Below are 72089 nucleotides of genomic sequence, written 5' to 3' on the forward strand. Positions count from 1 at the left end.
TCTAGTTTCTTGGGATATATTCCTAGAAGTGGGATCTCTGGGTCAAATGGGAGTTCCATTTTTAGTTTTTCGAGGAAACTCCATACTGTTCTCCTCAGTGGCGGCACCAGTCTGCATTCCCACCAGCAGTGCACAAGGGTTCCTTTTTCTCCGCATCCTCGCCAGCACTTGTCGTTTGTTGATTTGTAGATGATAGCCATTCTGTCAGGTGTGAGATGGTACCACATTGTTGTTTTGATTTGCATCTCTCGGATGATTAGTGACTTTGAACATGTTTTCATATGTCTTTTGGCCTTTCTTCTGTCTTCTTTCGAAAAGTATCTATTTAGGTCAGTTGCACATTTTTTGATTGGGTTGTTTATCTTCCTTTTGTTAAGTTGCATGAGTTAACTGTAAATGTTGGAGATTAAACCCTTATCGGTGATAACATTTGCAAATATGTTCTCCTATACGGTGGGCTTTCTTGTTGTTTTGTTGATGGTTTCCTTGGCTGTGCAAAAGCTTTTTCTTTTGATATAGTTCCATTTGTTTATTTTCTCTTTAGTTTCCATTGCCCTAGGAGCAGTATCAGTGAAGAAATTGCTTTGGCATATGTCTGAGATTTTGCTGCCTGTGGATTCCTCTAGTATTTTTATGGTTTCCGTCTTATGTTTAAGTCCTTTATCCATTTTGAGTTTATTTTTGTGTATGGTGTAATTTGGTGGTCTAGTTTCATTTTTTTTGCATGTATCTGTCTAATTTTCCCAACACCATTTATTGAAGAGGCTGTCTTGACTCCATTGTATGTTCATGCCTCCTTTGTTGAATATTAATTGAGCATAGTGGTTTAGGTTGATTTCTGGGTTCTCTATTCTATTCCATTGATCTATATGTCTGTTCTTGTGCCAGTACCAGGCAGTTTTGAGAACAGTGGCTTTGTAATACAGCTTGATATCTGGTATTGAGATCCCACCTACTTTGTTCTTCTTTCTCAGGATTGCTGCAGATATTCGGGGTCTTTTTTTATTCCAGATGAATGTTTGGAAAGTTTGTTCTAGGTCTGTGAAATATGCCGTTGGTATTTTAATGAGGAGTGCATTGAATCTCTAGATTGCTTTGGGTAGTATGGACATCTTGATGATGTTGATTCTACCAATCCATGAACACGGTATGTTCTTCCATCTGTTTATGTCTTCCTCTATCTCCTTTTTCAGTGTCCTGTAGTTTTCTGCGTATAGGTCTTTTACCTCCTTAGTCAAGTTTATTCCTAGGTATCTTACTTTTTTTGGTATGATGGTAAATGGGATTGCTTTTTTAGTCTCTCTTTCTGTAAGTTCATTATTGGTGTATAGAAATACCATAGATTTCTTGGCATTAATTTTGTATCCTGTTACATTGCCGAATTCATTTATTAAGTCTAATAGTTTTTTGATGGAGTCTTTAGGGTTTTCTATGTACAGTATCATGCCATCTGCGAATAAGGACAGCTTTACTTCTTCTTTTCCAATTTGGATGCCTTTTATTTCTTCTTCTTGTCTGATCGCAATGGCTAATACTTCCAGTACTATGCTGAACAGGAGTGGTGAGAGTGGGCATCCCTGTCTTGTTCCTGTTCTTAGGGGAAATGGTTTTAGTTTTTACCCATTGAGTATGATGTTGGCTGTGGGTTTGTCATATATGGCTTTTATTATGTTGAGGTATGATCCTTCTATTCCCACCTTGCTGAGCGTTTTTATCAAGAAAGGGTGTTGGATTTTGTCAAATGCTTTTTCTGCGTCAATTGATATGACTATGTGATTTTTATCTCTCAATTTGTTTATGTGATGTGTCACATTTATTGATTTGTGGATATTGTACCATCCTTGCATCCCCAGGATAAATCCTACTTGGTCATGGTGTATGATCTTTCTGATGTACTTACTGCTAGATCCGATTTGCTAGAATTTTGTTGAGGATTTTGGCATCTATGTTCATGAGGGATATTGGCCTGTAATTCTCTTTCATTGTGTTGTCTTTATCTAGTTTTGGAAACCCATTTAATTTAATGTGTGCTGCAATGGTTAATTTAACTTATTTAGTTAATGAAAAACTAAATAAATCATTAATAACTTATTTAATTAATGCCACAGTAATATAGTAATTAATTTATTGATTTTAATGTGTTTGAATGATACATCAGCCTTTCTACTGAAACTATTAAAGGATAGATGAAGGAGAAATCTTTATGGTTTGATATATCCCTTATTCTAGTAACTTATCTCCTCCCTAACCAGAGACAAAGTGGGTTTATAATTGAAACAAAAAGAAAAAGATAAAACTAAGGGTACATCATTAATACAATATGAAAGCATGACTGACAAATAATGAGTCTGGATTCAGGAGTAATTTGAGAATCAGTTTATTTCACATTCACTTTCAGAACACATGGTTCTCTGCATCTATTTAAATGTAAAATGTCTTACATCTCTCCCGGAGGGGACTAAATTATGTTGAATGTTATACATCTTGAGGCTAAAGAAGTACCAAGTTATTTTTATTATAGTGCATTGAAGATCTTAGTAAAATCCGAATGTTTTCTACTCAGAGAAGGAGTCAAAATAGTTGATATATGAGAGTCAGAAGACACATCTTTTTACCTAGCTGATGTATGTGCACACACACATATGCAGAAAATAGTGCAAGCTAACATTGTTTCTTTTGGTGTTTTCTTTTAGCCACTTCCAGAAGTAAGTTTATATCCAGGGACTATTTTAGGTAATTATCGTGGTTTTATATTAAAATTAATAAAAGATCATTTTAATTTATTTTTACTTATTGCTTTCTTTGAGGAAAAGTTTTATAAACACACTACAGAAAATTTGAAAAACAGAAAAAATTTTACCTTGCCATAAAAACAACATTCCTGTTCTAGCTACAAAATCTGCTCTTCTCAACCCCTCATCATTTGTTTCTCAAGATAATTTTTAAGCAATTTCCACAGAATTAATAACTCTTCATATATATAGTATCTTTAAATGCCTTATGGATAAAGTTTTTGAGGAAATGTGCCTCTTGGGAACTTATACTGTATATTAGCATTTAATGTTCTGAGAAAGCTTAGAGTAAAGATTCCTGTTTAAAATAATCTATTGAATTATCATGGCCATCGAACCCTTAATACAAATAACATTAATTAACATACTGTTTGTGGAACACAGTTTGGGAAGAGATTAGTTAATTGTTCTCTTATTGATGATCTCTGTATTGTTTGGGGGATAAATATACTTGTGAATGCAGTTTTTCATATGTTGGACAATATCCTTAAGATAGGTTTCTTAACATTGTAATATGGGTCAAAATTATAGACATTTTTAGAAAATCTGTGTAGGATTTGCTCAATTGCTTCCAAAGGAATTCTGCTGGTTACAATGCATTTGAATATGTGTCTTGCACATTTGCATATCTTTGTATTATCATATTTTAAGTCTTTTCTATTGTAATAGGAGAAAAGGGACATTTTCCTTTATTTTAATTCATTCTAGGATACATCTAAAATAGATATATGTCTGAGATGTTCAGCTGCCATGGGGTTGAGATGATAATAATTGCCTCAGGTATTAAAAAGATATTTAGTAGGCTGGGTGAAATGAGTATATTTCAGTTGTTATGACCATCTTAGGTGTATAAACATGGAGTTTGTGGTCAGGTTTTTATTCAGAATGTGTCCTAAAATTGAAATGATCTCCACGAGTGTTATTATTTTGAGTGTTTTAAAAATCTAAATTAATTGATGAAAGGTTAGAAAATTGCCCTAAGGTACTTATACAAGCAGCATGTGTAAAAACAAGAAGAGGTAAACAGCTATTTTAATGGGAAAAACACTCAGCCATGAAGACTATTTTCCTAATTTTTGATTGTAACAAGGCGGGTTTTTTTTCATAGCTACCACAATCAACACCTCCGGCGTAGCACTCTCACCTCCTCATGGTGTTGGCTTGAATCCACTGACAAGTTTTCTTTTTCATAGGGAAAGGAGAGAGGTGAGATCATGACAACAGTGCTATGGTGCGTTCTGTTTTCCTACACGTCCTGCTTCTGAGCCCTGATTGAGGGATGAGTTAAAGGCACAAACATGTGAAACTATTTTGGGCAAAATCAGAACTGCATCGGGAATGAGGAAACTAGTACGGTACATAATTGAGAAAGAGAGTGATGATTGCCACTCTGCACAGAATGCAACAATGCAGCTGGAGGACTGATAACCTTGGCAACGCTCAGAGATGACAACCTCTGTATGAATTACCCATCTCCTAGTGGGTACCACAAATGTGGATGCTTCTCTGTGCAGCTCCGAGGGAAGAGAAATTGGACAAGCAGAAGGAGGAGCAGGAGAACAAAGCCTGAGCAGAGGCTGTGCAGGACTGCAGTTGAAAGATTGATGTATTTAATGTTAGGAGGGATGCAAGAAATTTATCTGGTGCAGTATAGGAATTGTGATTCTTGAGATAATAAGAAAGGATACTTTAAAGAAACACTGTATTAATACCACTGAATCCTAGGGGCAAATGTGGCCACTTTCTTCATTTTCTTGGTAATAGAAGTTGTTTGGGGAAAATGTAAAAAACAATTTTTCTATTAACTTTAATATGCTATAGAAAATCTATAAAAAATAATGAGTATTTATGTTAAACAATAGTGTTTGCATAAGAGCATAGACTTATGAATTTCACAGCTAATTCATGATATTGTAGATGATGCCTTAATTTCAAGGAGGGTTGATTGCACTTTATTGGAGTACTTGAAAAATTTTTTCTGCACATTATTCAAATTATACAGTTTAGCATGTTCAATTAACTAGGCTTTATTGATTTCTAAGTTTTTTTAAATCAGTGATGCACGGTTTCATCTTTATTTTTATATTAACCATATTTCTAATTAGCTTATAGACCCCTGTAATTTCCTGATAATGTGATAAACTCATTTAAAATCCTGAAGGTACATTAAACTAAATCTTCATCATGACTGACAAGCTACAAGCTGTAATTTTGTCTAACAATGATATTTTAAAAGTTGCCTGAAAATGAACTAATTATATTTCCCTCAAATATATTGAAAATGGTCATTAATTTGTGCACTTGATTTTTTTCCTCATCATTCATAATTATTCTGTCAAGGGAGTAAATACACAGCTACAATTCTTTCCACATATAATGAGCCTTTACATTTGCAATATTTGCATTGGAAAGTGGCAAACTCCTATTAGAAATATTTGTAGAACTTGCATCTCATTTAAAAGTTCTGTAAGTTTAAAATGTGCTTAGCCATAAATATATGATCATTATGAGACATTCTATGTAGAAATACAAATGGCCTATAAATTCCTTCGCTTTTTCTGTGCTAATGTGTGTGCTGCTATAAAAATGGCAAGTATATACTTCATCAATTTTTATCTAATTTGCATCTCTCTGAATTTAACATTGGTAGCACGTTGGATGTCCACAAGGGTACCTGGCTCATTGGATTAATACATCATCATATTTAGATTCCAAACTGCTCAATTCAAATGTATATCCTAACATTTTATAGCCAAGTTGTTTCTTAGACCTAGAGGCATAGAAAAAATTATATTTTTAAATTCATAAACAACTTTACATATTTCAAAACCTTTTATTATAGATACACCTAATCTTTATTTCCCACCCGCTCTGTGGAAATATGAATAAGACATGAATCCTACAATTAAATTTGCATATAGAAGAAAGAAATGTGCCCCCAGGTTTTTCTTAATTTTCTTCATACTTTGACCAATGATTTTCCTCTCTAGTCTCATGAGAATTATTTTTGAAAGTTTTCTTTTTGTCTAATGGTTGCCAACAATATGATAGCCTCTGTGGTAGATTACAGTGACCACAGAATTTTGTAGTTTGTCCCATCATTGGGTGGAATCTATTCTCCCACCCATTGAATTTCAGTTGGCCTTAGGGTCTTGATTTGGCCAACTCAATATTCCAGAAGTGACAGTTGAATGCGTTATGGAGGTTAGACTTCAAGAAAGATTGCAGTTTCTACATTTGCTGTTTTCGGACATTGTGTTAAGATTGTCACGTAGGACATCCAACTTGGCTTACAAGAGAATAGGAGGGTGTGTGGAAGAAAACTGAAGCGTGCGAGCTTTGAGCATGTACTGCCAGAGTGAGTGAGGCCACCCTGCCCATCCAAGGGGAAGGGGAGCCATCAGATAACTGCAGCTGCTTAGTGATCTTAGTTGGATTCAGAACAACTAGCCACCTGAGCTCAGATCTAGTCATTATTCTAGAAAATATCTAGCTAATAAGTGCTTGTTTTAATCTACCAAGTTTTGAGGAGGCCTGATCGTTAGCAATGGATGACTGAAACTGGCACACTCACTTGTGTGCAAGTGGATTCATCAGTTTCCACTGCCACCACAAATCAGGGTTTGTCAGAGTCCCTCGGTTTCAGTCTTATCATCCTGCCAGCCGTTTCTTCTCCACACGTGAAGACTGCCTCTATATCAGGTATAGACATTATCATTCTGCCTTGCTCATAAAGAAAATCCACGAAAATTAATGACCTCCTCAAACTTTTGTATATCCCACTAAACTTCATAAAGTATTGGAACCTTAAAAAAAGAGACCTTAGGCAAATAGCAGTAACTACACAGTATGTGTGCAACAAATTCCTCTCTGGAACTTGGAGCTGACATCACCAATTTATTCTGGTGTTTTTCCCAGGGAACCATGACGTAGCTTAAGAATCTTTTACACAGCCTCCCCGGTGAGCATTACCAACTGATCTAAACTGGCATGTGAAACACCAGCCCTTCCTTACATGCAGCCATTCCCAGCAGCATGGCCTCTGCTGCCCTGGGCTTTTCTAAATTCTTAGGACAATGCTCTATCCTGTGGGGTAGGAAGGGATGTAAACTGGAAAGGGCAACATAAATGATCTTGTTTATACCAAACTATCACATTGTTGACCTTTTAACTCTTATTTTAAGATAGCATTGTATTTAATGCAAATCTTCCATTTTATAGTGTTCCTAATTTTATTTTTCCTTCAAATTGTTTCAGGAAAAATGATCTCTCTTTTTATTTTTCTATTAATCCTTGATTTTGTTAAACCAAGAATTGACTAATATGTCCTTAATAAATGTAACATATTGAGACTATCGCACATCAGACAAATGTTTATAATATTCCTCTGAAATCTTCAAATTTAGTCTTTAAATTTTTTTAAATTTTTATCTCATTCCTTTGAAAATATAGCAAAACTTATAAAAATAATCTTCTAACTATATAAAATGTATTAATTCTGTGAACAAAGCTGAATATCATATACTAGAGGCCTGGTGCATGGATTCATGCACCAGTGGGATCCCTTGGCCTGGCCTGCAGCTCTCTGACATCCCCCAAGGGGTCCTGGATTACGAGAGGGTGCAGGCCAGGATGAGGGACCCCACTGGTGCACGATCAGGGCTGAGGAGGGGCCATGGGAGGGCTCCAGGGCATGTCTGGCCCATCTTGCCCAGTCCTGATCAGCTAGACCCCAGCAGCAAGCTAACCTACCAGTCTGATCTTCTGCCCCCTGGTGGTCAGTGTATGTTATAGTTACTGGTTGAATGGTAGAACAGTCACTTAGGCTTTTATATATGTAGACTAGTGGCCCAGAGCACAAAATTCGTGCACATTAAAGGGATTAATTAGAGGAAATATTTTAATATTGCTATTTGCCCTTTCTCTATAATAGAAGTGTCAGAGATTAAAGAAAATTGGTAAAATGTATATGAAAATCTTCCTCCTGTCAGTCTGGGGCACACCACAGGACCCAGAGCCAAGTCCCCACCCACCCACGTGTGCCTCAAAATCGCGCAAGACCCAGACCTTGCTGTCCCCCCCGCCATTGGGCTGGATCCAGATCTGGCTGGTCCCACCCTTGTCAAGCCCCGCCAGGCGGGGTTGCAGCCTCAGGTCCCCTGGCCTGGTACTGAGCGGGGGGGGGGGGGGGGGGGTGCAGCCTGAGGTCCCCTGTCAAGCCCTGCTGGGTGGGGAGTGCGGCCTGAGTTCCTCCGGCCTGGTACCAGGGTGGGGGGCGTGGCCTGAGGTTTCCCATCAAGTCCTGCCGGGTGGGGGGCATGGCCCAAGGTCCCCTATCAAGCCCCATGGTTGGGGGGCGCAGCCTCAGATCCCTGCTGATTGCTCATTAAGGCTCATTACGGAAACTCGGCCTCTGCTGTGGGTGCCGCCATCTTTGTGGCAGAGTGACAGTCAATTTGCATATTCCCTCTTTATTATATAGGATAACTGATAGAAAGCTTGCTTTTCACAATTTGGGAACTCCTTTTGCAGTACTAGTTATCTCTAGCCCATGTTCTAAAATATCACTGATATTTCAATAGCAGTTTTGTTTGTTAAAATCAAACACTAAATTTATCTGAATTAATGCCATAAATCAGTAATATTAACTTCAAATTTCTTAATTATAAGAGACATAACTTTATTATATTTTGACAAAGTAGTTAATTTTATATTAGTTATTTTATATTGAATATTATTTAGATATTTCTATGTATGACTGTGCTATTGTGAACAAAAAAAAGGGCTATGTAATAAACTTGACAAGCTCAGACGGGCCACATGGTAGGTGTGACAAGTTCAGTAACCAAAAGTAACCACCTACGATGGTCTGTTAATGAGAAGGTTAGTTTAGAATGATGCGCCAGGTGGACTGGTGGAGACATACTTTTGGTAGAAATAAAAAATATAATCTGAGATGTTTGATTCACTTTACTGTTGAATATTCTTGAAGAAATAGTTCATTTTGTGGGGGTTGGGAGAGTGTCCCAGGAATATGTAACATTGGAAGAAGACTATTTCAAACTTATATCTAGTAAAGACCAACAAACCTTGGAAGAGTTTTACCTCCCCTTTTTTTCTTAAAGAGATTCAGATAGAAAATCCTGCTTCAGGAAGGAAACCTTAAGTATTTTCAACTTAGCATGAGATAGGAAGGATCCAAGCAGGGGCCAGTTAGCTATATTCCCCCATGTCCCAGGAATTCCCACTCTCAGGGCTACCTCTGTATTGCCCATATTCACTTTGGAAATCTAAGACCCCGTTCCTCAATTTTCTTCTTTATCCAAAATGACTTATATACCCAATTTTGCCTCACTGTATTTGGGATTGTCATCTACACTAATAAAAGAGAAACATGGTAATTGGCGTACGACCGCTACCCTTCCCATTGGCTAATCAGGGAGATATACAAAGTAACTGTCAGCCAAGATGGCGGCCGGCAGCCAGGCAGCTGATGCGAACAGGGAGGCTTGCTTCCTTCAGTGACAGAGGACTCCAACGTTCCCCGCCGGCCTCTGAGCTTCAGTTGGAAACATAGTAACATTTATAGAAAATAAACAAAAGCCCAGAAACCTCCTGTCAGTCAGCCGGGATCTCAGAGCTGGAGTCGCAACATTGTTTCGAATACAGAAAACAAAGGCCAGAAACCTGCTTTCAGCCGAGCCTCAGAGAGAAAGCTGGCTCTCAGCTCCAGAGACAGCCATAGAAGGTAAATAAATGCCAGAATAAAAAAAAAAAAAGAAAAAAAGGAGAGGTTTGGAGCTCCAGTCGCCCGCCAGCCTGAAAACAGCCCTCAGCCCCTCACCCAGACTGGCCAGGCACCCCAGTGGGGACCCCCACCCTGAAGCAATAAGATGGCAGCTAATTTGCATACTGAAGGCAGGCGGCAGCAGGCAAGGCTGTCTGTGGTCTGGGACCCGGATCTGTGACCCTGCCGGGCAGGATCAGCGGAGCCGCGAGGCCTCCCGGCACCGGGATCAGCGTGACAAGGGGCAACGCCCAAACGCCCTGATTGCCCTGCGGCTCTGTGTGTGACAGGGGGCAGCGCCCCAACCCCCTGATGGTCCCTGCTCTGTGTGTGACAGGGGGCAGCGCCCCAACCCCCTGATCGGCCCTGCTCTGTGGGTGATAGAGGGCGGCGCCCCAACCCCCTGATTGTCCTGCAGCTCTGTGTGTGACAGGGGGCAGCGCCCAAACCCCCTGATTGCCCTGCAGCTCTGTGTGTGACAGGGGGCAGCGCCCTAACCCTGATCAGCCCTGCTCTGTGGGTGATAGAGGGCGGCGCCCCAACCCCCTGATTGTCCTGCGGCTCTGTGTGTGACAGGGGGCGGGGCCACAACCCCCTGATTGCCCTGCAGCTCTGTGTGTGACAGGGGGCAGCGCCCCAACCCTGATCAGCCCTGCTCTGTGGGTGATAGAGGGCGGCGCCCCAACCCCCTGATTGCCCTGCGGCTCTGTGTGTGACAGGGGGCAGCGCCCCAACCCCCCCCATGGGCCCTGCTCTATGTGAGATGGGGTAGAGCCATACCTCCCCATCGGCCCTGCCCTGAGTGTGACAGTGGCGGTGCCCCAACCTCCTGATCGGCCCTGCTCTGTGTGTGACAGGGGGTGGTGCCCCAACTCCCCTATTGGCCCTGCTCTGTGCGTAACAGGGGGGAGCTCCTCAACCCCCTGATCGGCCCTGCTCTGTGCGTGACAGGGGGGAGCTCCCCAAACCCCTGATGGGCCCTGCTCTGTGTGTGACAGGGGGCAGCGCCCCAACCCCCTGATCGGCCCTGCTCTTTACGTGGCAGGGTGTGGCGCCACAACCTCCCCATCGACCCTGCCTTGAGTGTGACGGGGCAGTGCCCCAACCCCCCAATCGGCCCTACCCTGAACGTGACTAGGGGTGGCATCGCAACCTCCCCATCCGCCCTGCTCTGTGCATGACGGGGCAGTGCCCCAACTCCCCAATCGGCCCTGCTCTGAGCCCGACCAGGCGCTGCACCTAGGGATTGGGCCTGCCCTCTGCCACCCGGGAGCAGGCCTAAGCCAGCAGGTCATTATCTCCCGAGGGGTCCCAGACTGCGAGAGGGCACAGGCCAGGCTGAGGGACCCCCCCCCCCCCCCGAGTGCACAAATTTTTGTGCACTGGGCCTCTAGTGTTTATATAAATTCCCTGTGTGCATCTATTAACATTTTATTTTTTCCTGCTAATCTGCTACTGTATGTCCTTGGAATTATTCAACAGTTGGAACTAAAGGACTAAGGGCAAAGTTTTCCCAACCTCTTCAAAACCCATCATATCCAAGCACTTTTCACATTTTAAAATGTATAATGCTTATATTTTGTTGATTGTTCAATAATTTATCTGATCAAAAATTCCTAACTGGGCAGGTCATAGTGGGTAGGCCTGTCCCAGGCCTACAGCTTTCTTAGCAATGGTAGATCTGTACCGCAAGTGAGCTCTATCCATTGTTCTTATGCACTAAGACAACACACCTTTGAAATGTCATAGTGCTTTTCTTTTCCTACCTCTTGAAGACACAACCGCCAGCACTGGAGCACATGACTAGCATAGCACAAGACCACAGAACATTTCATTGCTACCTCATTGTTTACATACCATCTCTATGTGCTTACATAGGTCTGTGTTTCAAAGAATCCCAAAATGTTAATCGTATTCCTAGTTTTGATTTCTATAGATACAAGATCTTCTGTTGTCTTATGCCAGGTTTTTCTTATGTTATCATGCTTAAAGGTAACAATGAATGAAATTACAAAAAAAATGACCCACAATGACATTAAAAATTTTCAATACCTCTTTCAATATTTAGTAGACAAAGTAGGCAGAGAAATAAGCTATAGAATATCAAATGAGTCCTGACTGGTTTGGCTCAGTGGATAGAGTGTCAGCCTTCAGGCTCAAGGGTCCCAGGTTCAATTCTGGTCAAGGGCATATACCTTGGTTGCGGGCACATACCCAGTGGGGAGTGTGCAGGAGGCAGCTGATCGATGTTTCTGTCTCATTGATGTTTCTAACTCTCTATCCCTCTCCCTTCCTCTCTGTAAAAAATCAATAAAATATATATATTTTTAAAAAAGAATATCAAATGAGGCCACTAACTAATAAGCTGATTAGTATCAACTGAATTATGCTCATTACCATTTAGTTAACACATATAAAACCTGACACTACAAAGATTTATCAATGTATATTATTTTCATGCTTTTTATTTTATTAATTTCTGCGCTTTATTTTCTTTAGCCACTTTTTCATGTTTACACTGATGTATATTCCCTAAATTTTTAATTTCAATAATGTTTAATTTAAAAATAGAATTTACATATTAATGGTGAAATTATAAATTGATATAACTACCTTGAAAAATAATTTCCAATATTGAATAACATGTAGTAGGACTCAGCACTTTGCTCAATACTCTAGAGAAACTCACACACGTGCACAGGACAACATGTATAAGGATGTTTATTTTAATTTTGTTTGAAATAGGGAAAAATGAGAAAAATGCCCAAATATACATCAAAAGGAAAATTACTAAATATCCTATCTAATAATAGACAAACATGGTAATTGACTGTACCTTCGCTACACCTCCCATTGGCTAATCAGCATGATATGCAAATTAACCACCAACAAAGATGGCGGCTAATTTGCATACTGTAGGCAGGGCGGGACAGTGCAATCCGCCCTCCCCGCTGCCTGCCCCACCGCTCGCCAGGCCTGCTGTTCACGCTGTCTGCCCCACCACCCTGCCACACCGCCCACTGGGCCTGCAGTCTGTGTGTGCGGCCTGGCGGCCCGCCCCACCCCGCTGCCCACTGGGCCTGCAGTCTGTGTGCGCGACCCAGCGGCCGGTGGGGCCTGCAGTTCGTGTGCACGGCCCGGCGTATGGCAGGGCCTGCAGTCTGTGTGTGCAGCCTGGTGGCCGGCAGGTCCTGCAGTCCGTGTGCGTGGCCCGGTGGCCGGCAGGTCCTGCAGTCTGTGTGTGCAGCCCAGTGGCCAGCAGGTCCTGCAGTCCGTGTGCATGGCTTGGCGGCCGGCGGGGCGGGGCGCGGCAGATCCCGTTCCGCCCACTCCGCGTCCCGCCCCACCCCGCCTCGCCGCCCACCGGGCCTAATCCGATCCACTCGCCCCATCCCACTGCCTGCCGGGCCTGCTGTGTGCGATGGGCAGCGGGGTAGGGTGGCGCAGCAGAGGGCCTGCCATCTGCGGCCCAGCGTGGGATCCTGTCCTGCCATCTGCCACCCGGGGATCTGGCCTAAGCCAGCAGGTGGTTATCTCCTGAGGGGTCCCAGACTGAGAGGGCACAGGTCCAGCTGAGGGACATCCCCCTCTGACCCCCCCGCCCACACCAGTGCACAAATTTTTGTGCACCAAGCCTCTAGTATTATATATTAGTCATCAATTAGAATGCCACATAGCAGTAAAAATTATTGAGTCAAATTTTTATGTATAGTTTATAGACATGCACAAGGACTAAATAAAATTTTAAGTATAAAATGTGAGTTGCATAAAGATGTATAGTATGATATGTTGTTACAAGGTTCATAAATATATCTTTATAATTGTATATAGATTATATAGTATGCATAGACTAGTAAATACATACGCACTTTACATAATATAATGTGTGTTCATGTTTGTAGTGTTTTTGGTGTATATACACCCATATAATAAAACTATAAAGCATGCTTTGAGATGATACAGACAAAATTTAGATGGTTGATACTTTTAAAAAAATATATTTTTATTGATTTCCGAGAGGAAGTGAGAGGGAGATAGAAACATCAGTGATGAGAGAGAATAATCAATTGGCTGCCTTCTGCATGAATCTTACTGGGGATTGAGCCCTTAACCTGGGCATGTACCATGCGCCCTGACTGGGAATCAAACCATGATCTCCTGGCTCATAAGTCAATGCTCAATCACTGAGCCACACCAGCCAGACAGGATGGTTGTCACTTTTAAGTAAGGAAGAAAAGAAAAGGGATTGGAGACACCAGCAGAACTGATTTAATATGTATCTGTAATATTGTATTTATTATTTTGAATGATCCAAGTTTAAGTTACAAAAATTTTATTAACTAAATTAAAGGTAGGAACAGGGCCTTTGTTATATTATTCTCTCTATATTTATTTAGGCTTAAAATATTTCATAATTTAAAAAATAAACAAGGCATCACTGAGCACCCCCTGTCCTTTCATGTTCTCCTTGTATTCTAACAACCTGCTTGTGTGCCCTGTTATCACCTCCATGGCTTCCAAAATAGACTGAAAACCCTCTGAGCTTAGGAACAATGTCAAAGAAGGTTTGCATCCTAAAATGAGGTCACATATATTTGGAGGAACAAAAGTAAATATTTCATAATTTACATTGCCTGACTATTAAATTGTCACTCCTTGGACAACAAGCCAAATAAATAAAAAAGACATCACAATCATAACAGAAATGAGACACATGAAAATATTGTTGAGTCAGTCACATTTCGCTTACAGTTGTTGGGGCAAGAATGGTTTTAAATATTATCTTCCCTTGTGGATTTGTAGAATGGCTGCAAACACCCGTATAAAAAGTAAAATTCTGCCGAAACCGGTTTGGCTCAGTGGATAGAGCGTCGGCTTGCGGACTGAGGGGTCCCAGGTTCGGTTCCAGTCAGGGGCATGTACCTGGGTTGCGGGCGCGTCCCCAGTGGGAGATGTGCAGGAGGCAGCTGATCGATGTTTCTCTCTCATTGATGTTTCTAGCTCTCTGTCTCTCTCCCTTCCTCTCTGTAAAAAAATCAATAAAATATATTTTAAAAAAAAAAAAAATAAAATAAAATAAATAAAAAGTAAAATTCAGTCTTTCTTTCAGAAATGTTTGCATATTTTAATATGGTCTAGACATAATAACATCTATAAGTATAACATCCGATTACAAACAAACAAACAAACAAACAAACAAGATACTTTTCTTTGAGACCCTGGGAGGACTCTGTAAGTGGGTCTCACAGTGGAATGAGGAAAAATGCAAGCTGAAGCCACTGTGAAAAGTGCACTAACAGTTCCCTAACAATAGGAAACATCTGGGAACTGTGAAGCCCATGGAATAGAAATGTGGTGTCAAAGACTATGTAACCCTTTCTCTTTCCTTGTCTCCATTCTTGAATAGTGCTTCCTCACCCAGCCTGGGAACTGCAGGGTGAAAACTGTTTTCCATATAAAGAGAAAACTTCTGCTTCAAACCACTCAGTATTCCCCTGGGTATCACTTTTTATTTCTCTTGCTTTTGGATTTACAGTTTGCCTTTCAGAGAATTTTAATGTTTTCTGACAATACCTTTAGTTATGCTCCTTTGGAATCGTTTAAAAAATATACACAAAACAAACAAACAAATGCAAACACCTCTTTTTTCCCCTTATTGTCTCCTGCCTAGGACTTCATAGAGCTGTGAGATTGTAAATAAAAAGATAGTAGCTATTCAGAAACACAACTTTAAATGAACTTTGAGTCCTAAGGGAATTATGTTTGTTTGTTTTTTTGGGGGGGGGGGGGTTGTTTTTTATGAACAATAAAAAGAAATTCTCTTTCAATTTCATGCCTTGAAATATGCGTAATTAAGATGTGCAAACACATATTTCGCTAATGAGAAAATACTTTAATATGTATTTTCTTATAAATGTTTGGGTAAAAGCTAAAACTTCATTTTTAAACACTGGAAATTCAGCATGAACATAAACATAGGAGAAAAAAACATGGAGTAGTTAGAATGGTATCTTTAATTTGCTCATTTTGGTGTACAGTATCAAAGATAGCCTATTTGATTCTTCTGTGTTCTGGTAACAGGCTGTGCCGCATTCCTTGAAATCTGTTTTAGAATCTTTGAGTATTTTTTTTCTCAGTATAAGGAATATGTTTCTACAATGAAACAATTCTATATTTTTGTCTATAATGGAACAATTCTATATCTTTGACGTGACATTATGACTTGCCAGTTTGGAATGCTGTACCCTATTCAAAATGGTAGGGTAAAAGCAACTATTACTAAATTACTTTTCACCTGAACAGACAGTAGAAACCACCATCACTCTAGGTCTTTGGTGTAATCACAAATCACCTTTAAGTTTCAGCATCTTCCAGGTTTTGGCACTGGCCTATATTTTTCCTCCTAACTGTAATCTTAGGAGCACTGGCTCCCATGGACTATCAGAACAGCTGAATTTAAGTGAAAACTGCTTCCCGAGGAAAAGACATGTGGTATGTACTGGCCTCCAGCTATGAGGTCATATAGATAATCTGAAGATTGGAGAGCATAAAATATGCATACACACATTTTTACAGTAACTTCTATTGTGTTGCCTATGAAATATCCTATTGCACATGTTAACAATATTTTCCTAAAAGTCAATTCTCTGATTTGATTAAGTACTTTTAGCATTCGTTCTATAACTAACACCTACTAAGCAATTTCTATATGTCAGGCACTGCATTATCACATTTAATTGTAAAAACCCTTATACAATTATAATTATCATTCTTGATTCATTTTATAGGTGAGTATTGATGAGGAAATAGAGACCGAAGAGGTTCAGTACCTGGCCTAAAGTCCCAAATCTAGATTCTCAGTGCAGGCAGTCTGACTCCATGATCTGTACTCTTAACTATGTTGAGAAACTGGATGAAGTAAGTGAATTGACAACAATCAAAATTGCAATCAGGATATATATTAATAGTTTTTAGACTATGATGACTGAAAGTTGCTTACATGAAATTGAGCATGATTAGTAATTAAGACATTAATTTGCCTTCTGTGTGTCAATACTATCTACCTGGAAACTGTCTCTATTTTTTTATTTGTCTTTTATTATACCAAGCATTTAATCCTCCTTGAAAATGTAAGCCTTTTGTTTTTCCTATTATTCAACAGTTTTACACACAGGTGACTCCATTTTGAAGTACACAAGAAGCTCGAGTGGCATCTTAAATATAACCATCTGGTAAATGATTTTCTGGAACCCATTTATAGAATCAATTTAGAGCTGTACACACTATAATTTTGAAGTGTTTTCATTCCTGGGGAATGATAATTTTATTTTGGATATGTATGCATGAAATGTTTCATGATTGTATGGTTCTATTAGTAAATGTAGTGCTTACATCTTGCCAACATTTATCCCAAATAAAGATGCCTATGAGTTCAGTGTTTCTTACTATTCAATATATGTTTATTATGATTATTACAATTGATTTTTATTAATGCAGTAGCATTCTATTTTTACATAATTTTTGAAACATATTCAGAAAAGTTAAGTTTAAAATATAAGTGAGCAAAATGCACCAATCATTGTAAGTGCTTCATTTACTAGAGCAATACACATTTACAGAGACTCTTTTTGTATGGGGGAGGTTAAGGCATTTGATGCCTTGTGCATAACTAGAGTGAGGAAAATTAGCTCAGGCAAATGTAGAAAATTGACTTATTATTCTCACATCTTATTTTTCAAGACTTTCATATTACTCTGTCTAAAGCCAATCTCAGATCACATGTGGATTGTTGGCATCGAGCGTCACATTATAAGGCTCCTTTCACATCTGCTTCATGATAAAGCTTAGCTCTTCTCTTCTAATCCCAACGAATTAATTTTCATATCAGAAAAGTTCAGATAATACAAATTACTGATGCTTTAATGAATTATCTCTTCCTATAGCTTGAATGGTAGCTCTGCCTTTTAGCACAGGACTCTTGAAATGGGAATACAAGAACAAATATCTAAATGTGCTAAGATACAAAGTGTGTCATAAACATTTTGGCTATAGGTGTTCATATAATACTAGTGGCCCAGTGCACAAATTCATGCACATTGAAAGGAAATAAATTAGAAGAAATGTTTTAATATCCATATTCGCCCTTTCTCTATAATAGAAGTGTCAACCAAATTCATGATCGACAATGACAGATCAAAACACAAGCGTGCAATTGGTGCCAGCGAGAGCTTTATATGTATCATGCATGTGCAAGTCAACTTAGCCTTTTATAGATATATAATAAACTTGCTTAATTAGACCTGCTTTCTGATTTAGTTAAACTTTTTCCAGCCCAGTGAAGCACCCCAACTTCTCTTTCAGGTAATTGTCATCAACACAGCAGTAAATATCAACACGAAGCAGATTGTTATTGTAGATCACGCAGGGAGAACAAAGAGTAAAATATTTAACTGTAGCAGTGTTTGACTATATTCTGCGCAGTGAGAAAACCTTAAGTCATTTTCAAGGTCCACCATTTCTTACTTCTTTTCAGTCGGATCAAGTTTCTAAATGTCTGTTTTCTGGCTAATGAAAAGAAAATAGGATTCCACCAAGTCTCTTATCTACCTACTCCAGGACTTCTGTGAGGATCAAATGAGATGAGGCATGGGAAAATGCTTCACAGACATTTGGTTAAAGTGTAAAATGTTCCCACCTGACTATAAAGCAAGTCATGTTCCTGGGCTGAAGAAACTGCAAAGAGGCTAGTTGCTAGGAAGAGGAAGCTGGGCATTGTTATGTGATATCATTACTCAGATGGACCCTTAACATATTAGCCAGATGAATATATATATATTCTTCTTGTATCAGTACTGACAGTTATATGATCATGTTTATCCTGTAACGAGAATACCATATAATCAAGAGCTTTGAGGGCCAAATCAAGCAGGGTTGGAGCATGGATGGTTGAAGCTAGTGAGACACTTGGTTTAGGTACTAAATTTAAAGGCACACCCAGAATCTCAGTAATGAAGATAAAAAAAACCCATATCAATGTGATATTAAAAAAACATAATTCAAAGACATCCATGATAAAATATTCAAACTTTTAAATAAAAACAAGATCAATATTACTGAATTTGTCTTTTGCCTCAGGCTCCCATAGCTCTGGTGTCAGACACTCATTACATAGACTTAATATTCCTGCAATGTAAATATCCAAGTACTCATTAAAAACCCAAAATAAAACATTCAAATCGAGTTAACCTTTTTTCTCAAGCGTTTGTATATTTAAAAACAATTTAAAACATTGTTGTTCCTATCAGATCAAAATGGCAGATTAAGCACAGGCATTCACCTCCCAAGGTGACTATCCACATTGAATTGTAAAAGATGAATGAGAATATAATAGTGTACTAGTAAGAGGAATATCAGAGGACAGTGCTTCTCTGCAAGAAGAAGGCTAGTAAAAATGTGTGACAAGTATTAAAATAGGGTGGAGAAAACAAGGTATGAAGGTGCTTTAGGGGATCCCAAACTAGAAATTGGATGCAGAGTAGCCTGGGGTGAGAAGAAGGGCCCAAGCCAGATATATACAGAACATCTTTAGCTGTTTTCCAACCCAACTATGCTCACCCTATCCTTACACATGTGCATAGCAAAAGGGAGCTGGACATTTATTCCAGGACCTGAAATCCCAGGGCACTACTCCAAAGAAATTGATTCCAGTTTACATGATTAGGCTTCTAAATTCTGGCATGTGGGGGGCCCAAAGCCTGATGGACTCTTTTGCTGAGAAATGGAAAGCTATTCTTCAACTACCTTTCAATGATTGAGGGGCAGGATTCTGAGGCCAGAGTGCCTGAGGTTCAATGGGGCTTAGGGAGTAAAAATACACTTAAAATTGTAAAAGGTTCTAAATGTTAAGTGCTCCATTAACTCAGCTATGTCCACCCAGGAAGATGTCTAAATGAAATAGCCTGAATTGCACAACCATATAGAAAGTACACCAACTTTCTACAATAGGGTTTAGCAAACTTCTGTAAGGAATCAAATGGCAAATATTTTTGGCTTTGTGTACCATAAGGTCTCTGTTGCAATGAACTAATTCTGTCTATGGCATAAAAGAAGCCACAGGCAATAGGTAAATGAATGGGCATGGGTCCGTTTGAATATATTTTTATTACAAAACAGTCAATGGGTTAGGTTTAGCCCTTGGGTTATAATTTGATAATACCTGTTATAGGATAAATGACTGGACTTTTAAATATAAGAGTAAGCCATGGCTGGCATGGCTCAATAGTTAAAGTGTTCTCCTGCTAGAAGCTACCCATTGTCTACACTATCAGGAAAGTATAAACAAGGAACCCAGAAGGCTGATGGACCTTGAACTTTGGCAAGAGCCAAAGCTATGCACTGACTGTTCAGTCAAGACAATGGTGGCTCAAGCAATTTCCTGAACTAATAATCTAAAAGTAAATCTTTACTAATATTTATTGACCTTTAAGATAGTCTGTCTGCTACCGGAATTGCTTGCCTGATTAAGGGCAATATGTGTATCTAAAATTGAATAAAAGGCTGGCAGGGCCTGGGCACCAGTGAAGCCCTCCTACTAGAGTTGGGCTCTCCGCCTGGCCCCCTGTTTCCAAATTCATATTTCTTGTCTAGTCTCCTCATTTGTGCATGGCCCTTCTCCAGATCCTGAACCCAAGCCATGCAGGACATGGCTGTCACATCTTTCACATTCACCCTTACATCAAAGGGTCAAGGGCTCAATTCCCCATCAAGAGCATGTATCTGGGTTGCAGGTTCGACCCCTGGCCCAGGCTAGGGCATGTGCAGGAGGCAAACAATCAATGTGTCTCTCTCACATCAATGTTTCTCTCTCTCTTCCCCTCCATCTTTCCCTTCCACTCTCTCTCAGAAAAGCACTGGAAAAATATCCTCAGGTGAGAATTAACAAATACATTCATACATACATACATACATGTAGGGAGCGGCTCTAGGGTCAAGCCTCAGGCTGACCTGTGGCAGGGCCATAAACAAGTCCCAGCCTGGAAGGCAGAGCTCTCCTAGCATAATTAAACCTGACCTTGTAGCCTTCCCTAATTCATTCCTAAGTAGTTAACGGGCTGTAGGAGGTGCAGCAAGTGTTGCCAAAACAAGAACATTTGTATGCATGTTAATCTACCCTTGTTTTAATCAGACTATAAAATAAAGCATCGGCTTGCAGGCTGGGTCTTTTGTGTCCTCATCCAGGCATGGGAGATCCACCGAGACCCAGCTGTATTCTCTTGTCTGTCTTTTCTTCAATCCTTCACTGCCCCTCCTCAGATTCACCCTTGGCTGTGCTGGCGTGGCATACATACATACATACATACATACAAGCGCAAAACAAAAGGTCACTGGATCTGTGGGATGTGGAAGATACTGTGGAGAATCTCCCAGACACTCCTCCTTCAATAAAAGATGTGTGGCCTCGGGTGCTGGGAGGGTTGTGGGCTGATGTACTTTAGCTGCCAGCCTCTTCAGTGATTGCCTCAGCTGCAGAGTATCTTACTAAAACTCACATCTTTTCCTGGGGATGACTCATATGGATGTGAGGGTATATACCTGACCATCTGCGTCCATCTGGAGACATTCTAAACAATCATTCTAGTTTCAGAGTTTTCTGTACGGTGACTGGAGGGGGTCTTTGAGCCTGCACTTCATTCAGATCTACTTTTTCCTCTGCTGAAGCCTGCTTTCTTCTCCTCTCTTCTGTAGTATTGATCCCCAAAGGTCCCCCTTAAATAATTTGCTTGTTGAACTCTGTTTCAGAGTCTGCTTTCTCAGTAACCCAAAGTATGAATTGAGAAAAAACAGGAATTCTGAAAGAGAAAGACCATGATGGATCCACAGAAAATCTGACCTTGCAAAAAAAAAGAGAGGATTGGGAGAATAGAAGGTAAAGGGGAAAAAAAAGAAAAAAGAAGGAATAATAAAGCAATGTACACAGACTTAAGAAAATATTACAGCCATAAAACTATGAGATCCAAAATTAAATGGAATAAACTTTATAGAATAAAGAACATGAAAGAACTAAACATAATAATATATCTAATAATGTAGAAAAGTCAGAGAGGATCTCTCTAATAAGACACTATTTTTTCAATGCGCATTTTTAAAAAGGAAAATGAAGGGCACTAAAATATTAAAGACATATTATCATATATCCAAACTGAATTCTCAAACTAAATTGAGGACAATATGTAATTTTCAATAACAACTTAACTTATTTTTAACTTCATTTTGTGGAAAACTTAATTGGGTATGAAATGGAAAATCCTTGTGGTTTTAATTAGCATTTCCTGATTACTGATGAGATTGAGCCTCTTGTCATACAGTTATTGGCCATTTAAAAATCTTCTTTTGCAAATTACCAGTCCAAGTCTTCTGCCATTTTTCTTTTACATTATCTGTTTTCTTTTTAATGATTTTTAGATTTTTAAGTCTTATTTATATCTCTTAGATATAACTTCTTTGTTTATGTGTATCGTAAAAACCTTATATAACTCTACGGTTTACTCTTTCATTCTTTAGTATTTTATTTTGATGAATAATCTAATTTATCAATAACTTTCTTTATGATTAGTGCTTTTTTTTGCATGTAATAAATCAACCAAAGGACTTGCATGCATGCATATAAGCATGACCAATGGATACAGACACGGGGGTGAGGGCATGAGTGGAGGGGTGGGGGGACAATGGGAGGATAAGGACTCATTTGTAATACCTTAATCAATAAAGGAAAAAGAAAGTAACAATAAAAAAAAGAAATTTTGCCTATCTCATTTTTTTTAATGTTCTTTTTTTTTAAAAAAAATCTTTATTGTTGAAAGCATTACATAGGTTCTCCTCTCCCCCTGTCCCCCCATTAACCCCTTCCAGCTCACTCTCATCCCCGCAGGCCCTTCACAGGTTATGCATATATGCATACAAGTTCATTGGTTGATCTCTTCCCACCCACCCTCCCCTGCCTTCCCTCTGCAGTTCAACAGTTTGTTCATGCTTCTATGTCTCTGGGCCTACTTTTATTCATCAGATTATTTGGTTCATTAGAGTCCACATATGAGTGAGATTATGTGATGCTTATCTTTCTTTGACTGGCTTATTTCTTTTTTTTTTTTTTTTTTTTTTTTTTTTTTTTTTTTTTTTTTTTTTTTTTTAATTAAATCTTTATTGTTCAGATTATTACATTTGTTCCTCTTTTTTCCCCCCATAACTCCCCTCCTTCCAGCTCCCACCCCACCCTCCACCCTCACTCCCCACCCACTGTGTTCATCCATAGGTACATGATTTTTGTCCAGTCACTTCCCGCATCTCCCACACCCCTTTTACCCCCAAGAATAGTCAGTCTATTCCCTTTCTATGTCCCTGATTCTATTATAATCACCAGTTCATTCTGTACATCAGGTTATTTATTCACTTGATTCTTAGATTCATTTGTTGATAGATGCATGTTTGTTGTTCATAATTTGTATCTTTACCTTTTTCTTCTTCTTCCTCTTCTTAAAGGATACCTTTCAGCATTTCATATAATACTGGTTTGGTGGTGATGAACTCCTTTAGCTTTTCCTTATCTGTGAAGCTCTTTATCTGACCTTCAATTCTGAATGATAGCTTTGCTGGATAAAGTAATCTTGGTTGTAGGTTCTTGGTATTCAGCACTTTGAATATTTCTTGCCATTCCCTTCTGGCCTGCAAAGTTTCTGTTGAGAAATCAGCTGACAGTCGTATGGGTATTCCCTTGTAGGTAATTGAGCCTCTTTCTCTTGCTGCTTTTAAGATTTTCTCTTTGTCTTTTGCTCTTGGCATTTTAATGATGATGTGTCTTGGTGTGGTCCTCTTTGGATTCCTTTTGTTTGGGGTTCTCTGCGCTTCTTGGACCTGTAAGTCCATTTCTTTCTCCAGGTGGGGGAAGTTTTCTGCCATTATTTCTTGAAATAGGTTTTCAGTATCTTGCTGTATCTCATCTTCTGGCACTCCAATGACTCTGATATTAGACCGCTTAAAGCTGTCCCAGAGGCTCCTTACACTATCTTCACACTTTCGGATTCTTTTTTCATTTTGCTTTTCCAATTGGGTGTTTTTTGTCGAATCTTTGGTTTGATTATTGTACTCCTCTGGTCTGCTATTGGGTATAATATTCTTTATTTCAGTCCGTGTATGCTTACTTTCTAGTTTCTTTATCGTAGCATCGAGGGTCTCATTAGTTTTCGTGAGGTTCTGCACAAATTTATGGCAAGCCCTCAAAATTGCGATTCTTAGCTCCATATCCTCCATTTCTGTCATGTTTTTTTGTCTCCGCATCTTTTATGCTTTCTTGGTGCACCCCCTTGTGGTCTCTGTGCGCAGTCTTGTTCTAGCCAAGCCTTAATTGTTGTAGTTAACACTAGAGGGATTTGGCCCCCAGGCCGACTGGCTATAGGAATCAGCTGTGCGGAAAACGTCTGCCTTCTGGGGAGGCGCTAATCCAGCCTTTGCCTGAGGCGATCGGCAAATGGCTGTGCGCAGGCTTTGGGCGGGGCGGGATCAACAGGGCGGGCGGAGGGAGCAGTTATGGCCACGCTCAGTCCCGTTCCCAGAGGCTCTGCTTCTCAGAACCCCGGCAGCCGCTGCAAACCTCGGAGAGAAAGCTGCCCTCAGGATCCAACTGATGCCGGATAATCCCGCTTCTCCCGTTTGAGTCTGGGTCCCTAGAGACTCGCCCGTATCCGGAGCCCAGAGTCTGAGACTCACTCCCGACCGAAAACGACAACCGCGCCCTCAGCCACCAGCCCGCTTTGCGCGCGCACCTCGGTACCTTTGTATTTTCCACACTGCGCCGCCTCTGGGCCTCGATTTGCTGTTCTCTTTCCTTCTAGTTGTAGAGTCTCTCTTCAGCCAGCCTTCCTGTGGTTCTGGGTGATGTCCGTTCAGTCTTTTAGTTGTATTTTTGAAATGGTTGTTTGCGGCAGCGGTCTCCGGTGTTTACCTACGCCGCCATCTTGGTCTCCTCTTGACTGGCTTATTTCGCTTAGCATAATACTCTCCACTGCACTTACCCGCCCCCCCCCCCCGCCCCTGCTCTGTTTTATATCACTAGTTATGAGATCTTATATAATATTTCATTTTTCTATTAGTTTTTCCCCCGCAATGAAATGTAAATGCCATAAAAGCAGAGCTTTTTGTTGTTTTTTAAAAATTGATACATCCCTAGTTGATAGTCAAAAGTATGACTTCAATAAATAAAAGAATAAAAGCAACTAGGAGGAAAACATTTAGGATTGCTTCTACAACATATATGACTGTGGATTTGGTGACCTACAAAGACTTAGGAATTGGTTTGAAGATAATATATTCAAATTTGTACATTTTAAGAATTATCAACTTTCCCAGTTGCCTGGAACTATGAAGTTTCCTGGGATATAGAAATTTTAGTGACAAAAATGGAACAGTCCCTTGAAAACTGGATGATTAGTCATCCCAGCTTTGAGGTGCTTGGGGAAAATCTGTCTAGACAGTGAGCAAACTACTGAGTTGTAGAGTTTAAAAGAAAGATCTGGCCGAAACTGGTTTGGCTCAGTGGATAGAGCGTCGGCCTGCGGACTGAAAGGTCTCAGGTTCGATTCCGGTCAAGGGCATGTACCTTGGTTGCGGGCACATCCCCAGTAGGAGATGTGCAGGAGGCAGCTGATCGGTGTTTCTCTCTCATCGATGTTTCTAACTCTCTATCTCTCTCCCTTCCTCTCTGTAAAAAATCAATAAAAATATATTAAAAAAAAGAGAAAGATCTGGACTAGAGATATGTATTTGTTGAGTCATGAACCCCTAAGTATTATGTGATTTTAAGAGAATAGGTGAGTTTTCTCAAGATTATATGGATGTGGAAAAGATAGTGGTCTTTAGTCTAACATCCAAAGTGAAGGCTTAAAAGGCTTGCTGTGCATTTTGCTTTGCAGGTGAAATGTGAGTTTTAGGAAGAATGGTCTAAAGATTCTGTGGGTCTGGCTCTGTCCTTAATTGTCTTAAGTGTAAGAATTAAATAGGTGTTTGAAGTTTCTACCCTTTCAAGAGGAGCTAATTAAGAAAGATTCCTGGAAAAAGCCTCAGTATGAAAGGGATTTAAATATCATGAAAGGAGTATCTTAGGGCCCAAGAAAAGCAGTTAACAAACTGATTTGGGTTTTATTGGAGATCTTAGAAAAATTTTCAATATCAAGAATTTCTAAGTTGCTTTTATTTCCAAACTCACAATGAACCACCTGAAAAGTCTTGTGTTCTTTGCACTGCTGTCAACAGAGCTAGTTGTAGTTGATTCCCAGGTCTGAAAGTTACATTATAGGTTCGTAGATAATGAAAACATTCAGTATTACAGTTTGATATATTTGGGATTATGAAATACCCACAGTGACACTGAAGGACCAATGGATAGATGGATCTCAATTATATCTTAAAACATAGTCTAGGACTGTTGGAAAGCATTAGTGTAAACTATTATATTTGGGATAATTTGTCTTTGTATATCTTTAAGCATTTCTGAAGGATACTGGATAAGTCTTGTATATGTTTTGTATAACCCTGTTAGATATTATACCATCTTTAAATATAACTGATTTGGTATATATATATATATATATATATATATATATATATATATATATATTTCTTCCAGTTTTAGCACTAGAGATTTTGTTTGCACAGACAGAATGTTGGGAATTGGGAGAGTAAATCAAGAACCTCAATGAAATTTTTTTCTGAGCCACAGAGGGAGTAGGGATTGAAGCAGAAGAGCTTATGATTATTTGGGGGGCTTTACATCTATACTTCTCTGTAGAAACTTTTTTCTAATCTATGCTATCCAACTTGTCAGCCTCCAAGTATAGGTGATTTTTGAGAACTAGCATTGTGGCTAATCCCAATTGAAATGGACTCCAACTGTACAATATACACCAGATATTGAAGACTTGGTATGAAACAAAGAATATCAAGTACCTCATTAGTAGTTGTATTGGATATTCATTTGATTTAATAAATTAAAAATTAGTATATAAATGTAGTATCTAATGAATTAGTTAAATATTTTAATGTTTATTAAATTTGATTAAATGTTAAGATAATATTTTGCATTGATTGTGTTGCAACAAAATATTAAAATGAATTTCATATGTTTTCTTTTGCCTATTTCATGTGTCTACTAGAAAATTTAAAACTATATATATATATGATTTGCATTTTTGGTTCACTTAATTTCTATTGGACAGTATTATTCTACATTCCTTAAGCTTTCTCAATTCAACTACAAATACAAAATGAAAAAATACATTGTGTGTGAGCTGTAGAGTTTAAAAGAAAGATCTGGACTAGAGATATGTCTGTATATGGTGGTATTGGAATTATTAACAAATAAGTAAACATGTTGTTTCCCTTATTCATCTAGAGAGTGTTTGACCCAAAATTTAAAATACTTACTTAATACCAGACATATTTTCTGGTACAAAAAATATCATAAGACATATTTTTCATCTTTATACAATATATCATACAATGAATAATAAATAGAGGATATTATAGTAGAACTACAGGCCCAGTGTACAAAAATTCATGCACTGGTGGGGGGGCGGGGAGTTCCCTCAGCCTGGCCTGCCCCCTCTCACAGTCTGGGAGCCTTCAGGGGATGTCCTACTGACGGCTTAAGCCACAGTCTGGCCTCCCTCTGCAGGAGGCGGCTGGGAGGATCAGGGGAAGGAGCCACCCCCATCACCCCGCTCCTGCTGCCAAAGCCAGCTGCTAGGGCTGCTGACTCTTGGCCCTCGCTTCTTAGCATTGGCTCTGCCCCCCGCCCACTTGTGTGTGTGTGGGGGCAATCTGGGGCCAGACCAGCTGGGAGAGGGACTGTGGGAGGTTGAGGCACTAAGGTCACACCCCATCCAGCCTCTGCGGAGGCTCTGGGTCCGTAGGCCTCCCTGGCTCTCCTAGCGCCACCTCTGCCGAAGGAGGGGCTGTGACTGGCGCTGCCCCGCCTCTCCCAGCGCCCAACTCTGTGGACGGAGGGGCCACGGGGCTCGGGTGGGACTGGCCCAAACCCACCAGGGCCACCCTGCCTCTCCCGCACCCTCACAGCTGTTGCGGCTCTGTCTGGAAGGATGTCTGGAAGACGTCCAGTCTAATTAAAATATTACCCTTTTATTAGTATAGATTGCCATTTCATCTCTTAATAGAGAAACTGATTTTGTAGAAGAGTAGAATAAATCTTGCAATATTTCCCCTAACCTTTATACCACACTCTCTTGAGAAGACTTTAAAGCATACATTGCTGATATTACAAGTATTATTTTAATGACAACTTTCAAATGTTGATACCATTTATTACATATAATCTTCTGGACTCTGAGATAATGTTGTAATTCCTTAAAATATCTTATTACAGTGTTCAAGTTTAGAAATGTTGCCGAAGCCGGTTTGGCTCAGTGGATAGAGCGTCGGCCTGCGGACTCAGGGGTCCCGGGTTCGATTCCGGTCAAGGGCATGTACCTGGGTTGCGGGCACATCCCCAGTGGGGGGTGTGCAGGAGGCAGCTGATTGATGTTTCTCTCTCATCGATGTTTCTGGCTCTCTGTCTCTCTCCCTTCCTCTCTGTAAAAAAATCAATAAAATATATTTAAAAAAAAAAGAAAAGAAATGTAGCATTTGCTGAATTTGATGTACAATTATGAATTTAAGAATATAAAGATTGTCTTCAATTTTATAATAACAAATACAACACTCTTTAATTGAAAGGAATGATTTGAAATGCTTTTGAATGCTTATTATGTGCCAAGTACGTTTCTAAATTGAATATACACAATGAACCTATGAATTACTTATTTTAAACACTCTTTTTCACAGATCAGGCAACTGATGCACAGAAAGGCTTACTCACTTGTACAAGGTGTCCAAGCTAGTCTAAGAGTAGACTGCGGATTCATCCCTGGAAGTCAAAGTCTTTACCTGATCATCACGATACACCGTCTCTCCTAACAATGATATTTTGATAATATTTCATATATAAATTATTTTGATATTTATAAAATATAGTCTATTATAATTAAGTTAAACTTTATAGCTATATTTAATTAATTAATTAATTAAGTTAAAATTTATACCTATATTTTTTAACAAGTTGAAACAGGCTAACATTATTGTATACTGACAGTAATAAGAACTTCATATTCATTATTTTGTTAAACCTCACAATAATCTTTATGAGAGTTGTGGCCCTGATTTTAAGGTACAGGAAATTGATGACTCTGAGGTTGAGCGCACAGTTGGGACTCAAGCCTTGATGGTGCCTGAGGCCAAAGTCCTGCTCTTTACTACTACAAAACTGAGGATGTGTTGCAAGATAAAATCTTGGATTCTTGGAGACAACCAAAGATAGAATGGCTATGTGAAGTGAAAATATAGAATCTACTACAAAATTTATGGAGAAAATTAGTGAAAAGATGTAAATAGAAGATAAGCTTCTTCATAAAAATTGGCTCTTTATTTTACCTACATAAGTAGAATTTAAAAAAGTATCAAGACATATTAATGTGGTAAAAATACAAGAATAGAGGTGAAATTCTTAGATGTCATAATATATGTTCCTTTGAAGGTACTCATTATAGAGAATTTTTATAACTACCCTGAGTTTGATATGTTCACATATGTTTTAACTAGATGATCACCCATAGTGCATTCATGACTAGAAACTGCTTTTAATTCTTTGAAATATGTGCCCTGAAATCTTAAAGCAGGTTTTTGTTAATTAGTTTTTTTTAAAGGGGGGAGTATAATGCTCTTTTTACTATTTGCTATCTTCCTGCAGGTTTCACTTAAAAGTTGGTTGAGGCAAGTTGGCCTTAACATCCCTACTCTTGAAAAAGATTCAGTCCATTTGGCAATTAGTGAGACAGGGACTCCCAAGGTTATGTAGAGCAGGCAGTAAAAATATTCATGGACTGTACAATGTAGGAGGTTATAAAACCACAGGCTCAGACCTTCATTTCACCCTTTGCATGTGGTCTTTAGGACAATGTGAAGTGAACTAAGAGCTCTTTGTGGTGCAGAGCATGGGGCATTATGAGTAGTGGGAGGTAGGTGTGTGCAGCTGTATTTGCACTAAATCATGGGTGAATAATGGCAGAGAAATGAAGCAAATGTTATTTATGAGGACCTTGGGTTCAGATGCTGACTATATTATAATATGGCATCTTCACCATGATTCTGTGAAGTATTATTACCTTTTAACATTTGGGAAATGAAGGCACAAGGAGGTTATACAATTTGTCAAATATCAAACAACCAGTAGCTGATGGGGTAGGGGTTGTTTTTTACTTCAAAATTTAAGTGTTGCAGAGCAGTGGCAGCTCCAGGGAGTAAAACTTCCTAGGAGACTTGCAGATTCTCAGGCACAGACCCCTTAGTCTTTCAGTAAACACTATGGCTTCAAGTTTATGATTAGCTGCGTATTTGACACATATGGATTGAAGGCTGCTGGTTGTGGGCCTCATTTTTAGAAACACTATTATCATAACCAAAAACATATTTATTTGGACTGCTTCTCAGAATGACTACCCAATAAAAATTACCAGATACATCGAAGATGAACAGCATAGTGGCAGACGTGGGACAAAAAACTGCGTGTTCTTTTTTATATTTTCTTACAATGCTGTTACATTGTTAGCAACTGTTAGGAGGACAGGTTCTGCGACTCCACTGATACTTCTTTTGCAATGGAAACTCACATTAGCACTACACTCCTTCACTTCATCCTCCCCCTCACTGTCCCTGGGGAGGACTGACAAAGAGGTGGTGAATTTGAGAAGAATCTGTGCCTGCTGCACTTGGCACTGTCTGTCTTCCCTCTTCGGGAGCTAGTGAGCCTGCGGAAAGCAAACTTTCTCTTATTCTGTCCCAGGGGCTGGCTTCCTGCAGGATGCCAATCCTGCTGCCACTGGAAGCATATGACTGTCTATTTCTGGGCTCAGGCACCAGATCCATGTCAATCTTCTATGAAACTCTGTCTCGCAAACTAGACTTTATCAGCAATACAAGTGATATTTCAGCTCATATATTATAATACTTACCCCTTTTCTCTCTTGGTCCAGAAATTGAAAGGGCAATACAGGTGGTATTTATCTTATTTTTCAAAGCTCCCAAATTTGGAGGTATATTATGAGGGAGTAGGTGAGAAAGGTGAAGGGTTTAAGCTAAAAAAAACTCCCACAAAACAAACACATAAAATAACCTCATAGAAAGACAAAAGTATGGTAATTATCAGAGGAAAAGGGGGCTACGAGGAGGTAGATGCAGGTAAATGGGTAATAAATGGTGATGGAAGGAGATTTGACTTGGGGTGGTGAACACACAATACAATGTGCAGGTGATGTATTGTAGAATTGTACCCCGGAAAACTACAGAATTTTATTAACCAACTAGAGTCCTGTTGCAGGAAGATTCCTGCAAGAATAGGGCTCCCTGCGGCTGGAGCGAAGCAGAGAAGGGAGCGAAACCCACTGAGGTAGGCTTCACTCCTGCCTCTGCTGCCCAGCTTGTTTCCCTCCCACCTCCGCCGCCTTGGCTTCGTTCCTGTCTCCGCCGCCTCTACTTTGCTCCCTTCTGCAGCGCTTCACTTCCTTATACATTGTCTTCAGTCTTCGCTCCCAGCCTGTATATGCAAATTAACCACTATCTTGGTTGGGTTAATTTGCATATAGTCGCTCTGATTGGCTGGTGGGCATAGCGAAGGTATGGTCAATTAGCATATTTGTCTTTTATTAGTGTGGATGTCATCTCTATAAATTCAATAAAAATAAAAATAAATTTAAAATATTCTGAGAAAACCAAGGAATGAAAGAGGCAGTGGAACTTATAGGCTTAGGATATAGAGAGGTTTAGTTGTGTGTGGCTTTGGGCTTCACAACAAACTGTGATCTTAGCAGCTTGTCAATACTGATTGTAGGCTGGGTGGGAATTTTTAGTTGTGAGCATTAATATGGCCACCCAATATTTATTTTTTGTGGGTGATTGTGATTATGTCTGTTCATAGACTCATGATTTAGGATAAAGCTAGATGAAAGGGGAAACATTTAAAGATAAACATGAGGGGGCTTTTAATGAGTTCCTTAGGCAGAACTGTGAGTGAGGGATTTAAATGTCCAGGAGCTGTATTCCCATTCACTACAAAACAGTGAGGTTCTAGCTTTATTTTGTTAGTGTTGAGCTGAGCCTGAATGTGTAAAATTAGGTGCCCCAACCTCTGTCTTGCATTTGAGCTCAACATTCTTTATTTCCCTGTATTTTATGTTTTCCCATCACCATTTAACCTCCATACCCTCTTCCACCTCCATTACCCCCCACAATCACCACACCTTTGTCTGTGTTCATGAATTCTTTCTCTTTTTTCTTGCTCAAACTTAATCTAATTTGAAAAGTCCCCTTTGCCATGCAAGTAATAAATTTATCAAACCAGAGATTAGGATGTGACTATCTTTAGGGATCATTATTGGACTACCACAGGAACAAGAAAAATATTTTGACTAGTGTTGCCATCTGCAAAATGCCACCCTTTGAGAAGAGATGAATATCTTTGTGCATTTTGCAATTAGGGTATTAAATGCCATTTAATATAATTGAGTGGACTCGGATATATTAGTGAATATAGTTGGACATAATTTGGGATGAAAAATAGAATGAGAAAATATTTTTCATTCTTGACTAAATGGCCTTGGATTGAATGTGTTATTCTGAAATTTGGAGTTCAATATCTAAACAAGCAGAGCCAGGAGGGCCCCAAAGGAAGCAGTGACCCCATGGTTTCTGAAATATGGATTCACTCTCCTAAGGAAGTTGAGTACACACCAGGATAATATAGGAATAGTGCTTAGTCCAAGAAGTTAGGAAAACTGCAAGCTGGGGAATCATAAAGACTTCTCCAGGTGGAGTGATTTATCTGGATAGTATATTTTAGAAGAATGGCTGAAGGGTTTGACTCAACTTAAACCTTCTAAAGTCATTGGTGGCCCACCTGCTCAGAGATAGCTGTGGTCTTCATTTTTTCCCCCCCCTAGGGACAGTTCTCTCCATGTGGTGAGAAGCCTGTCTTAGTCCAGCACTGTTGTAATTTGGTGGGTATGTCTGATTAAATCTAGGATTCTGTTAGCATAGCCATTTGTCTTGTTTCTCAATTTATTAAAATACTCATAATGGTTATAGCAGGTATTATTTATTTGGTCATCCTAAAGATCAAAGAAACAGTGAGAACAAAAAAGAGATATGATCATTGATTTAGCCCAGTGCTTCCTAAACTTTGGCCCAGGCATTTCTGTTTTAATTAATTAATTAGTTAATTAATTAATTTTTAAAATATATTTTTATTGATTTCAGAGAAGAAGGGAGAGGGAGAGAGAGATAGAAACATCAATGATGAGAGAGAATCATTGATCAGCTACCTCCTGCATGCCCCCTATTGGGGATCGAGCCTGCAACGTGGCATGTGCCCTGGACCCTTCAGTCCGTAGGCAGATGCTTATCCATTGAGCCAAACCGGCTAGGGCTTAGCAAACACTTTTTGAGATGTTTCTCAGAAAAGTTGTTCTATATTTAAATATATTTGGAAAACATTGAGTTGAACAAAGATGAACAAGAGTTTAATTTTATTATTTACTTAGCCTACAATAGGAATTCTCAAAGCCATTGATATACTAGTATGTATTTTGAATCTCTGAATCATAAGGAGTTTAAAAAATCACATTTGTTTTTCCATGAGTCATTTTTTTCCCATAGATAATTTTTACTCTCTAATAGTTAAAAAACCTCATCAACAATATTTGAAACCTTGGTTATTGGGTTGTTTTCTGAATATATTTGATTTTATATTCAAATGAAACTTATTCAGTGACCTTAGAAAATCATACCAACTTTCAATCCCATACTCTAATTTTTTTAAATTTATTTATAGGTAAACCGAGCAACTATAATAACTAATGAAAGCTGTCATTATGAGAAAAATACAGAGCTATATGTTCGGCATTAATGAAAATACTAAAAATAGACTTAAAAACTGTATATTAAGTTTGTAAAATATGATGAAAACTTGGTCAATAAACTACCCAGTACATTTAATCTCACACGTCACAAAACTCCAAATGAGAAAATGCACACTACATTTAACCGCATGAGCTAAAAAATTCCAAATGAGATTCTGTGCATTGGCAATGACAAGAGGAAAAATGCTTTGTTGTACATTTGCTAACTGTGGGATCTTGTTTTATAATGGAGATAGTTGGTACAGTCTTTTCTGCATTTTGGATTTCTTAAAAATGTGTCATATGAGTTAGAAAAAGCAAATCTTGCTTTAACCTAAAGAAGGAAGAACTAAAAAAGAATAAAGAAAGATAATAATAGAAGTTAATATAACAAAAAAATTATCAAAAAGACAAGAGCATCGCCCTAACCGGTTTGGCTCAGTGGATAGAGTGGCCTGCGGACTCAAGGGTCCCAGGTTCGATTCCGGTCAAGGACATGTACCTTGGTTGCGGGCACATCCCCAGTGGGGAGTGTGCAAAAGGCAGCTGATTGATGTTTCTCTCTCATCGATGTTTCTAACTCTCTATCCTTCTCCCTTCCTCTCTGTAAAATAATCAATAAAATATATTTTAAAAAAAGACAAGAGCATCAAATGGAAGAAATTATTAAATTCAAAAGCTGGTTTTTTGAAAGACTAATAAAATAAACAAATTAAATGCAATATTAATAAAGAGAGCTCCTGTTGTTGCAGCACCAGCCTGCAGAGTGCACTGCTGGGCCCTCTGCATACTGGCGAGGCCACTCTGTCATGCTCAGGTCCTGCAGAAGGATCCTCTGGCTGCACCCAGCAGAGACCTTTGGGGTACCCTTTTCCTGGGGAAGCCCTTGGCAGAGACTCAGATAGTGACTGAACTGTGTGGCTTTGGATAGAGGACCCTGCTTCCTTACCTCCAGCACTCAGCTGGCACCCCTCCCCACCTGCTGAATCACTTGCTGGTTGAGTTCAGTCATGCAGGGGGAACAGAGTGCCCCACAGAGCTGTGACTTTTGGAGCATGTATCCCAGGGAGGCTTTTGTCTGGGAATCAGATAAACACGTGCAGGATTGTGTGGCTACTTCGTGGGGGCGGGGGGGGGGAGCGGGGAGAGGGGTACTCCTACCTCATCTGCCAGCTCTGTCAGCGCTATCCTGGGAAGGGAAGAAGTGCCCATCTGCCCTCGTCTTACAGGTTTGCGGGCACCACCCCTAACAGGAGACTATTTGGATCTGCCCTTCCAAGTCTGCTGGGAGAGGGAGAGCTGCTGGCAGCTGTGACATTTGGAGTGTGTGTCCCTCAGAGGTTATTGTTTGCGGATGGGACAAAGTGCTTGGCCCCCTCCTGCGGGCTTGGTCAGCATCACACCCAATGGTAGAAACTTGATCTGACCTTCCAAGTCTGGTGACTCCACCAGGCTGAGCTTGCCCTTGCAGAGGGGCTGGCTGATTTCACCCAACAACCTGCAGTGCAACCCTCTTGGGGGAGCTAGAGTTGGAGACTCTGGCAGAGGCTGAGTGGTTTGACTCAAGTAGGGGCCACTTTCCCCTCACTGAGTGCCTGACCACATGGCCTCTAAGTAGAGGACTCACTACCACCATCCTCCTAACCCTGATCACCCCAAACTACTGAGCTCTGGGACTTTCTAGTCTTTTTTTGGAAGGCTCTGTACGAAAACCGGGCCATCTCAAGGATAGGTGGAGTAGCTGACAGGTGGCGGTGGACCTCAGGGAGACTCGGACCTTTTACAGATCTGCCTCCAGATCTAAGCTGGGGGAAGCCAATCCTTGTACACAGACTGGCCCCTCCCACACATATCAAGGCCCAGTAGACACAGCCACAAACAGTGACTAGCATGGTAGCTCCAGACAGGGAGCCCAAGGCCAATTACAAGCAATGTTTGACATTGACCTGTACCTGAACCCTACTCAAGTAGACCCAGAACCAACACAACCAGTGGGGTCTCAGACCATACCAGAGCTCAACCCAATTAGCCACATAAACAGCACACCAAAAGGGGGATTCTGGCAGACACCAGACCCTACTGGGAACAACTCTGCATCAGGGGACAGCCCCTGCACAGTGACTCATACACAGTGATTGAGTCTTATCCTTACAGTGTGGTCAGCATCACACTCAATGGGAAACTCTTTAAGACTCAACTACAATAGGAGGATGTACAAAACCAAAAAGGACCCCAAGTAGCCTAAGTAATCTTGGAAAAAGAACAAAGTTGGAGGTATCCTACCTGATGTCAAACTATACTACAAGGCCGTTGTAATCAAAACAGCCTGATATTACTATAAAAACAGATATGAGATCAATGGAACAGTACAGAGAGCCCAGAAAGAAACCCACACTGTTATGGTCAATTAATATTTGACAAATGAGGCAAGAACATATAATAAAGAGTCTCTTCAATAAATGATGTTGGGAAAATTGGACAAGTACATTAAAAAATGAAACTAGACCAATAGGTTACAACATACATAAGAATAAACTCAGAATGGATAAAATATTTAAATATAAGTGTTAAAACCATAAAAGTCCTAGAAGAAAACATAGGCAGTAAAATCTCAAACATTTTTCATAGCAATAATTTTGCTGATATATCTCCTAGGGCAGTAATGGCGAACCTATGACACGTGTGTCAGAGGTGACACACGAACTCATTTTTGGGGTTGATTTTTCTTTGTTAAATGGCATTTAAATATATAAAATAAATATCAAAAATATAAGTCTTTGTTTTACTATGGTTGCAAATATCAAAAAATTTCTATATGTGACACGGCACCAGAGTTAAGTTAGGGTTTTTCAAAATGCTGACATGCCGAGCTCAAAAGGTTCACCATCACTATCCTAGGGCAAGGGAAACAAGAAAAAATAGACAAATTGGAAGTACATCAAACTAAAAAGTTTTCAAACATTTAAAGAAATCAACAATATGAAAAGGGAATCTACTACATGGGAGAACATACTTGACAATGATACATCTGGTAAGGGTTTCATTTCCAAAATATATAAGGAACATATATAACTCAACACCAAACCACCCAACTAAAAAATGAGCAAAGGACCTGAATAGACACTTCATTGAAGAGGACATGCTGATGGCTAATAGACATATGAAAAAATGCTCAATGTCACTAATCATCAGAGATATGTGAATTAAAACCATAATGAGATATCACCTCAAAACTGCCAGAACGTCTATCATCAATAAATCAAAAAAGAACAAGTGCTGGTCAAGATCTGGAAACAGCCCAAGTGCTATTCACAGGTGAGTGGTACATTTACACAATGGAATACCATGTGACCATAAAAAAGGTTATCTTACCTTTTGTGACAGTGTGGATGGACCTGGAGATTATTATGCTAAGTGAATAGGTAAGTCAAAGAAAGGTAAATACCAAGTTATCTCACTTATATGTGGACTCTAATGAACAAAATAAATTGAAGAACAAAATAGAACCAGAAGCATGGATACATGGAACAGACTGAGAACTTTCAGAGGCAAGAGGTTTTGGGGGATTGGATGAAAGAAGGTGAAGGGATTAAGCAAAACAAAACAAAACACAAAAGCAAAAACAAAAAAACCACCACCACAACAACATATATATAACCCATAGACCCAGACAACAGTGTGGTGATAGCCAGAGGGAAAGGGGGATGGGAAGTAGATGGAGGTGGGCAAAAGAGGAAGAAAATAGGGATTGAAAGAGACTTTGCTGGTTATGGTGGGTGCAAGATGCAGTGTGCGGATTATGTTTCATTGAGTTGTACTCTTGAAACCTATGTGGTTTTCTGAACCAATGTCACTCCAAAAAATTCAATGTAAAAAAGAAATTAAAAAATGAACGAAGACATTCCTGATTAAAATTTTCTTTACCTAAAATTCCAAACACAGCTGTTTTCATAGACAATGTCTTATCAAAAATTTTCTGAGCCTTAAATTTATAAGATCTCTAAATAATAGAAAATGTAGAAGATTCATAAACTCATTTTCTGAGTGTAGTACAAACTTTGAAACAAGAAAGAGATCAAACTGGGAATAAATTATAGGCTAATATCACCCTTCATATTAATGCAAAATTCTATAAACTTATTGACAAAAGGAATTCAGGAATATCTTTAACAAGATGCACAACTAGACTTAGTTGTAAACAATAGAAAATCCATTAATATAAATTTCAATATTAAATAAGAAATTAATATAATCAACTTAACTGCAATGATTCGATAATTTCAAAAAGCAATTGATAATATTCATACTTTACTTGTAATTGAGAAAATGAAAAGCAAAGCTTTTGTAAACTAGGATGTAAAGGCGCTCTCTCTCTCTCTCTCTCTTTCTCTCTCTCTCTCTCTCTCCTCTTGTCCAGTTTCTATTTCTGTAGCTCTTTTAATATCATTCTTTATGGAAGCAACTGAGGTTTGAAACAATTGATTTAATTATGTAAAATGACAGAAAGTCTTGCTAATATTTATGGGGGGCATGATATTGAAGATAGTGGAATAAATCAAGATAAATAAAATGTAGGACTAGAAAAGAAAAGAAATTAGATGAATAATTAATGAGGACATACTGCCCTTCTTTTTGATGTTTGAAATAACCCATACCTAAAAATTAATTGTATGTCTGAACTGGGATAAATTGTGAGAATATGAAGTTTTTTAAAAGACAAAGTTCATAATAGCAAAAATTTTATTATCTAGAGATAATTTTTATAAAACTGCAAAACTTTGAATGGCAAAAATTTATTTTTAATTTTTTTATATTATTAACCAAGTTTTGTACTTTTTACTCAAAATAAATTATATTTTCAGAGATACTTATATATGCAATAAAAATTCAAAAGCTCATTCTGAAAATATATATATCAACTGCAGAACAGTGGCTATTTCTAGAGAAGGAACATGCAGGATGGACGTGAAGCTGAAGGTGGCAATGTAAGTTCTAAAAAACATTTAAAACAGATTTGATTTATTTTTAAAAGGATTTTTAAAAAGAGATATTTTGAGGAGGGCTATACTTTCTATGTATAGCACCATGAGCAATTGTATCTAACTGTTTTAAATTTGTTTCAAATATCTTTCAGTAAAAGCATCTCTTTATCATGTGAAGAAAAGCATAGTGTTGGTTTTATTTATTCATTGATTCATTTGTTCATTTATTTATTTAATTATCACCATTTGGCGAAGCACAACTTCGGGCTAACTCTTATTTCCCCAGCAATGTAACTGGTCAGATTTTGATCAGTTCAATTCTCTTTCTAGCCAGAATTAGGCAAGGTGACATTTGTAATTGTGAAACATATTGCAAATTGCTAACTAGTCTAACTTGGGATCTATTCATTGAACTTGGTGTCCCTGGGATATTCAAATCAATAAGGACAGCAAACTTTGATTTTGTAATAGCTCTTTCTCCTATAGCCTAGATTTCATCATGTAATATGGCCAATATTTTATGAAAAATAAAGCCCAAAATAAACAGCCTGAGTGTTGATGCTTATGCCCATTTGTGGGTACCTCAGTTTGTGTTGTCTAAATGTGTTTCAAATGGGAAAAGTATACACTTCCTGTGAGGCATGAAATCAATTACATTCTCACATTAACTGCATGAAGCATATTTTTATTTTACAATTCAGGAACAATTAGTTTAATAAAGGTTAAGTAACTTCCTTGAATGTGGATGAGCACATTTTTAAAAATGGATCATAAATTGTGGCAGGGAGTTAACACCAGATGTCTGACTAAGTTCTGCACTGGTTCCGCTTTATTTTATTAAACGTTAAAACACATCGGTGTTAGATTATGGTGTCTTAAATTGGATGTTGAGCTACTTCGGAGGATCATTATGGAGAATAATCGATAAGTGACAAAGTATATTTCAACGTATGCTGGGAAGTTCCTGCTGCTTTATCTTCTGTTCACTGCCTTTGGTCCATCAAATTCTGCTGCAGAGATGACTCTGGTAATAAAATCTGTGATGGATTGCTTGGGCTGTTACACTCTGACCCATAACGGTCAGAGTATTGCCGCACACTGGTGGCTCTATAGCCTAAAGTATTGAAATATTCCTGTTCATTGGGAATTATCTTCTTTCATTGGAATGCAATGATTTGCTTGCTCTCTTGCTATTTCTAGCTCTAAGTCACTTACTTGCTTTCTCATACATGTTCTATGATATAGTTCTCCCTGATAATAAAGTTTGATAGAATATATGCTAGTAATTGGTTTTTCATTCAAATGTGCCGTCTAAAATTCAGCTGTCTGCAGTGACACTTTAAAACTCTCAAAAATTTTCAAAATCAGGGAGTTCACTATAGGTTTCAAAATTATTTTTAAAAATTAAGGTTCCCATTTAAAAAAATTGGTGACTTAATTTGATTTAGACTTGTGGATTCAGAATCATCCTAGATTTGATGGTATAATGTTTATTTTAGACTGTGGATCTGGCATTATCAACAAAGTTTTATTTTCATAAGATTTTATATATTAACTAGAGGCCTGGTGCATGAAATTTGTGCATGGGAGAGAGAGGTCCCCTCAGCCCAGCCTGCACCCTCTCCAATCTGGGACCCCCTCGGGGCAGTCGGACATCCCTCTCACAATCCTGGACTGCTGGCTCCTAATTGCTCACCTGCCTGCCTGCCTGGTTGTCCCTAACTTCCCCCCCTGACAGCCTGATAGCCCCCCACTGCCTCTGCGTGCCAGCCTGATTGCCCCTAACTGCCCCCCACCCCTGCTGGCCTGGTTGCCCCTAACTGCCCCCCACTGCCAGCCAGGTTGCCCCCAACTGCCCCTCCCTGCTGGCCTCGTTGCTCCTAACTGCCCCCCCTACCAGCCTGGTCACCCCTCACTGCCCCCCCTGCCAGCCTAATTGCCCCCAACTCCTCCCCCCACTGCTGGCCTGGTCACCCCTCATGGACCCCACCAGCCTGGTTGCTCCACGCAGCCTGCTGTTCAGTTGTTTGGTCATCCCTAACTAACCCCACTGCCGGCCTGGTCACCCCACGCAACCTGCTTGTCCAGTCATTTGGTCACCCTCACTAAGCCCCCGCTGGCCTGGTTGTAGGCAGCCATCTTGTGAGGGAATGAGGGTTAATTTGCATACTATGTCTGTTATTATGTCTTTATAATATAGGATGAAATCTTATATAACATTTCTCTTCATATTTTATATATTGGACACTATGTATTAAGAGGTTCTTATATTATATGAAAATGACCAAGATCAAGAATAACCACTATAAGTTTTGCTATTTTTCCTGTAATTCTAAAAGATCATCAGTCATGCTGATGAAAAATACCTTGAAGGTATGCTGGGCCCAGAACTTAGGGAAACTATGATATCTCCGTGTTTTCCCCTTTGTTACCTACACCTCTTTTTACTTTGAGAGAGAGAAGATAGGACAACATTAAAAATAAGCTCTAGATGAGATTTTTCTTCTTTCCACTTTTTTTTAAAAAAAAATCACACTGTTATCCTGAGAAAAGGTAAAAAGAAAATAAGATTGACTGGATCAAGTATATATAATTTAATTTTTCCTAAGGTAGACTGGGATAATTCAGTCAAGGCATCATATTTAATAGAAGTAATGACAGTCTCTTATTGTGGACTTCCTAATAGGCTAGAACTCTCATTTAATTTCAAGGAATGCTCACAGAAAATCAAATCTTCACAATTCAATATTATTTTCATTGCCATTTCCCAATAAAATATAGAAGTTGCTGGCCTAAGGTCAGGTAGATAGTAAATACGCAGTGAGGATATAGGCAAGTCAACTTGGACTCCAGAGCCTACACTTGTGATTACACTATAATGCCACTGTGAGTATTAGAAAGCCATTTGCCAAGCTGGGTTTTATTTTTACACATACCATAAGCAGTGATTTGCGCAGTTTGCAAGACACATGAGACAATAGCCCACATGCCAATCCGATAGAAGCCATAGAGTCTTGATATCTGCATAGAAACCAAGTTAGAAGGTACTTGGGAAGACAAATGACCATTTGCCATTTTGAATTAAACAAACATAATGAAATACTCTGATTGGAGTAACAGCTAGCCCAGTACAAATGAAATTGTTATTGAATCAGCAGATAGGTGGTTTGTAGGTGAAACTGGTAGAGAAAACTATCATTTTTTTTTTAATATTTGATTTTATGCAAGGTCTAAAAGACATTGTATTAGTGTCATCAAAACATTATTCCAGCCTGGCTGGTGTGGCTCAATTGTTGAATGTCGACCTATGAATCAGGAGGTCATGGTTCAATTCCTGTTCAGGGTATATGCCTGGGTTGTGGGCCCAATCCCCAGTAGGCAGTATGCAGGAAGCAGCTGATCAATGATTCTCTGTCATCATTGATGTTGCTAGCTAACTCCCCCTTGCCCTTCCTCTCTGAAATCAATACAAATATATTTTAATAAAACATTATCCAAAAGCTGCATTTTCACCAAAATTGTCCTAGTTTTAAAAAACAACCACTTAGTTTTAAGATTGAAGAAAGATAAATGATCTGGCATGATTTCTCTGGCCTGACAGCTGTGAGTTTACCTTTATTTCAGACTCAGAACTATGAGAAGATGTGAGTCAACAGTATGAATGTAGTCACTCGGGCATTTAAATGGTTAGGCTGTCTTATTATGTAGTCAGCCCTTTTTTTTCCCATGAAGACAGCAACTATATAAGGGAAAGTAATTTACATTAGAACTAAAGGAAAATAGAGGTCACAGACCTGTTTGAATGAGAGACAACTCTGGAACAAGGAGATAACAATTTTACCTTCAAGTTTCTGAATTATTCCATAAGGTGGCAAAATTCAGAAGCTTAACCCTAATTAAAGAGCTGACCAAGCAGGCAGGTATCAATATTCAGATCCTGAAGTGCACAGGGGTGAAATGGGCCCGGCAGAGTGTGCATGAGCTGGAAACAGGCATGCAGTGAGAGAGCTGAACAGGAGTAAATGGAAGAAGGCTTGGCTTTATACTGCACTTGGTCCAGAGTGCAAGGGTGAGGCACTCTGACTTAAAAAATAAAAGGGTCAAGCAAAGTACACAGGAAGACAAGTTGGTAAGTGTGAAGAAATTAATGATCTCTAAGTAATCAAGTAAAAATAACTGTAAAAAGGCAACAAGAATGATAAAATGAGATTTCAAGCTTTAAAACTGGACAGATTAAAAACAATATTTAATGACTTCTTGGTTTCATTTATCTATGCATGCATGCTTCCACCCATTCAACAAAAACCCTTTGTGAGATGGAAAGATGCTAGGGATTCTGCATAAACAAAACTGATATGGTTCTGTCTCATTAATTATACAGTGTTTAGAGGAATAAATTAAAGAAATAATCTCATGTGACCAAATAGTTACAGTTGCAATATATGCTATAAATGCCAAGGACAGGATGCGGGGAGAAAGAATTGGCCGTGAAATTTAATATGCCCAGTGGTTTAGAAGATCAGTAAGTGCCTCCCTGAGCAGTGCCGCTTACCCTGAAAGAGAAGTTAACCATGAGATGGGACACAGCAATTAAGCTTCTGTGCAAAGGCCCTGGGTCTTTGAAGAAGAGACAGAAGGTCATTTTGGCTGGACTAGCAATAGAATGACTTGAAATGATTTTGAAAAGATAAGCAGTGATCAGCTCATTCAGGGAATTTTAGGACATTTTTCAGTTATTGGATTTTATTGGCAAAAAATTCCCAACATAAAAATAGACCCTAATACACATGTGAAAAAATAACACAAGAAAATAAGACTTAAAATGTTCAATGGTAAGTATTCTGGCTCAATGAATAAATATCAAGATAGAAAAGAAATCTGCAAACTTCTAGGTAGAAAGAGTTTCCTCCACTTAGAAGTAGGGACTCCTAACCTGGCTGTAGACTTACATCTAGCAACATTCAACGCTGGAAAACAAAGTAGGAATTGTGCATAGTTCCAAACTATAGGAGACATTAACAAGAAATATGAACCGAATCCCAAAGTAATTCAAGAGTAAGTAGATATTTTCAAACACTATGAATAAATCTGTAGAATAAAAATTCCAGGGTTGAATTAGTTCCAGAATATTTTGATTTTTAAATTTAATGTCTACATTTTAAGCTTCATATAAATTTCAGCACCATTGTGACCTTCATTAGTCCTATACATTTTTAAACTAAATTTCAAGTTTATCTCACATATGATTAAATCTGCTTTCTTTGCTGCCATACATTTAGAATACAATTCTGCTCCTTTCTGTTTGAACTTGAGTAAAAAAAAAAAACAGCTTTTTGTTCTTTAGTTTCTTCATTTTTGAAATGTGAATAAATAATGCTTACCTCATAGATTTAGGTTGAGGTTAAAAAATCAGGGTAGTTTACAGTCGTTCAAATGGAAAATAATACAATAAATAATAAATAATAATACAAGTATAAACTCTGTGTTTCATGTACTAACAACTGTAAGCCTGCTTTGCTCCATCCTGTATATATTGTATTAGGTTACTAACATAGTAAGTTGGCAGGAAGAGTTAGATATTGTTATTATTAGGTAAGCCCTATATATATCTTCCTGGTCTCTTTAATTATTTGGTTGCAAAATTCCACCCCCCCCCCTTAAACTTAAAAAGGAAAAACTTTGCAATGCATGTATATTTGATTTTTAGATTAGGTAGTAAACAGATCTTTATAAAAGAAAAACATCTTAGAATAGTACTACTCTACATTGTGTATTAGCTTGAAGTTTTATAATATAGCTAATTTTTTATCATTATAGATCTACAAATATGGCAGTTGAATATGACTAAATCTAATACACGAAAAAGAAGAGTCTTTCTGTAAGAAGTTTAACTATTTCTCAACATGGGAGTTATTTAATATTCCAAAAATCAGTCATCCTTCAAGATTAATGCTATCTCTTTTCTGAAAAATTTCTCACCTGAAGCAAAAAGATTTGTCATTTGCACAAATGAACTTTTGACATTTTAATATACTTGTACTTTCTTCTCTATATCTTCACTTTGCAAATATTTTTCTCTCCAACTGCAGACAATTTTTATCATTTTACCATTTAATTACCAGCACTTAGTTTTATATTTCTCATACAGTAGGTACTCAATATACATGTATGGAATAAATAAATAAGTGCATGGGTGCATAATTAGAACTAATTTATATGTTGCTATATATAACAAATGTTTCTTGCTCCTTCAAAAATGTCCACATCTGATTTGTTAATTAATAAGTTAAACATAGTATCTGTCCTTTGGTCTACACCAAAAAATCATTTGTTTGAACAAATGCAATAATAAATAAATCTTTTTTTTTTTTTCAGTAACTGGTGTGAATTGATTTTGTTGAGTCTTTGCTAAGAACAGGTTTTAATTTGTATATGAAGGTATTAGATTGATGGTAAATTTAATATTATTAGAAATAGAAGTCTAATGGATAATGAACAAACAATGAAAATTTCGACCTATTAGATTTGCTTCTTGTAGGCCATGGAAGTAGGGATAGGCAGTACCTGAGAGAAGCAAACCATAAAGCTTTGTTAGTTATGTCATAGCCATTACTTCTTTTTTAAAAAAATATTTTTATTGATTTCAGAGAGGAAAGGAGAGGGAGAGATAGAAACATCAATGATGGGGATCATTGATAGGCTGCCTCCTGCATGCCCCCTACTGGGGACCAAGCCTGCAACCCAGGCATGTACCCTGACCAGAAATCGAATTGTGACCTCTGGTTCATAGGTGGATGCTCAACCACTGAGTCATACTGGCCAGACTAGATATTACTTATTAAGTGCATGTTATGTGATAGGTATGTTCTAAGTGTTTTATATGTTCCCTCATTTATCCCTTGCACAGTGTCATAACATCATTCACACTATTACTTGTTCTTATGAACAGGGTAAGTGAGATATAGGGAGGTTAGGCCATTTCCCCAGGTCATGAAACCAGTTAATAGAAGAGCTAAGAGTCACACCCAGGCATCTACTCTAGAACTGCTTGAGTTATCATTATGCAGAGCTGCTCTTCTTAACTAGATGTCTCCTGTATGCCCTTCTAGATCTACCTTTTACCCTTTTCCGTTATGACTAAACACATAGTTATCAATAGGCTCACTTGCCTTTAGCCCTCTCTAGGGCAGGACTAATGAGGGCAGGAATTAACATGGTAAAAAAGAGTGAGGTCAGGGCTCAAATGAAGTCATGACATTTTATTTTTAACTAGAGGCCCGATGCATGAAAATTCGTGCCAGAGTAGGCCTTCCTTCCCCTGGTACCTGCTTCCCTCTGGCACCCGGGACCCAGGCTTCTCTCCTCCGGCTGCCCGCAGGCACCCGGGACCCGGGCTGGCTTCCCTCAGGCCCCGGCTTCGTCAGGAAGGACATCTGGTCTAATCAGCATATTACCCTTTTATTATTATTATAGATGTGAACATTAACTTCTTAAAAATAATAATGTTGAAATATTCAATGAAATCCCAATATTGACAATTTGTGATGTGCTTTAAGTTTTACTGCAGATAGTTGAATTTTAAAAGGTATATTTTTTTCTGAGAGAAAAAATAAAAAAGTAATAACAAGATTGGTTACTCTGGCTCTCTCCCTACCAAATTACTGTGAGTTTTCTGTGTCTCTCTACAAAGACCAGAGTGCCTTTAGGTGATCTCTCCACACTATCACCTGCTCCATTTTCTAATAACCACACTCCCTCTTGTCCCTTCAGGTTTAGGGATGGTGAGATTCTCAATGTGACTAGTCAGAGAGTCCTGCATTTCGCACTTTGGTTTACTTGAGCCTTGTATATATATTTTGTAAATAGTCTTTGTATTAAGCTCTTGTTATCCAGTTTGATTGTTCTATCTTTTTCCTACCAGAATCATGACAGAAATCCTCTATAAAACATTCAATTATATTTTAAGAAAAATTATGCCTTTATGTCAAATGATTCTGCCTTTTTCGCTAAATATGCAGCAAGCACATTAATTCTTAGCACATAGTGAAGTGCTTAATTAGTTAAGTGCTTATTGACTATCCGTGTAAGGCTTTTAATTTAATTAAGATGTTAAAATAATGTGTGATTATTTTAAAAGTTTATCATACTGTTCCTTTGGTACTGGATAAAAAAAATGATGAATCTTTCAAAAGGCATACTAAAAAACCCATTTTTCAAAAAACCATAGTTAATCACAGTGACATCATTTCATAAAGTCTGCTTTCCATAAGTGTCTAAAGACAATATAGAGGGACTATATAAAAGAGATATTTGTATTTGTCCAATAATACTGAAAGATACTTTTATCAGTACTTGCTCTTAATGATAACTTATCTTCACCTCATATTCTGGAAAACCCTAATGTAAACCAATGACAGAGAACTTATTGTGGAAAAATAAATTCTCATTCAATTTATTGAGAGAACTAGATACTTACTTACAGATTATTTAACCCCAAACTATATTCCTAGAGGCCCTGAGAAATAGGATGAGTACTCCGTCTTCTATCCTCTGTAATTATTATTCTTTCCAGCACATCCTACCACTCTAATGGACAGGATGCCAATGGGTATGCACGCTTCTGTAGGATTGTTATAAATGTTCTTTTTAGAAAGTTTTATGTATTTACATGATAAGCAGTTGCTAAGTCACATTAAGGAGAGTTGGTTCCATTGGGTCTTCATAACTGTGTGACATCCCGACCCATTGGTCTGGACTTAGCATCTCCCATGTGGTCCCCTTCTTCTCCCTCTTTTTTGATTAGTGTGTACCAGCCAAATACAGAGAATGCAGCAAAGGATTCCCAAGACTTAGGGGATGGAGGAACCACAACATTAAGGATTCTGGATCATTGATAGGATACACGAAGAAGAGCCACTTACACCAACTATCTTTAAACTTTGAGCAAAAATAATTATGCTAAAAAACTGAGATTGGGGCAGGGATTGTTGAATTATATTTAGACTTCCATGATTGATACAGAAATTTAAGACAACTCTCTTAACTTGATGGAAACCCTCTACAAACGAATAATAATACTAGTACTTTCAGAATTTATATATTAAAAGCATCCTTAATAAATTTTATTTGGAATTTTATTAGTACTCCTCAACAATGCATTTAGTCAATAAAAATGATAGATATAAAAGAAATGAAAGGGTAAAATTGTCATTATTGACAGAAACAAAAAAAATAATAGAATAATATAAAGATTTAGGAGAATTGCTAGACATCAGATCAGCACTTAATTATCAGTTGTATTTCTATGTTAACAGCAACAAAGAGAATATTTTTGTGTGTTGTTGGTGTTTTTACCAAAAACAGCAATGGAGAAGATTTAACTCTAACAAAAATAATAACAGAAGGAATAAACACAAAAGGTATATAAGATCTTTATATTGAAAAATTACAGTAAAATACTTAAAAAATAACTAAATAAATGGAGAGATATGCAATGCCCAGGGATAAAATGACTTAGTATTCCTCCCCCCGCACCCAAAAATGTCATTTGGTCCCAAATTGATCTCTAGATTCGTTGCATATAAAATGAAATACTAACATAGTTTTAGTGTATCTTGTCAAGTTGATTCTCAAATTTATGCTGAAGATGAAAAGCCAGAAATTGTCATTACTACTAAAAAAAATTACCTACTTGGGGAGGGTGGTATGCCCCACCAGTTATGAAGACTTATTACCAATTGATAATATTAAGAAAATTTATCAAAGTTATTGACTAGAAATATGGAATTAGGCTCAAAATACAGAGTAGAGAGTCCAAAAACATTGATATGACACAGCCAACTTTGCAGATCTGTGGGGAAATGTACTATTACATAAAACATACTGGAACATTTGGTTATCCATGTGTAAAAAATAAAACGTGATCTCTACTTCACCTCATATAAAATAATTTTGGAAGAAACATTTAATAAAAAAACACAGAGTAATATCTTTACACTTCTAGGGTAGGGATTCTTAATATTTAAAGAGTGAAAATCATAAAGAAATATAACTGAAATATTATCGATGTTAAAAGATAAAAGTTCTATTGATCAAAATGTATTATAAAAATTTGAAAAGATGACATAACCTAGAAGCTGGAATTTGTAATGCAAATAACACAAAATAAAATAGTATATAGACTATATAGAAATAGCCTAATTTTTTAAACCTAATAATTTAATAGAAAAATGAGCAAAAGTCATAAACAGATATTTAACAAGAAAGAAAATATGAATGCCAATAAAAATATGAAAAGATACCCAACCATATAAACATTTAGAGAAATGCAAATTAAAATTGCAATGAAATATTCACACCCAATAGATTGGAAAAAATACAGAGTCTAAAAATATTAAATGTTAGCAGTGATGTAGAATAAGAATTATAATACCCTGGGGAGTGTAAATTAATTCAGACACTCTAAAAACATCCTGGAATTATCCAGAAAAATTTAACATATATATACTTGGTAACCCGAAAATTTCATTTTCTATGTGCAAACTCTACAGACTGTTCTTGTTTATGAGCTTTTGAGACATATAGAAGAATATCCATAGTGACATTATTAGTAGTAGCAAAAAGGCTGGAAAGATCTTAAAACTTTACCAATAGTAGAATGAATAAGAGCTAAATTTTAAGATCCAAACAATAGAATACTATGTACTATTGAGGAATCCTATATAATAAAAGCATAATATACTAAGTGTCCGGTTGTCCAGTTGTCCATTCAACCAATCAAAGCGTAATATGCTAATGATACACTAAGGCCATTCAAACTGCTCGCTACGACGTGAACTGACCACCAGGGGGCAGACAGTCAACCGGTCGAACTGTTGCTATGAGGTGCACTGACCACCAGGGGGCAGATGCTCCGACTGGTAGGTTAGCTTGCTGCTGGGATCTGGCTGATCAGGACTGAGTGAAACGGTTTGGACATGCCCTGGAGCCCTCCTGCAGTCCCTCCCTCCCACCCCCGGCCAACATCCTGCATCCCTCCCCAGCCCTAATCGTGCACCGCTGGGGTCCCTTGGCCTGGCCTGTGCCCTCTTGCATTCCGGGATCCCTCGGGGGATGTTGGAGAGCCAGTTTCGTCCTGATCACACAAGACAGGCCAAGGGACCCCACTGGTGCACGAATTTGTGCACCATGCCTGTCGTTAGAAATAAAAGGAAGGGGAGAAGTATAATATCACCATTTGACAATCCCTGATGAAATGATGGACAATGATACAATCCACTGGTCTTATTCCTATTTGTCCACTTTTATCTACATTCATTTGTGAGTGTATGTGTGTATGTAGTTCTATACAATTCAAATATATCACATGTGTAGGTTGGTGTTTCCACCATCACAATAAAGATATTGAACAATTCTATCAAAAGGATTCCTCAATCAGCACACCTAATTCCTCCAACAACCACTCCTCCCTTTCTCTGATGCTATTCCTAACCTCTGGCAACCAACAATCTATCCTCCATTTCCAAAATTTTGTTACTTCAAAACTGTTATATAAATGGAATCACAGAGAATATAACCTGTAAAGATTGACCTTTTCACTCAGCATAATACTCCAGCAATGCATCCAAATTATTGTGTGTCAATGGTTTGTTTCTTTGGGTTGCTGAGTAGTATTCCATGATATTGATAGATGTATCACAACTTGCTTAACCGTTCTCATCAGAATATATCTAGTGTGATTCTAGTTTGGGCTATTATAAATAAAGCTGCTATGACTGAGAGAGAGAGAGAGAATATGCAAATAACAAAGACATACATATGAATCCATTTATAAATGGACCTAACATAGAAAAAAATGATTTTAGGGGGAATATACACATTTGGTAAAACTATAAAGAAAGACTAAAAATATGATTATTTCAAAATTCAAGAGTGGCTTCCTATAGAGATAGGTTGAGAGGTGATGGGGGGGAGGACCTCAAAGGTCCTGATATTATTATATTTCTTACACACTACTTATATAGGAATTCCTACTATTATTGTACAAACATACACATATATGTATATATATGTATATATATATGCACAAACATATAATGAACCCTTTTAAAATTGTAATAGTATATAATTAATATGTAATCATATATGATATCCTTGTGAATTAAAAAATAAAGAGAAAAAAGGATGAAAAACAAATTATAGACTTGTTTTTCAAGTTTTGAGAGAGGAAGTTATAATGCTGGGAGTAGTTTTTATAAGGATGAGATTATTGAGTTTATTGGCTGAAATGGAGGTACAGAGTGAGGATGAGATTGAAAATATAGAGTCAAAATGAAATTACGGATGAAGTAAACCTCAGCTCAGGTGGAAGAGTAGCCTTTCTCAAGGTCAATTCTTTTTCTGAGACTAGGTCACTAGGGGAAAGCAGGGGAAGGTGAGTGTTGCTATAGGTAATTTAACTAGTTTAGCTGGCATTAGATATTTGAGGGCATTCACACTTCCTGATTTCAATTACTGTCTGAAATAAAGAGTGAAGTCTTTTGGCTCAGAGAGTGTGAGAGAGCAGTGGAGGAGGGATAGGAAGCAAACTGTTAGCATAGTCGTCATAGGGCTGCTCTCTCCTTTCTGGGCAACATGAAGGCGAAAATTCCTGTTCTCTTGTAGCTTGGTGGAACCAAGTGGCTAGTTCTGGTCAATGACTCTTGAGCAGAAGTGGCATGTGTCACCTCCAAGCTCTGACACTGTGCTTAAGTGCAGCTCTTCCTCAGTAATGTGGACGAAGTCTCAACATGGAGACCACCACAGCTCTGATCCCTCAGTGGCCAGAGCACAGGCACCGGCCAGGCTGCTTTGGACACAGAGAGTGAGTGAAATAGAACATTTGGTTTTCTGTAGCACAGGCAGTTAAGGATTGTTTATTATCTAGTGTAATCTTTCTGATATGGTTTGGATTTAAAACTTTTTTTTTTTTAAATAGAGAGTAAGAGAGGAATCTTATTTTGGAGAAGAAACTCTGGCACTTGGGATCAAGCTTGCTGCCACCCAGTGAATTGATTACAGAAAAGATGCAAGCATTATATGATCAGCTTGATAACAGGAGGAATAGTTCCTTAAATGTACCTATTTTAGTATTTATAAAACTCATTGTATGCCATGAGAGTCAGGTCTACTTTGTATATTTTGGGGTGAGAAAAATTGTGTTTAATCTCAGTGGATTTTTATGTATTATCACATACGTCTTGTTATTTGAAAGTATTTTAATGTTTAATACATATAAATAATATTTTTTTTCTGATTACATAAGTAATATATGCTCACTGTAAAAAATTTTAAAAATATAGAAAAACTTAAAGGGAATTAGATGATTAATAATCCAAATATGCAGAGATGGTTCTTAGCTCTATTTCATGCACACACTTTAGAATTATGCCTTATATCTCATTTTATTTTTAAAACTGGAATAATATTAAATATATTCTTTCATAAATTTATTTTTTCTTAAATACCTTACATCTCATTTAACAACCACCATTTTTTCCTTTGGCTAAAAAAATATAGTTGTTATGTTGTTGAATATTTAGGTTTTCTCATGTTTGCCAAGATAGACAATGATATAATGAGTATCTCTAGAGATACTATCTTACCACATTAATTTTTCTTTTTGCTTATTTTTATGCAAATGAGCTCCTTAAAAATACTATAAAACACTTCTACATAATTGTCTGTTTTGAGGCTTTCACAACTGTTTCATTATATATTTGTATATTTTAGTTCCAGAATGATATTACTTATATCTGATAAATTTTAATATTTTGGTAAAAAAAGGCACTCATTATAATTTCTATTTAAATATGTCCTTTGCTTTATTGTCAAGTTATGGCTTAATAAACTATGTAGAACCTGTTTTGAAAAATTTTATGGTGACTTTAATTGACATGGTCAATATGAAAATACATTATTTTCTTTTTAATTGCTGATATGTTAATTTACATTTATTAGTAAAGTTTGATGTTAAAGTTTCTTGTTGGGTTAATTCATCAAAAGTTGTCATTTATTGTTATCATTAAAAAGCTTTATGTTAAATTTTATCTGACTCATGTTGAAATATTGAATAACTGTTGATTAAATTTTAATAGTTTTTTGATTGATTCTTTTTGGTTTGTTGGTAAATGTCATATTGTTTTTTAACATTAATGATCTTTTTTCCATGTCCTTTTTTGGCTAATATATAAGAACGATGATAAATAATGACAAGAGATTCTGTTGTCTTGTCCTTGACTTAAAGGAATATGTATTACATGTTTTTAACTATGCATAATATTGCCTTTGATTTAATATAGAATTTTATCATGTTTTTCTAATATTAAAACCTGCATTTCTGGAGTAACTACTTTTTTTTTTCCTTAGCATGCTTAACATATTGTTGCATTCTACTCACTAATGTTTTATTAAATAACTTTTTAATCTTTGTAACTGAGATAGGTTAGCACATGTTCTTTTTAATTCTTTCTCTCTTATTTTTGTCTTTGGTATCGGGTATTTTGGCTTCATAACAACAGTTCCACATGGATTTTGGGATTGTCTATTTATTAAGGAATATCATACATATTAAAATTCATGAAAAATATAATGGACTATATGTTGGTACTGGCCAGAAAGAAAGATATACAGGAGCTGAGGTAGGTCAGGCATAGAAGGGATAGGTCATAGGGGAGCAAGAACTGATTCAGGTTCATTTCTGGGACTGAGATGGATCAGAAATGGCAGCTTACATGATTATCACAGACAGAGACTTAAGGTCTAGCTAGATGAAAAAGAGAGCAACAATGAAAGGCCAGAAAAAATGGAGAGCTGCTATGGAAATATATAACATCAGAAATGGATTTGAAGAGTACACTTGCTCAGAGAATTGTCCAAATGAACAACATATATAAGAGGTTATGAATACTTAACACATTAGAAAACTCCAACTTAATGAGTTTGGAGATAAGTAATGAGTATACACCCATGAAACCATCACCACAATCTATATCATAAACATATTCTTCACCCCCTAAAGCAGTGATGGCGAACCTATGACATGCGTGTCAGAGGTGATATGTGAACTCATTTTTTTGGTTGACTTTTCTTTGTTAAATTGCATTTAAATATATAAAATAAATATCAAAAATATAAGTCTTTGTTTTACTATGGTTGCAAATATCAAAATATTTCCATATGTGACACAGCACCAGAGTTAAGTTAGGGTTTTTCAAAATGCTGACACACCGAGATCAAAAGGTTCGCCATCACTGCCCTAAAGTTTCCACCCTTCCTATTTATTTATATATTATATTATGTTATATTATACTAGAGGCCCGGTGCACAAAAATTTGTGCACTCGGGGGGTCCCTCAGCCCGGCCTATACCCTCTTGCAGTCTGGGACCCCTCAGAGGATGTCCACCTGCTGGCTTAGGTCCGCTCCCTGTGGGATCAGGGCCAAGCTAGCAGTCAGACATCCCTCTGGCAGCCTGGCAGCCCTCAGGGGATGTCCACTTACCAGCAGGGAGCAGACCTAAGCTGCAGTCGGACATTCTTAGTGCTGCTGAGGAGGCGGGGGAGGCTCCTGCCAACACTGCTGTTCTGGCAGCCATCAGCCTGGCTTGTGGCTGAGTAGAGCTCCGCCTGTGGGAGTGCACTGACCACCAGGGGACAGCTCCTGCATTGAGCATCTGCCCCCTGGTGGTCAGTGTGTGTCATAGTGACCAGTCATTCCCAGTCTTTCTGCTGTTAAGGTCAGTTTGCACATTACCCTTTTATTATATAGGATAGAGGCCTGGTGCACGGGTGGGGGCCGGCTGGTTTGCCCTGAAGGGTGTCCCGGATCAGGGTGCGGGTCCAACTGGGGTGCCTGGCCAGCCTGGGTGAGGGGCTGATGGCTGTTTGCAGGCTGGTCAAGCCCACCCCAGTGGGGACCCTCACCCTATGGAGGTTTGGCCAGCCTGGGTGCGGGGCTGATGGCTGTTTTTAGGCTGGCCACACCCCCTTTAGGGTCAGGGGTCCCCACTGGGGTGCCTGGCCAGTCTTGGTGAGGGGCTGAGGGCCATTTTCAGGCTGGCCAAGCCCCCTGGTGATGGAAGCTCCCAGCCTCTCCTTTTTTTCTTTTTTCTTTTTTTCTGGGATTTATTTACCTTCTATAATTGAAACTTTGTAGCCTTGAGTGGAGCTCAGAGCCTGTCAGGGCGGGTGGGAAGCTTGGCTTCCTGCATCACTGGAGCAACCAATCCTCCTGCTTGCTCCAGCTCTGTGGCTGCCAGCCGCCATCTTGGTTGGGTTAATTTGCATATAGTCACTCTGATTGGCTGGTGGGCGTTGCTTAAGGCATAGCGAAGGTATGGTCAATTTGCATGTTTGTATTTTATTAGTGTAGATTATATTATATTATATTATATTATATTATATTATATTATGTTTTATTATATATATTTATATGTTACCATTTGTGATAAGAACACTTAAGATCTTCTTAGCACTATTGTTTATGATAGGCACTAAGATGTACAGAAATGGCAGCTTACATGATTACAATGTACAGGTATTGATCTTGTGTCACTGAAACTTTGAATAATACCTCTCTATCTCTTCATCAACTCAGCTCTTAGCAACCACCATTCTAATCTCTAATTCTATGAGTTAGACTATTTTAGATTCCTTATATAAATGATATCATGTAGTATTAGTATTTGTCCTACTGTATCTGGCTTGTTTCATAACGTTCTCCATGCTCATTCATGTTGTTATAAAATGCAGGACTTCCTTTTTAAAAAATCTTGGTTAACATTCCATTACGTGCATTTACCACATTTTTCTTATCCATTTATCCTTCAATTTACATTTAGGTTGTTTTCATGTCTTGGCTGCAATGAACATGGGGTTGGGGGGATGCATAGAGTATGTACTCACTTTAAGTGAAATGACAAGAAAACCTACTTTAGCCCAGCCAGTGTGTCCCAGTGGTTGAGCATTGACCTATGTACGAGTAGGCCACATTTCAATTCCCAGTCAGGGCATATACCTGGGTTGTGGGCTCTATCCCTAGATCCCCAGTGTGGGCATGCAGGAGGCAGCCGATCAGTGATTCTCCCTCAGCTTGTTAGAGCATCATCCTGATTCACCAAGGTTGTGGGTTCCATCCCTGATCAGGGCACATACAAGAATCAAGTGAAATAAGCCAGTCAGAGAAAGATAAATATCACATGCTCTCACTCATTTGTGGAATATAATGAACAACATAAGCTGATGAACAAAAACAGATCCAGAGACAGAGAAGCTTCGATCAGACCATCAAACCTCAGAGGGAAGGTAGGGGAGGGTGGGGGTAAGGGGGAGAGATCAATCAAAGGACTTATATGCAAGTATATAGGCCTAACCAATGGACACAGACAACAGGGAGGTGAGGGCATGAGTGGCGGGGGGGGATGGGGGGAAATGTGGGGATAAGGACACATATGTAATAACTTAATCAACAAAAAAATTTTAAAAAAAGAATCAACTAATGAGTGCATAAATAAGTGAAACAACAAAAAGATGTTTCTCTCACTCTCTCATTCCCTTCCTCTCTCTCTAACAATTGAAAGAAACAATACAACTTTATCCGAAGAGCTGCTGTATATCTCTGAGATCCTGATTTCAATCCATTTGGCTGAATATATATTCAGAATATTCAGAGGTGAGGTTGCTGGATCATTTGATGGTTCTATTTTTAATTTTTTGTGGAACCTAAGATAAGTGTTGGTGAGGATGTGAAGAAAAGGTAAACCTTGTACATTGCTGATAATAATGTAAATTAATATAGACACTATAGAGAATAGTGCTTGACATAGTAAGATCTCTCTTTTTACTTCCCTATACCCCTCCTTTCTCACTTTCTAGTAGAATTAATGATTAATTATATAGTTATAATCATTTACATAGAGTTACTATTTTATTTAATACTAGAGGCCCAATGCATGAAATGCGTGCAAGAGTAGGCCTTCCTCCCTGGGCTACCAGCACAGGCTTTCCTCTGGCACCCAGAACCTGGGCTTCCCTCCAGCCACTGGCAGACACCTGGGACCCGGGCTTCCCTCGCAGCCCTGGCTTTGTCCAGAAGGTCATTGGGAAGGATGTCCAGAGGATGTTCAGAAGGACGTCTGGTCTAATTAGCATGTTATGCTTTTATTATTATAGATTATATGGAATGGACTTTTTTCTAAATAGTCTTTCCTGAACTTAGACTCCTTGACTTATATCTTAGGGACGTTTGAAAACACTTGATTTAATGACATGTGAAAATTCAGCTTATGATTCATTATGGGTAATATTTTTATTTCCACAAGTTTTTGTCAAAAACACAATAACTGATTACACAAATACACATCACAGCAAAAACTAAATATAGCACACAAAAAAGTTTTAAACACCAAGAATTTGAAACAGGTTTTTTTTTTCTTCCAATCATTTGGTAATATTGATTTAGGATTTTCTATAAGTTCTTTAAATTACTGTTCAAATTTGTTGGTTCATCAAAAGTAACAAGCATCCTTTAAATTAGGTGCACACTTTTTAAAGATTTATGTTTTGAAAATCATTCAATTGGGGGGAAAACAAAACAACACATATTTACAATTAGAGATATGTCTTGGGTCCTGATATAACTTTTAAAGTTCAATTATAACGATGGGATGTTACTTTAACCATTTAAACATAAGCCAGTCATACCCAGCTGTTTGGCACCACCCTCCTTGCAAACTGTGATGAGCACATTATAAAGCAGCCTATTATCACACTGTGTACCTTTAAGATCTGATTTTCATTTTCATGGAGCGTGCTGCCTCACAGTGGACAGATTAGAAATCAATGAAATTTGACAAATGATTAGTTTTGGCAAATATGTCTTCATCTAATTTTTTATACAAATTTTTCTCACATATAATAATATGTAGAAATATCCACTCATGTTATGGGAACATTTGTAAAAGATGATATCTTCTTCTGGGAGAACCCTTTCAGTACATTTAATAAACAAGCCTTTTCTGACTTACACTATCTTATGGATTTTGCTTCATAAGGTATGTCTAAAGTATCAAGATTAAATAGTAAAAAGATAAAGTCATGTTCATAATCATAACTCTTCTCTAACAATTTAAACATTTAATCTCCACTACTGCAAATTCAGGATGTTGCCTACTGTTATCACAAACTCATATCTTCAAATTTGTTTTTTACATTATCTTGATTGATTTTTAGACTGCCTGTATTGAACCTGAATAATGAGGATGATGAATTAAATTACATTATCGTGGCTGATTTTATTAGAGTGATTCTATAAAAAACTTGGCACTAGTAATGCAAGGTGATGACAATTCAATAAATGACAATGAGCCCATTATCTAGATATTTCCTTTTAATATATCTGTATCTTCATTTATGACATTAAAATAATTATTCTCAGATTATAAAAGTATGCATGCTCTTGAGTTTCATTTTGATGGGCATTGGATTCTTCACCTTTCATCAGAGGACATTAGATTAGGCAAATTTCCAGACTCCTTTTAAAATGATCTAAAATAGATATAGTTTATCCAATTAGACTCTGTTTAATTTGATTCAAATGAATTCAGTTCACATCCATTCAATTCAATTGTGTTCAAACCAAAGAGCATTTATCACAGCTTCCCATAGTCTTGGGCCCCTGTCCAGCACTGGGCTGCTGGGGACCAGCTGTGAGGAGGAGGAAATGATAAAGTATTTATAATGACCAATTCATGATTTCAAAGTCTTCATTTCTCTTCCATTAAATTTTATCCTCATCACTGGGGTGGATGCTAAGAAACTGTGACATCAGAAAAAATAATCTTTGAAAGATTATCCTTCTCCTCACCAGGCCCCCCAGCAGAGAACTGTGACCTCATCCTATACCCGGGGGTTTGTTGGCAATGCTCTGTGCCCACATACGTGTCTTTCTTTCACTTTTCTCACCTATATCAGCCACATTGTTCCATTTTCTCTGTTCCTCATTTTCAACTAACTTTGTTGTTAGACCTAATAAAATTCAAAATGAATTCAAATTAAGACATAATTTCTTATCTGCTTTGTGTTTTTTTTGTGTTTTTTTTTTTACATTTTTGGATTGTATATTCAGTTAAACTAGATTATAATTTCAACTCCCACTGTAAGGATAGGTTCCTCCCCCGTAAAATGGGGGTAATATGTTCAGAGCCTGGCATTTAATAATCACTCAATAAATATTGTAATTGTTATGCTTCTAGTTATCATTATTTCAGATAAGACCATTTGAGAGATAGAGAAGTTTGAATTTTGAGGCCTCTAAATCTCTCTAAAGTTATATCCCTTATATATGCATTCTTCTACTTTGTTACAGTGCTTTTTCTATATAAATCTACATTTCAACTCTATATATCACCTCTATATATCAACTCTGTTTCAACACTAGTTCCATGAGTCACTAATCTGATGCAAAAAAAAAAAAAAAAAGTTAGAGTAAATTTGGGAAAATATTGTATTCAATAGGCTCATCTTGAAGGTTCAGCTTTCATTATCACATTAAAGACACTTAAAAGACCTTTAGAAAAGAAAGATTTAAACAATACTTTTATACAACTACTCTTAATCCTGTGATATGTTAAATATGCTTTTAGAGAGGCTGGTTATAAATTATATAAAGAGCATTATTAAGTCACTATATCTTAGATCCTTAAATAAATAACATTTATATTATTTATTATTATAAAGACTGCAGTCTTATGTAACAGAAGCCTATTTTTAAAATAAATTTATGTAATGTTTATTCTGAAATATTTACTTAAGATCTAGAAGATTCATTGTTTGGGATGGTAGTGATTTTGGAAATAATTAAGTAGCTTATATGTTTAATTTTATGGTAAAATAATTTATTTATGTTTATAATAAAATAGTAAAAATATTACTTAATAGTGAGTACTTGAATTTTTTATTATTTTTCTTTGTTTCAGAGTGAGGGGAAGGGAGAGGGAGGGAGGGGGAGAGAGAGAGAGAGAGAGAGAGAGAGAGAGAACATTGATATGAGAAAGAAACAAAGATTGTTTGCCCCCAGCATGCACTCTGACTTGGGATCAACCTGCAATATGGGTACGTGCTTGATGAGGAATCAAACCCACAACCCTTCAGAGTGCGAAACACTACTCCAATCAACTGAGTCACACTGGCCAGGGCAAATTTGGGATATTTAACAAACAAAAAAACCGCAATTCAATTTAATCTAGTTTGACCCACTGCTGGAATACTTTTACCGTGGGGATCTAGGAACAGTTGAGCACCAATATTTAAGAACAGCAAGGAGAATGCTGGGACCAGGCATATGTGGAGTTAGGGGCCTTCACGCCCATGTGACTTTCTGATCCCTTTTCTCTGCTTCTTTCAAAACATTTGTTTGATTCTCCTTCAGTGTGGTGCATATTGCTCTATAGGCCAGAATATGCCTCACAGAGCTCTTGAGTTCAGCAGTTTACAGTTTTAGCCAAGAAGACTCTCATAAACTCAGGTCTAGAAACCTGGGGAAAGAGTCCTAAGGTTAAGGTTCGGCCAGGTGTCTACCCGCTCAAGTAGCTACTGTCACTATCTCTTTTTCACAAGTGGGGGAACTGAAAAACAGAGAGGTTAAATAATTTGTTCAGGTCACACAGCTCATAAGTGGGGTTTAAACCCAGGCAATCTGGCTTAGTATCTTTGCACTTAAACATTAACATGAATATAAAGGATGCAGAACGATGCTAATCATTGGAGTCCTTAGAGATTTGTAAAAGCAGGTGCCTTAGTAGGGCTGCTCACTGCAAGTGAAGATGCCCCTCCAAGGAGCTGGGCTGCACATCTTAGGCTGGCGGCTGTGGTGGAGAAGGTCATATGGCAGGACTAGGGCTTGGGGAAGGGACATAGAGCATGGTGGGTAAACAAAAATGATGAAGGATCCTGAGTAGTGCAAGATGTGTTCTTTCCCACAACTGGTCAGTGTTTTACTATGGGTATAAAAGACAAATCTCTATGAGAGTAAGTAGTGATTTCATATAGAAAATGGCAATGTGGCCACCATTAGCATAAAGTACTTGTACAGTGTGGGACCAAATGACAGGCTCACTTGATTCGGTGTAGGCACAAAAAAAAAACAACAGGAAATCACAGAAATTTTAGATATTTGAATAAATGTAAAGCAAAATTTGGAACATATATTGATAAGGGCAATATGTTTCTATGTATGTGTTAAAAGTTGAGAATTTTGTTCAAGAAGCCATGACCAGAAAATCTTATGAAGCAGTTTGTGAAAGTCTAGAAGAAGCAAGCAAATGCACAACTGATTTACTACAGAGTCTAACTGGAAAGTATTCGGCTCCATGAAGGAACAGAGGACTGCTCGAATTTACCTTGTCAGTGAAACTAGTTCAAATGAGGGGGAACAGGAGGCAACATATGGAGGAATCTGTTTGCATTTGGGAAACTACTCAGCATTCAGAAGTGAAATCTTGATGAGTAGAGATGCTGAGTGTGGCACTAAGCAGATCATTCCTTTTTTGCTCAGAGGTCTCCTGACATAAGCTATGGCTCTGAGGAGAGACCCTGATCTTCTTCTGCTTGGTAAGGCTTAGATATAAGTGAAACATATGTGATGACCTGGAAGTTCCAATTAATAGCTGGTTATACAGCCACAGCATGATTTATGAAGTAACATGGAATTCCCAGGAAGGAGAGGTATGTCCCAAAAGTCACAAAAGACTCCACCGAAAGGGGTATTTCACTTGAATTTTTAAAACCAGGGATGATTTCAACAGAGAGTAATGCAGTTTTTTCATTCGAAGGAACAACCAGAAAAAAAACAAGAAGTAAAGGAAATTGGGGGTGGTGTGAGGAACACTGAAGGGTTGAATTTAGCTAAATCAGGGGTTACAAGTTAGGAAGGAAGTGGTAAGTGACAAAGAAGGAAGAATATTTCCATGTGATATTAAAGAGAAAATAAATATCAGGTTATTAAATAACATTGGTTAATTATGTAATGAAGGTAGTAACTAAAGATTTTGAACAGGGGAATGACATTACTTCCAAACTGTCATCATGATTGCACTGTAATAAAATACTTCAAATTCAGCTTGCTCCTAAAATGGTTGGTTAAATGCTGAAAATAATAGTTATAAAATATTTTAAAAACTCACAGCATGATTTAGGAATAAGATGACTAAGGGTATTTTTCATCCTATATTTTGGAAAATAAAAAACATGTTTATTCTTTAAAATGAAAAATTGAAGTATTAAAACATGCTATGTAACAGAAAACGATAGTTTTTTAATAATCACATTTATCCTCTTTTAATTAATCTTTTCACTTGATTAATAATCCAATGTCATCCATTGGGGTCATTAATTAAGTATGTGTTTTGAAAATTATCTATGTTTTCCTTTATAAGTTTATGCTTCATAATTCAAGTTGCCAGCAATCCTACATTTTCTCTTATAGGAACAAAGGAAATATGTTACACATGCATGTTTACATAATAGTATAAATGTATCTGCCTGCTTATCAATTTTTACTTGAATAATTTTGGTATGCTTTTTGTTATTTTGTAAGATACATATAGCATCATAAGAAACCTCTAGTGTGATACCTAATTTATTATGACATGAATTACCTATAGTAATTGTACTTACACATACATGAAGTATATAGCTCAACGAAATTTATTTTATTTTTCCAGGAGGATATAGCTAAGTAACTACCACCCAGATCAAAATGTAGACATTACTGGAATCCCGACTCTTCCTTATTCCTTCTCCCCATCATTAACCTTGTCCCACAAGTAAAAGCATTATTCTCATTATTCTTCCTTCTATCATCATAGATTGCTTTTTTCTTTCTGTTTTTGAGCTGCATATATAAATGGAATTACGTAGTATGTATTTTCTGTTTGATCTTTCATTCAACATAAGCCTGTAAGTTTTACCTAAGTTGTTGCATGTAGCACTCATTCTTTTTGCACCTTTTTTGTTTTTTCCTCTTATACTGTATTTTATGGCACTGTATAAACATACGAATGTCTATGCAACTATGATAGTTTTTAATATTGTTTCCAGAATCTTATTCTTATGCTCAAAGCTGCTAAGAACAGTCTTGCATGTATCACTTCATGCATGGATGTACTAATCTGTGTTTGATATAGCAGGGAAAGGGATTATTGGAACATAGGGTCTGTGTATGTTCAACCTTAGTTTCTTTTCATTCTTTTTATCTGCAGTGCCCAGGGGTCATTAGAGGATGCATTTGTCATCATTCTGGTAGAATGAAAATGGCTGTTGTGTTTGATCTTCCAACATCACCAGTACTGTTGTATTTCAGCACTTTTTAGGACACTACAGAACTTTCATACATACATATGGAAGCAAAGCCAGCAAACTAAAGTAATTTTATTAAAGTCATAAATACATTAAGAGATTTGATAATGTAACTCAGAATATGTAAACTCTCAAGTTATAATAAAATTCCACTTAAAGAATTGAATCAAAAGGCAAAACATTCTGAGGGAATGAGCATGGCTCAGGAGACAGAGCATCTAGCTGGATTCCTAGAATCGCACTTACTGTCAAGAACACTGAAGGGTCTGAGATCTTACCTAATGTTCAAACCAACAATGTAGCCTGCTCAAGTTTCACAGATGCTGGTAGAAGTTAGAGACAAAGGACAGTTTGTTACTTACAAAAAATAGCATTTTCCAGAATATAAACTTATTTTGGCTAGTTCCCTAAGCCCAGCTCCCCAGAGTGGCATAAAGAGGTCAAGATAACATCTGCACAACAGTTAGTTGCATTTTCCTCTGTTAAGGAAGCACATCTTTCATAATGGGCAATAAGTATGCCTGCTCTTTATTCCAGATGGACACAATATCTCTATTTGCCAGGGCTGTGAGGAAACTTGCCTTTTGGTCTTCAGGGAGAAATCTCTACCCTTAAAGACTGTTACCTATACAACTAACTAGAAATGGTAACTTGGAAAATATAGTCATTGCTATGCTCATAAGATAGGCAAAAATTCAAGATACATAGGAAGAATTATGAACCAATTATCACCAACACCGACCCTTTTTAAAAATGGAATTAATAGGGGTGACATTGTTTCACAAAACTATTCAGGTTTTAAGCATATAACTCAATAAAACATCTTCTGCACACTGCATCTTGCACCCATCGCCCCAAGCAAAGTCTTTTTCTGTCCCCATTTCCCCCCACTTAGCCCACATACACCTACCCCCACCACCCTTTTCCTCTGGCTATCACCACTCTGTCCTCTGTCTTTGTGATTGTGTGTGTGTGTGTGTGTGTGTGTGTGAGTGTGTGTGTATAGGTGGTACTATAGGCAAAGGACAACTTGACAAATTTAGAAAGAAGCAATAAAATTTACTGAAGCAGCTAAATTGTCTCCTACAAATATATATATATATATATATATATATATATATATATTTTTTTTTTTTTTTTTGCTTAATTCTTCAACTTCTTTCACTCAGTCCTCAACCCACCTCCCCTCTGACAGCTATCAGTCTGTTCTCTGTGTCAATATCTCTGTTTCTATTTTGTTTGTCAGTTTATTTTGTTCATTAGATTCCATATGTAAGTGAGATCATATGGTATTTGTCTTTCTCTGACTGGCTTATTTCACTTAGTAAAATAATTTCCAGGTCCATCCAAGCTGTCGCAAAGGGTAAGATTTTTTTTTTTGGTGGTCCAGTAGTATTCCATTGTGTAAATATACCACAGCTTTTCTATTCACTTATCTACTGATGGGTACTTGGGCTATTTCCAGATCTTGGCTATTGTAAATAACACTGCAATGAAATATAGGGGTGCATTTATTCTTTTGAATTAGTGTTTCGGATTTCTTAGGATATATTCCCAGAAGTGAGATTGCTAGTTCAAAAGCCAGTTCCATTTTTAATTTTTTGAGGAAACTCTATACTGTTTTCCACAGTGGTTGCGCTAGTCTGCATTTCTACCAAGAGTGCACGAGGGTTCCTTTTTCTGTACACCCTCGCCAACACATGTTTGTTGATTTATGAATGGCAGCCATTCTGGCAGGTGTGAGGTGATACCTCATTGTTGTTTTCATTTGCATCTCTCCAATGATTACTAACATTGGGCATTTTTTTTAATATATCTATTGGCTATCTGTGTGTCCTTTTTTGAATAGTGTCTATTCAGGTCTTTTGCCCATTTTTTAACTGATTTATCTGTGTTCCTGCTGTTGAGTTGCATACATTCTTTATATATTTTGGAAATTAACCCTTATCAGATGTATCATTGGTGAATATGTTCTCCCATGCTGTGCAATCCCATTTCATTTTGTTGATGGTTTCTTTTGCTGTGCAAAAGCTTTTTTAAAACACCATCTTAGGTCCTGGAAAAATTTCCTACACATACATTACTCTGTTGGCCACTTTTGGTTCATCTTTCTGGCAGGAGTTGTGATAGTCTGTTCAATTTATCTCCTATAGCATTTACTTGAAACTATAATCAATAGGACATTGAGGAGCAGTAAGAGGTGTACTTGTAGAATTGACCTGACCTGTACCCCAGGATCTTGGACCCAACCAGGAACAAACAAGTATACCTTTCAGTGTTGCATATAGTTGCCATTAAATAATTATCATCAAGCCCAGAAATAGGGCAGAATCCCAAATACTCAAAATAGATCTATATAATCATCCATCTCCTTTGTCTCAATAATTACTCATCCAGCAGTCAAGATAAGATAATCTCATTCTGGGAATAGTCACATTCAATGATCAACTATCTTAGAAAGGAGTGTGGACCAAGAGGTGATAAGGAAGACAGAGTCAGAACTGTTTTGTGTCTAGTTTGAGGAGACTGTTCCATGCTCAACAACACCAGATCATGCCATTGTTGGGTGGAGTTTGCATTAGAAGATATATCTTTGTGAGTTACAGTTATAAAAGCTGTAAATGAGACATATATTAGTTTTAAAACTACAATGGTATGGCCAGTGTTAGTTGTTCCGATTAGGAAGCTGTGACTTGGGAAAAGTGTCAACAGTGGTTAGGATATACTTGATTACCCTGAGAAGGGGTCAAAAGTCCAATGTAGGGAATCTTTCTGGAGTGGGTGGGGGTGATGTACCATACAATATTGTGATCTGTGAAGAGAATTGCTTGGATTTAGGAAAAATGGTATGGCTTTTATATTCTTGGATCATGGACAAAACCTCATGGTTGGTCCATATATGAATTAAGGAGAAATTGTGAAATATAAATATATTTAATAAATATTAAATCAATATTTTCTTATAAAATTGATTGTCAGGTGTGGCAATAATTACTAGCTATTTCATATCTGTGCTCCCCTTTCATTAAATGGTTTTCTAGAAAGTGACTGCTATTTCTCAGCCCCATAACCATATCTTTACATCTAAGTGGTGATGTATAGCTAGCTCCCGCCGCTGGATGGTGAGGGTAGTGATGTGTGTTATTTTCAGACCATCTAGAAATGACTAAGCAGTGAGCATGCGTGCATGTGTTTCTCATTGTGTCTTTCCCATCTATTAGTTGAACAAAGAATTTCAACGTCCTAGAAAAAGGCAGAGGCACAAATGGAGACCTGGGTCCCCAAAAGATCATGTGAAAAAGGAATAAAACTATTGGGTTAAGCCACTGAGACTTTAGAATTTACCTTTACAGCAGCTACCTAATACATTAGTATATTTGTCTCAATTTACCAAATAAACTTTAATCATAATAATATCATAGCACCATATTTTATCCTTCTTTAGAAAGAAAGCCATTAAAAGTTGACTTATATATTCAATATACAAAATTCCTTTTAATATCCCATTCTCTGAAAGTCAATGTTCAAAAGCAGTACAATAGAGCACCCTTTTTGGAAATAATTTCTGTATAGAGGCAAAACAACAACAAACCCACACACAGAAATATGTGGCCTAGGAAAACTGAATACTAGCCTTAGTATCTGAAGAATGATGTGCTGAAAATTATAAGGGTGCAGGGGAGCTTTGTAAAAAATGTTTATTTCGAACTCTCCTGCAAGGTGATTTAGGATGCATTTCCATTTTACTGCCTCATTTTAGGCAGTACCCAGTGTTTTGTAGGAGACAATTTAGCTGCTTCAGTAAATTTTATTGCTTCTTTCTAAATTTGTCAAGTTGTCCTTTGCCTATAACACCACCTACAATGGATAGCAAGAGAGTTGCCTCCTGTGTGATAGCTCTGTTTCTCCCTGACCCTCCGAGAAGCCTCAATGTGAAGGCTTTCCCCAAGTGCTGTATCAACACTCAGATTCAACCATTATGTTTTCTCATATCCCAATTTCATCATTTCAGGCAGCTGATCCTTTATCACACTGTTCTTGTGTTCTAACACTCAGTACATTATTTATATAACTAGCAAATAGAAGTGGTTTTAACATGCAGGGCTCTCTCTCTCCTTCTCTCTCTCTGTCTCTCTCTGTCTCTCTCTCTCTCTCTCTATCTCTCTCTCTGTCTCTCTCTCTGTCTCTCTCTGTCTCTCTCTCTCTCCTTCTCTCTGTCTCTCCTTCTCTCTGTCTCTCTCTCCTTCCCAGACACTTTAACTAGTAGTAGGCACATTAGATGTAGACTTATAAATTTAAAATAGGCTATATTTTCCTCAATTGGAAATGTAATACTGGTACATGTGCTTAATACTGAATATATACTTTCATTAGGTCCTAAATATTACATACACTCCAAACTACTGCATACATGTGAAGGAAAAGTAAAACAACAACAACATCTTTTATCTTATAAATAATGACTACTTATTAATTAGAAAAAATATTCTAGGCTTTGCTATACTAAATTGGTGACTTTATGTAAGACTATTGAAAGACACCGAACCTTACTAGAAAATCTTAAATTGTGAACACATATTGTGGAAGTTTCCAAGCCTTTTATTTTGCATATGTGTATATATTATGACCCTTTTTGCAAAAGTTTTGAAGAAATTTAAAAAAAAATCTATTTAACAAATCTAACTAAATAGAAATATGAGCAGAAATCAAGACCAAGGAAAAGCAGCAAGCAAGCATCCTAACTGTGACTAATTCTAAAGTAACAAGGATAAGAGTAAAATTTGGGTCTGAACTAACACAAAGCCAAGCCAAACTTAGCCACATCATCACAGAAGCACAAGTCTGAAAAGCCAGGAGCTCACGCTGAAGTCCCAGCTCTGTGGGCAGGCGAGTTTGAGCAAATCACATTTCTTCCCCAAGCCTCAGTTTCCTCATATGAAAAAAGTAATAAGCGAAAGCAAGGCCACTGGGAGAGTATCTTTTAGGGTCACTTTGCGAACAGAACCTCATACTTTCTTGTAAATGAATTCATGAGAATGTAAAATCAGAAATTTGCTCTTTATTTTGCTAGTTCTTATATCTTCACTCTTCCCTCCCCCCTCCACACAACAGTGCAAGGTATACTAAGTCTCAGAATATTAAAATTTATCATGGAAAGGAATATTTTATTTGAACTGACTTTTTTTTCTATGCATATGGCTTATTTGAGTAAACTTAGAAAAAATAGATTTGTTTGAATGGACAGTAGAAGTAAATGAGAAATAACTCTACCTCTGCACTCTAAGATTCTTATGTATATAGAAGGAAATCTCATTTAATTAGTTCTCATGAATTGTAAATTAAAGAACTTTTGAATATAATATAATATTTTTCCTTTGTATTAACTTTGTAAAAAAATACTACTTGACCAAAAAAGTTAGGGAAAATGTATTATGCATTGCTTAAACTAAAGTATGGAGAAAAAAATTTTTTTTTTTTTAAAAAAATATATATCATAGAAACTGCTGGGTTTTTTTGTATAAACAAATTATAACAAATACAAATGATACCAAATTTATAAAAAGGCTTTTCTTAAAGTACTGCTTAAGTAGAAATAAAGTAATAGGATCTATATCTCTAGATATTTCATCAAAATTCTGTTTTAACTTGTGTTTTTTTTAAAAGATACTTTGATCAAGTTTGAGTTTTGAACTTCATGAATATTTACTCTAGCTACCACACTAATCCTGATTATTAGTATTTTCTTATGTATATGTTCTTCTTATTATCTATCTTAAATATGGCCAAGACATTGTATGACACTGGGGTCTATCATTGCTATTTATTTAGTAGTCTTTTCCCACTAATAAATCTATCTTTTTGTGTCCTCTGGATAAGAGAACAGTTTTTGATAGAATAAAAAATATAGTTTTGCTGTATTGTGGAGCTATTTTCTACTTTCACATCAAAAGTAACGATGAGCCCACTACCACATATTCCTTGAGACTCTTAATTCCAATTGGGCTGCTAAGCACATTTAATTGTAGTGAAAATTTAATTTTCTTTTAAAAATAATTATATGGTTTATACGTCTTTGCTAGCGGTTAATTATACTGAATCAAGTTTTATTTTATTTTTGGTAACATTGATAATTTGAACAATTATCATCAGTGTAACACTAAATGTATTAGATGTTAAATTGCAGGAAGACTTGCATGTCTAAGAAGTTATATCACATAAAAACGTTTTTGGCTGTGTGTAATACAAAACCCAATTAATAGCTGGGAACATTTAAAATTTATATATTACAACTGTGATGACCAAAGAACTGTCTGTAAGCACTATGTCCAGAATGGGTCAAATTTAGGTTTGTGGTTGGCCTGAAATAAAATTTCCTTCCATCTTTCTAGTAAATTCAGTAGCCCTTACTGAATTTGGGGTGGCAAATACACAACATATTACACAGATGATGTGTCATAGCATTGTATACCTGAAATGTATAATTTTATTAACCAATGTCACCTCAATACATCAATTTAAAACATACAAGAATGAAACAGACTGTCATATTTCAGAGGGAAGGTGGGGGTGGGTGGATGAGTGGCAAGAGATCAACCAAAGAACTTGTATGCATATATGTATAACCCATGTACACAGACAATAGGGTGATGGAGACCTGGGGTGGGGGGTCAGGGTGGGCTATAAGGGATCAACGGGAGAAAAAAAGGGGCATATGTAATACTGGTACTTTCAACTTTAAAGATTTTAAAAAATACATAAATAAAAAATAAAAAGACTAAAATAATATTTAGTACCCCTTCATAACAAATCATAGCTATTTAATGAACATTTTATTTTTGAGTAAATACACAGTGGAAACTTTTTCACTTTGAAATCCCAGTGTCATACAATGTCTTGGCCATAATTAAGTTATACTAAACATTCTGTGAGCATAACCATACATAGTAGGCATATATTGCCATGGTTGACAGTGTTGAAAGTGAACCCCACTGCCTTACTGAAATAGTGATGATCTTCAGTAAAGATGTAAAAGAGGAAACAGTTATTTCTGAATATTATTGACTATGTTAAGAGTCAACCAATTTTGACTCAAACATATCTAGCATGTATGTATGTATGTAACCCTCTTTATGTATGTAATTTTAAAAATCAGAACAAATAGGCCTTAAAGACAAGTATGTATATCCATAATTATCCAAATATTTAAGGGAAAACAAAATTGGATTCTTATTTTTTTTCTATAGTCCAGTTAATTAAAAAAAAACACTTATTTTTTAGAGTATTTCATTACATAAATCTCTTGATGGTTGTCAGTTCTCTGATGTATTTTATGCCATGGAGACCTGGTGTCCATTGCAAATTATCACAAGAAAAGTATGTTCTCTGCTATTACTAATAATCAAGACCCATAATGCTAATAAATACTTAGTTATATAATCTATACAAAATGCTTTTGATAATTTAATGCAGCTGGACATTCACATATTTATAAGAGGTATTGCCAGTAATATTTTTTTCTTTTTTTTCTTTTTTAGCAGATTAGAGAGACTCGCAATTTAACATGAATCTGAGATAGGAGACCTAAAGTTGCACATGCCCTAGCTTACTTTCCACATTCATTTAATTGTTCTAAATATCTAGATCATAGGAATTTCAGGCCTAAATAGAACAAGTTACACTTTTAATATGATTTAAGATTTATTATATCCAGCATTTGTAATGAATTCTAATTACATATTTTAATGAAAGGAAACAGTGGCATAGTGACATGATGAAATAATAATATTTTGTTGTTATTGTTTATGTATGTGTTTTTTCCATAAAGTGTGTTTCTATAGGAACATTTTATTGTGGTTGTGTTTGATATTCTGGGAAGTTGCCATACCTTGCATAAAACAAACTGCAATGTGCAACTGTTTTTTGTTTGTTTTTAGAGGGAATTTATAAAGCTATTGTTTTTTCCATTATCTCTCTTATTTAGTTATCACACTACTCGATCTATGGAACAGAGCCTTCTTTCAATAACAATTTATACTCTTTCTCTTAGAGAAATCTGCACTTTCCTTGTAGTGCAAGGCTGGGCTCAACTCCCTGGTTAGCAGGACAACAGTAAGCTAGTATAATTCCTTAACCAGTTTATATAAGAATCAGGAGAATGAGTTTCAGCCCTTCTCAGTCTTGGAAATTTTTTTATAGACAAGTGGATAGAAGGAGCAAGATAACCTGGATATGGAAATCAATGTTTTAAAACCTACCCAACGAGGCCATTCAAAAGAAATGGCAGGTCTATGACACCCAAAAGTTCCTTTGAATTGTGAGGCTTGAGTCACTTCTTTCAACCTCCATTAAAATTTCTTACCTTCTGTCCTCAGTCTTAGAATGCTACAACCTACTTCCAAACTTCTCTGCAGATTACTCCCAGGTATAGGTGGACCCAGGAAAGCTCAGCTTCTAACTAATGTTTACTTCAGTGCCATATTTGTTCAAGGTATTATTATATAGTGCTTTAGCATGAGGAGGATAACCATTTCTATAAGTAGCTGGGAGTAGCCATATGAACAGTTTTGGTCTTCCCTGGAAATTAATAATATTTCATTAAACTCTCTCATTGTGTGGCCAAAAAATATAGAAGATTTCTCAGGCCTAACTTCTTTTCCCCATGATTTTTCTCACTCTCTATTCATTTTCCCCCTCACAAATAACATGGATGCCCTTCCTTTCACCTATATAATAGATTCCCCAATTCCCCTGGGGATTCTCCCTCTGATTATTAGCTCTTTGGTAATTAGATTGAATACGTACTTTCCTTTATCTAAAAGCAACTTGCTAGTGATGTATAAAACAAATTACAAGTTAATAAATTTTATACTCATTTATTCTCATTAGTGCTTGCATCTCCTGAGAACTATAAATCACTATTAAATCATGCAGTCTGACTGGAAGACAACACTATAAAACTCCAATTGCTTTCTGTACACAGAAAAGCATCTCAACTCCCAGAATCTGAAGGCAAGTGTGTTTTGCCACCATTGCATTAATTGTGTGCCTTAACCAGGATGATTTACAACTGTTGGTTTTCTTGCTTTT

This window comes from Myotis yumanensis, unplaced genomic scaffold (genome assembly GCF_028538775.1).
Source record: "Myotis yumanensis isolate MYYU_CA2020_CCGP unplaced genomic scaffold, mMyoYum1.0.hap1 SCAF_6, whole genome shotgun sequence".
NCBI lineage: Eukaryota > Metazoa > Chordata > Mammalia > Chiroptera > Vespertilionidae > Myotis > Myotis yumanensis.